The following is a 72,089-nucleotide window of genomic DNA, read 5'->3' on the forward strand; positions in this document are numbered from 1 at the left end:
CCGTAGCCCAGCTTCATGGAGCCGGTTGCGAATGGTCCTCGCCGATACCCCAGGAGCAACAGTGTCCCTAATTTGCTGGGAAGTGGCGGTGCGGTCCCCTACGGCACTGCGTAGGATCCTACGGTCTTGGCGTGCATCCGTGCGTCGCTGCGGTCCGGTCCCAGGTCGACGGGCACGTGCACCTTCCGCCGACCACTGGCGACAACATCGATGTACTGTGGAGACCTCACGCCCCACGTGTTGAGCAATTCGGCGGTACGTCCACCCGGCCTCCCGCATGCCCACTATACGCCCTCGCTCAAAGTCCGTCAACTGCACATACGGTTCACGTCCACGCTGTCGTGGCATGCTACCAGTGTTAAAGACTGCGATGGAGCTCCATATGCCACGGCAAACTGGCTGACACTGACGGCGGCGGTGCACAAATGCTGCGCAGCTAGCGCCATTCGACGGCCAACACCGCGGTTCCTGGTGTGTCCGCTGTGCCGTGCGTGTGATCATTGGTTGTACAGCCCTCTCGCAGTGTCCGGAGCAAGTATGGTGGGTCTGACACACCGGTGTCAATGTGTTCTTTTTTCCATTTCCAGGAGTGTATTTTTTACACATATGCAACAATTAAATTTCGAACAAAACAAAAATACAACAACTATCATAATTATATTTATATATGTAGCAATAGAATATGTTTGAATACTTTTTTAGCATTCCATTTCTAGCTTTTCCTTATCTATAAACTTGTCAATTTCATGTAGTCTCTTAGCAGCTATTCTTGTCATCTGGATTCGATATTGCATGTTTCAAGGGTAAGTATAACAATAGCTCTGAGGCATTTATCTTTGTTTTCAGGTCTTAAGAAAAATTTATGTTCAAATCTGCATTTAGTATTACATTTCTCCCACCATGAACTTTCTGGATCACTTTGAAGTATATACGACTGTGAACCGCACCCTTTACATTTTTTTCCGGTATTTAATTAGTACAATTCCAGTTAGTTTAACATTTTGGTGAATACATGTTACATAATATTGTCCTATCTTCCTTTCTAAAAACTACATACAACAGTTCGTTGGCACTTAGTGTGTCCGTAAACTCCTGTCTAATAAAATCATTTTCTTAATACAATTATTAGTTGAGGACTTGTATTTAATAACATCATTTTATAGTCTCCTTGGTCACACACTGAAATTAACGATTAAATAATTTCGTTTAACTTCCTTTGTCCACCTCCTTACATTCTAATAGCACATTTGATAATCTTGCGTATAACTTCTTAGATCTACCAAATAAACAAGGAAAACGTTTGTTGCCACCATCTCTGTCCGTCCGCTTAAATTTGCGCTCGCAACGGCCTAACTGGCTAACTTCGAATCTAATGAATTCGGTAAGGGTGCATCAGATCCACTTTTTTTCCTTAACAATTATTTCTCAGCAAAACCTACCCTGCAACACCCCTACACTCTTTTCAGACTGTTTCAGACCAACATGCATACTTACTGTTCCTTACCAGTCGTCGCATTGACTACTAAAGGTACGCCTCACAGTTTGTATAGATCGAAATCTTTATTCACCATTAGTGGAATGTTAACCTAATACATCATACACGAAGACAGAGTGACCAAAATTTGCTCCTGATGATCACTTAATTTAGATTCGCATGTCTGAAGAAATAGTAAAACAGAAATGAGAAATAGAAAAAACGAAAACTAACTGACTGTCAAGGTAAGAGATACTGAAAACAGACAACCTATCTAAAAATTTCCAGCATATTGGAGTAGAAGAAGACTGGAAAGAAATAAAATCTGATATATATATATGTAACGCAGCAGGAATGACAACTGGAAAAACTAAACCCAAAAAATAAGAGAAAACGGTAAACGTAGGCTTCCGTGGCCGTTGTCACAGTCAATAAAATTCTTCTGGGTTTGAGGCCGCATTGTCAATTATAAAATTCCGACGTTCCGGCGACTATTGCAAGACACCTTCCTCAGGGTGTATCGCTGACTGCTGAATGAGGTTTCCGTCTTTTTTTTCTTTATTGTGATTTCATTCCCCTGCCCCACATGGGCAGGGGAGAGCTGTCAGGGGCACAATCTGCCGCTCTTCAGCCGAGTGACATGGCAACTAAAATAAGAATAAAATGTTACATACATAAGGCGATAAATAAGGGGAACATAAAACAGAGTAAAGGGAGAAAATGGAGGTAAAGACAGACTGACATGGAGACGTTCATGGGGGACAGTTAAAAAAGTCACCAGAAAGTTAAAACACACAGTTGGCGATTCTTAAAACACAGGGAAGACACTGAATGCACATGCACAGGTTAAAAGTCGGCCACAGTATTAAAAACACTCCAGAACAGCACACTTAAAACCCACATGCAGCACACACGATGAAGAATAAAACTGCCAGGTGGGACCAGCCGAGGGAAAGGTCAGAGAGGATGGAAATGGAGGGCAGAGCAAAGAGCAGCAGGGGAAGCGGCGGGATGAAGAGAGGAGGGGCGTCAGCAGGTACACGGAGAAGCAGGAGGCACGTGGGGTGGGAGATGAAGAGGGAAGACAGGGCAGGAGGGAGTGCAGAGACACTGAAAGGGGGCACAAAAGAGGGAACGGGAGTTGGAGGTGGAAGCCACTCAGGAGGAGAGAGGGGGAGGAGAGGGAGCGCTGAGGAGGTTGCAGGAAGATGGGGTTAAAGTTGGTAGGAAGGGTAGATGTCAGGGCGAAGCTCATCATCCGGGAGGGGTAGACTGTGGAAGTTGCATTGGGAAAGGAAATGGAGGGTGTGAAGATGAAGAAAGGGTGGGACACAACGGTAAAGGCGTGGCAACTGGTTGGGGGTGGAGAGGAAGGGAGACACCAGAGGTGAGGGGGATCAAGGTGGCGGACAATGTATAGTGTGTGGATGTGTTCAAGAAAAAGGAGAAGGTAGGGGAAGGGAATGAGGTCATAGAGGAGGCGCGTGGGGGACGGAAGGCGGATGCGGAAGGTGAGGCGGAGCGCATGACGTTTGAGGATTTGCAGGGCTTTGTAGAACCGGGGAGGGGCGGAAATCCAAGCTACGCTGGCATAACAGAGGATGGGGCGGATCAAGGATTTGTAGGTGTGAAGGATGGTGGAAGGTTGCAGACCCCACGTCCGGCCAGACAGGAGTTTCAGGAGGCGGAGGCGGTTGTGAGATTTTTTTTTATGGTAAGGAGATGGGGAGTCCAGGTGAGGTGGCGGTCGAGTGTGAGGCCAAGGTATTTGAGGGTAGGAGTGAGGTGGATAGGACGGCCATAAATGGTGAGGTAGAAATCATGGAGGCGGAAGGAGCGGGTGGTGCGGCCTATGATGATCGCCTGGGTCTCACAGGGATTGATACAGAGGAACCACTGGTTGCAACAAGCGGTGAATTGGTCAAGGTGGGTTTGGAGGGTACGTTGGGACCGTTGAAGGGTAGGACAAAGGGCGAGGAAGGCGGCGTCATCAGTAAACTGGATAAGATGAACAGGTGGGGGAGGTTTGGGCATATTAGCAGTGTACAGGAGACAGAGGAGAGGGGAAAGGACAGGACCTTGGGGAATGCAGGCAGAGGGATAGGAAGCACGGGAGTTGGAATTGTGGATAGTCACATAGGAGGGATGATGGGAGAGGAAGGAAGCAACGAGACGGACGAACTTGATGGGGAGAGCATAGGTCTGGAGTTTGATGAGGAGCCCAGGATGCCAAACACGGTCATAGGGGTTCTGGAGAACAAAGGAAAAGAGAGGGGAGCGACGGGAGTTAAGTTGGGCTTAAACAAGATTGGTAAGGTTAAGGAGCTGGTCGTCGGCGGAGAAGGAAGGTCGGAACTGAATGAGCACTAGTGAGGTTACTTATATACTATGGAGAAGTGCTGTCTTGGGTATGAGGGTGAGGAGGAAGGGTATTAGGTGGTCTTTTATTAGTCTTTGCATTACGTGTTGTCATTGGGGGAAATAGGCGTTTTCCGTTGGAGTTTCCTTTATTGCTTGCCATTGGTGGAAATCGGCGAATAGGAAACCGAGCGGCGACTGCCTAGTATCGGCTAGGGCGCGTAAGCACTCTGAGTACTCTCCGCCGCTGTGGCCTACCGCGTGCCTGTTGCTTTGTGGGAGCTCTCCTTCCGCAAAGCTGTCACTGCTGACAGCCAAGACACAGGGAGTCGGTACCCGTATCTCTATTCAAGTTGTCGGGTCGCTTGGCTATTGCTATAGCCTCTCTAATCTTGCTCTTCAAACTAAACGCCTGTTCCGCCAGTAAGGCCCGGGCCTCTCGAAATTCGGTCTTCATCCTGCACTATTCCTGGTGTTCTGCCACCGCTGATTTGTTGTATTGTTTTAGAAGGATACACATCTCTTGTTCAGATAACCTTGTGCTTATTGGACGCCCAGTCTCACCTACGTACACCAGTCCACATACGCACCTGATTTCATAAACTCCTGCGGCATGAAACTTGACAATTGTATCTTTCGTCGAGCCCAGGACGTCTTTTATTTTGTTGTTGCTACGAAAAATCGGCTTAATACCTGCCCGACGGAGAATATTTCCCACACGTTAGTAACCCCTTGTACGTATGGTAGGAGGACGGTGTTCCGAGCTTCGTTCTGTATTTCCCTAGTGCCCTCCTCCTTCGGCGCCATTCTTCGCTGATCCTATAGGCTCCCTTAGTTAAAGTTTGCAGGGCTGGTTTCTTTTGCGGAGGATGGTGTTGGAAGGTTGTATGCAGGTACTTGTCCGTGTTGGTGGGCTTCCTATAAACTCTGTGTCCAAGCTTCCCGTCAGGCTTACGGTAAACTTCCACCTCGAGGAAAGGGCAATACCCCGTTCTTTTCTATCTCCGTGGTAAAGTGAATGTTGATGTGCTGCTGACTGAGATGTTGGTGGAAGTTTTGAAGCTTTTCTTCCCCGTGTGGCCATATGACAAAGGTGTCGTCAACGTATCGCAGCCACCATTCTGGGCCTAATGATGCGGAGTGGAGTGCTGTTTCTTCGAACGCTTGCATAAAAATGTCTGCTGCGACTGAGTGCAAAACTGGATGAGGATGACTAGGAGATACCACCCGGCTTCCAGAAAGCTTCATGGTTCCTATAGCGAAGAAGACGGTTGCTACGAAAGTCTATTTTTCACGGCTCAAAAATTCTCATAAAGCTAATTCTGAGGAGAACTGAAGAGAAGGTGCAATATATGCTGAGTGAAGACCAGTTTGGCTTCAGGAGTGAATTAGGAACAAGAAAGACCATTCAGGTACTGTAGTTTCTTATCGTAGAGCAAACATAGGAAAATAAGTTGTGTAAGTAGACTGTTTAGGTTCTTATATTGGTAACGCCAACGCCACGTAGCGCTGTGTATTAAAGTCACTGGCTGTGCTGTGTGCACTCTGTGGCTGGATGGCATTGCTGGAATTTGCTATTGTAGTGTTGGGCGGTTGGCTGTTAACAGCGCGTAGCGTTGCACAGTTGGAGGTGAGCCGCCAGCAGTTGTGGATGTGGGGAGAGAGATGGCGGAGTTTTGAGAGCGGATGATATGGACGTGTGTCCATCAGAAACAGTACATTTGTAAGAATGGATGTCATGAACTGCTATATATATTATGACTTTTCAACACTATTAAGGTGAATACATTGTTTGTTCTCTATCAAAATCATTCATTTGCTAACTATGCCTATCAGTAGTTAGTGCCTTCAGTAGTTTGGATCTTTTATGTAGCTGTCAGTAGTGGCGCTCGCTGTATTGCAATAGTTCGAGTAACGAAGATTTTTGTGAGGTAAGTGATTTGTGAAAGGTATAGGTTAATGTTAGTCAGGGCCATTCTTTTGTAGGGATTATTGAAAGTCAGATTGCGTTGCACTAAAAATATTGTGTGTCAGTTTAAGCACAGTCATTTATAATTTTTCTAAGGGGCGTTTCAGTTGCTTTATTTTGCCTTTGTAGAGCTCGAAAAGCCATTTGATAATGTCATCCTCCAAGAGACGTTCAGAGATCTGAAGAAAGCAGGTCTAAAATACAAACACATGCCAATGACACTCAGCTTTTACAAGAACGAAGCTGCTATTAGGAAATTCCATTAGGAAAAAGAAGTAAAAATTAAGAAACAGCTGTGTGTTCTCTCTCTCTCTCTCGCTCTTACTTTCTTTCTCTCTCTCTCTCTCTCTCTCTCTCTCTCTCTCTCTCTCTCTCTCTCTCTGTCTCTCTCTCTCTGTCCCTCTCTCTGTCTCCTTGTCTCCTCTTATATTTATTGCTTACTTGTAGGAAGCAATACACCAGGTTAATGGCCAGCCTGTGTGACCGAGCGGTTCTAGGCGCTTCAGTCTGGAACCGCGTGACCGCTACGGTCGCAGGTTCGAATCCTGCCTTGGGCATGGATGTATGTGATGTCCTTAGGTTAGTTAGGTTTAAGTAGTTCTAAGTTCTAGGGGACTGATGACCTCAGATGTTAAGTCCCATAGTGCTCAGAGCCATTTGAACCATTTTTGAACCACGTTGATTGCAGTGGTCATTGGTTTCCAGAAGTAGTTCACTATTCACATGAAGAAGCAGGTATCTTTCATAGTACGACACCAGCAGAGGAAACGATACACTTTCTTAAATAAGTCTGTGTTATACCGTACAGAGAGACGAAAATACTCTTCTGACTTTGCTGTATCTGAGAGTAGAAACTTAGTGCCGAACACTTAAAAATTAAAAAGAAAAGGGAAGGAGCAGTGTGGCTATGATCGGAGAATTTCTTGAACGAGAATTTGTACGTGAAAATCAGTACAGCACCTGAAGAAGACTGTGAGACAAGCAGTTGAAATATCGTGCAGGAAAGACGCGAATAACCGACAGGAACCTTATTAATCAACATAGAAACATTTTGATAGAGATTACAGCTGTTGGATGTATTGCTCTTAGTAAGTAATCACACATGTTAAAGACACAGTCCATTCAGTAAAGGAACAAAAATGGGTTAATTAAAATCAAGGTGTGTTTATGGGTACAAGGGTTACAGCTTCATATGGCGCATTATTTGGAATCATAAATCTCTGTGGGGTTGCTTTCGTAGGTAAGCTGTAACTAAAGTATCATCGCCATGAGAATGTTAATACTATCGCTGTAGAATGGAAATTACCACAGAAAAGTATATTTAATAGGCATTATTACTAAGTGCCTAGTTCCACTAATAAAATTGCCCTTAAGTAAGGACTTCCATCTCTTCAGCGAAAGCTGCTTGTTTGTCCGCCTTTCCAAACCCGTGGGAATGACTATGAACTTCATAAACAGAGATCTCGTGCTTTTCATCCTTGATATTAAGAAGGCAGTGCACACCGACGCTCGGCCTGATTCTGTTGAATACAGTTCACATAGACTCATATAGCAAGCTGAAGATTTATTCCGACTTCATAAAAAGTGATGATAAAACGGTTGCAAATAAGTTAACAGAAGTTAGTTATGAGCCGAAAAAATGAGAACAGACAAAACAGATTAAAAACATATTAAATAAATTTATCAAGGGGCAAGGAGACATTTATTTCCATTGTTGTGTACTATGAATGTGTATCTACTGAATATCATGGGGACAGAATGTTTTGACAATTTTGGAAGAAATGGTTTTGTACTGCACCAGTCTGACTATTTTAAGTGGATTTATCTTATGAGCGCAGAGCTCCAACTTCGCCAGGTTCATCTTGAAATTGTTAGCAGTGTACAAAGCATAAATGTATTAATAATACCCACAAAGTGCTCTCGATTGGTAATGTGCTCATCAGAGTTTTAGTTTACGCATTCGTAAGTTGGAGGGAATCCGTGAGCTCTGCTCTTGTTTGTCCCAATGGAAACAGAATTTAAACGTAAACGATGTTTTGTAATAAATGTATGATGACTTTCTGAATGTGTTTGGCTCCACGCCAAAGACCACAAGTATCCAGCTCTTCATGTTACTATATCCTGTGCAAGCCTCTGTTAATCAGTATAATATTAATTTCGATGCTTATCACCTGTATAAAAGGTTGTTTTTCCGTTGTGTGAGTTGAATAAATTTCCAAGTTGGTAGTGGTATGGACGACTATGTAAACGTGCTTTTGTTGTGTCAGGGAGTTGATTAGTGAAGCTATCATCAACCTAAAATTTGATTTGAAGACCACTGTCTTATTAGACATGATATGTCCCTTTTGATCTAACTTACCCAGCCATTTGTAGGGTTTTCTACGGTTTGACGTGAATTTCAAATTACTGCGCGACAAGGCAATTTCACATTAATAAACACTGTCAGTTGTGAAATATGGGACAGATGAAAAGCCGAGAGCAGAACTTTGGATCTACATCCGAGCCACCGAGATCGATATTAACTACTATTGTGGAGCACCTATTGATGTATGTGAATTGCTGTTGCTGATGTTGTCTTGATTTTCTATTAATAGCAACAACATTGGTCATTGTGACTTTCTGGTATATTATGAAATGGTTCAAATGGCTCTGAGCACTATGCGACTTAACATCTGAGGTCATCAGCCCCCTAGAACTTAGAACCACTTAAACCTAACTAACCTAAGGGCAGCACACACATCCATGCCTGAGGCAGGATTCGAACCTGCAACCGTAGCACTCACGCGGTTCCAGAATGAAGTGCCTAGAACCGCTTGGCCACAGGGGCCGCCGATTCATTGTAAAAGACCGGTTGTTATTGTGGCTTGAGACCATCATCGCAAGGAAATCAAATGTTTCCAGTGGCTAATTTTCCGCTATGAACTTAAATTTGTACTCACCTTAATTCTTGTGTTTATTCACTGCCTGACGAACATTACTTGACGTTGCTTCGCAACAGATCCACTTGAAAATTGTCTGGATACGAAGGTGGAAAAATGTCTTGGGCTTAAGTGAAGTATTTATCAGAAGCTGGAGCGGCCTTTCATTAATTAATTAAAACAAGAAACTAGCTGTTCGAAAGCCATTAGCCTGGCTACAATAAATTAATAATGATGTTGTTTACTTCCGCCTGTACCTTACAGGCCACTGCAAGCCGTCACTGCACGTCCAACTCGCCGATACATGTATACTGCTTCAAGTGGTTAATAGTATCTTTCAGTACAATTCAGTCTTAGGTCGTTCATTGGAATTGTTCTACTTGGGAGACACGAACTTTCTTAAAGTTTTAGCGTTTTAGTAAGATAGTAGAGTCTACCTTAGTTGTGGTTTATAGCAAGGATTTTTCTGTATGTCCATTTCTGTTATTTCATTTTATTTGTCTAAAGCTATTGTAAAATTTGATCATGAGTGAGAAGGTCACAAATCGCCGTAAGTAAGCGAGATTGGGAGGGTGCGTTGAGATTAGTGTAGCAAGTGGTTTCGCTGTGCTGAACGCAGCGGAGACGCTATTGGTGATTCTAACAAGATCTTCTCCTGGAGCTGCCGGTCATGTTGTAGGAACAGATATCTAGTGGAACAGGAAGTGAGAACCATTACAGGACGTTAAAAAGGAAATGGAGAGAGTGATGAAACGAGAATTGGCGTCTAGATCCACACACATACTCCTCATGCCACCGTACTGTTTATGGCGGAGGTTACTTCGCACGGCATGTGACACGTCAGTCATTTGGTTTCATATGGAGAGAGAAATTTGATTATGGGTCGCTCTTAGAGTGCGCGCGCATGGCAAACGGTGATGCCGGCTCACCAAGGCAGACAGCGAAAGGGGGCTGAAATACGGTAGCGGACGAGTGGTCAGTGGCAGATCTCTCCATGTGGACCTGTCAGTTTTAAACGGCTGGCGGTTACGTGACGTCAAGCAGGTTTACCCCGTTCCGGCGACGACTTTAAGACAATGCTTTACCCACGTTTGCGGTGATTACATGCAAATGCGAATTAGTGAGACAATGTACGATACAACAAATGAAAGAAGGGTTTGAGACAAATCAGCCGAGAAGGTGATACGATTTATACGAATTTTGCATCAAAATATATTAAATAAACAAATCCACAATATGTGCAATTTATTGAACAATTTAAAACTTTTGAACCAGTACAGGTTCAGAAAAATCAAGGCCTGACATACTTGTATAACTTGCAGCATTAATATTTCGTCGGTAAAAGACCAATTTTATTAATTTGTTACTAATAATTAATTAAAACAAATAATATAAGACAAATACACGTACAGCAAGGCAGTGTATGACAGCGGTTGCCGTTATACACATTTCATCATCATTAGTTTGTGTTATTTGTAATTATTATGATATATTGACTGTGTTTATTGATAATTTTTCCATGGTTTTGCCCATATTTGTTAAACCTTTGTATATACGTAAATTCTTATCAGCGCTTCAAATCTGTATGGATAGTAGTGCCTTACAAAGAACTGTAATGTTATGTTGTTGCACAAATAGACAAAAATTATCTTCGTACCGTGCAAAGATAGCTGAAAAACGTTAAAACACTAATTACGGGCAATCTGTTACAGCTAAAAAATTTTGAAACGTATGTTTCTTGGTGAGAATCTGAGCGCGCATATAATGGCGCAAACAGAATTGAGATTGCTCTTCTACGGAAAATGTTATGCAAAGAAGTGTTGATCAGTGGAAAACATATACATGATGCAGCTTCGGGAATTTCGGATCGAGGTTATTTAAGCAGAGCTGGCACAAAGCTCCATAACAGAGTTCTCTACCCCTCTGCCGATGATGGACCTGTGTCGCTCGATGCGACGTTTTTGTGATAGTTATTGCGGTTCCAGAATTGTTGAACTTAGCTGAATTCCGCCTGTGCGCGCGAACGGAAGATAGAATTTTCCACGACGAATCCGGACTTCTGATATTTTCGGTGTGGAATACAGTAGGGACCTGCGCGTTTCGTGCGTTGTACCTTTTGGTGATTGTTTTTGCCAGCAATTGAGACTGTACAGAAAAATGCTAGCTGTGGGATTCTGTTTCCATTCGAGTCCCTCCACACTTAGCCTCTCAAGCGCTTATTTTCGAGCATTCCGAACTGTCTTTCGAAATACCGACTTAGTTTCTGATACAGTCGGGTTGTACTCTAATTACACTCCTGGAAATGGAAAAAAGAACACATTGACACCGGTGTGTCAGACCCACCATACTTGCTCCGGACACTGCGAGAGGGCTGCACAAGCAATGATCACACGCACGGCACAGCGGACACACCAGGAACCGCGGTGTTGGCCGTCGAATGGCGCTAGCTGCGCAGCATTTGTGCACCGCCGCCGTCAGTGTCAGCCAGTTTGCCGTGGCATACGGAGCTCCATCGCAGTCTGTAACACTGGTAGCATGCCACGACAGCGTGGACGTGAACCGTATGTGCAGTTGACGGACTTTGAGCGAGGGCGTATAGTGGGCATGCGGGAGGCCGGGTGGACGTACCGCCGAATTGCTCAACACGTGGGGCGTGAGGTCTCCACAGTACATCGATGTTGTCGCCAGTGGTCGGCGGAAGGTGCACGTGCCCGTCGACCTGGGACCGGACCGCAGCGACGCACGGATGCACGCCAAGACCGTAGGGTCCTACGCAGTGCCGTAGGGGACCGCACCGCCACTTCCCAGCAAATTAGGGACACTGTTGCTCCTGGGGTATCGGCGAGGACCATTCGCAACCGTCTCCATGAAGCTGGGCTACGGTCCCGCACACCGTTAGGCCGTCTTCCGCTCACGCCCCAACATCGTGCAGCCCGCCTCCAGTGGTGTCGCGACAGGCGTGAATGGAGGGACGAATGGAGACGTGTCGTCTTCAGCGATGAGAGTCGCTTCTGCCTTGGTGCCAATGATGGTCGTATGCGTGTTTGGCGCCGTGCAGGTGAGCGCCACAATCAGGACTGCATACGACCGAGGCTCACAGGGCCAACACCCGGCATCATGGTGTGGGGAGCGATCTCCTACACTGGCCGTACACCACTGGTGATCGTCGAGGGGACACTGAATAGTGCACGGTACATCCAAACCGTCATCGAACCCATCGTTCTACCATTCCTAGACCGGCAAGGGAACTTGCTGTTCCAACAGGACAATGCACGTCCGCATGTATCCCGTGCCACCCAACGTGCTCTAGAAGGTGTAAGTCAACTACCCTGGCCAGCAAGATCTCCGGATCTGTCCCCCATTGAGCATGTTTGGGACTGGATGAAGCGTCGTCTCACGCGGTCTGCACGTCCAGCACGAACGCTGGTCCAACTGAGGCGCCAGGTGGAAATGGCATGGCAAGCCGTTCCACAGGACTACATCCAGCATCTCTACGATCGTCTCCATGGGAGAATAGCAGCCTGCATTGCTGCGAAAGGTGGATATACACTGTACTAGTGCCGACATTGTGCATGCTCTCTCTGTTGCCTGTGTCTATGTGCCTGTGGTTCTGTCAGTGTGATCATGTGATGTATCTGACCCCAAGAATGTGTCAATAAAGTTTCCCCTTCCTGGGACAATGAATTCACGGTGTTCTTATTTCAATTTCCAGGAGTGTATTTTCAACAGGCTTAGGTGACTGATTCTGAAACAGTGCCACTGAACTTCAACAGTGTTATAACCAGTCGCGACTTTGAATATTTTGTGACATCCGACACTTAGGAATTCGTGCTAGTGTCGATTGAACTTCAGATAATCGGTAATGGGCCGTGTTTTAACAAACAGAATTTGCTAAATATCAATCAATGTTCTTCAGCTTTCAACAACTTCTATTAAAACTTATAGCGTGTAGAGTATCACTATTGGGGGCTAAATCAAAAATTAAAAGAGCACGGGACTGGTTGGAAAATACCACCAGTGAACTGTATTTAGTTATGAATCAATACTAGTGAATTTTAATGAACTTAGCACACGCATTCGTTTCTTCGTTTAGAGTGTACACTGGTTAACATTTGCACTTGACGGTCAGCAGCACAGAGAGTATTTTATTTATGCACTTTAACAGGTGTTCCACGCACGTGTCTGGCTGTAGAAAGGCTAGGAGGCCCTACCCGAGTTAGACCACTAGAGCCAGCGGGCAGGTGCATTTGCAGCCCCATTACATTCCGCCGACCGTGTTCCACCCGCAACTAGAACAAACGAAAAACAACTGTCTCCAAGCCTTCATATAAGCCTCATTTTCCCTCGTATTCCAATGAAGCGGCAAAGAAACTGGTATACGCATGCGTATTCAAATACAGAGATATATAAACGGGCAGAGTACGGCGCTGCGGTCGGCAACGCCTGTACCAGACAACAAGTGTCTGGTGCAGTTGCCAGATCGGTTACTGCTGCTACAGTGAAAGGCTATCAAGATTTACGTGAATCTGAACCTGGTATTATAGTCGGCGTACGAGAGATGGGACCCAACATCTTCGAGGTAGCGGTGAAGTTGGAATTTTCCTGTACAACCATTTCACGAGTGTACCGTGAATATCAGGAATCCGGTAAAACATCAAATCTCCGACATCGCTGCGGCCGGAAAAAGTCCCTGCATGAACGGGACCAACGAAGACTGAAGTGAACACAAAGCTTTACGCCTCGCCTAAGCCCGTCAACACTGACGTTTGACTGTTGATGACTGGAAACATGTTGTCTGGTCGGACGAGTCTCGTTTTAGATTTTATCGAGCGGATCGACGCAAACGGATATGGAGACAACCTCACGAATCCAAGGACCCTGCATGTCAGCAGGGGACTGTTCAAGCTGGTGGAGGCTCTGCAATGGTGTTGGGCGTGTGCAGTTGAAGTGATATGAGACCCCTGATACGTATAGGTACAACTCTGACATGTGACAGGTACGTAAGCATCCTGTCTGATCACCTGTATTCATTCGTGTAAATTGTCAATTCCAACGGACTTGGAAAGTTCCAGCATGACAAAGCGACACTCAAAAAGCCCACAATTGCTACAGAGTGGCTCCAGGAACGCTCTACTCAGTTTAAACACTTCCGTTGGCCACCAGACTCCCCAGACATGAACATTATTGAACATATCTGGGATGCCTTGCAACGTGCTGTTCAGAAGAGATCCCCACCCCCTCGTACTCGTACGGATTTATGGACCGCCCTGCAGGATTAAGGCGTCAGTTTTCTCCAGCACTACTTCAGATATTAGTCGAGTCCATGCCACGTCGCGTTGCGGCACTTCTGCGTGCTCGCGGAGGCCCTAAACCATATTAGGCAGGTGTACCAGTTTCTTTGGCTCTCGAGTGTGTCTTGGATGCTCCTTCAGCGAAATGTACGTTGGTGGCAGCAGTTTCGTTTTACACTCGTCCCCAAATGCCGGATCTCAAAAATTTCGCAATAGCGCCTCACGGAAAGAGTGTATTCTTGCCTCCAGGAGTCCTCTTTTGAGTTCTTGCAGCATCTCCGAAATACTTGCCTACTGCTCGAATATGCCAGTATAATATCTAGCAGCACGCCTCTGACTTGCTTCGATGTCTTCCTTTAATGCGGCCGGCCGAAGTGGCCGTGCGGTTAAAGGCGCTGCAGTCTGGAACCGCAAGACCGCTACGGTCGCAGGTTCGAATCCTGCCTCGGGCATGGATGTTTGTGATGTCCTTAGGTTAGTTAGGTTTAACTAGTTCTAAGTTCTAGGGGACTAATGACCTCAGCAGTTGAGTCCCATAGTGCTCAGAGCCATTTGAACCATGTTCCTTTAATGCGACCTGGTGGCGCCCCAAATATTCGAGCAGCACTAAAGAATGAGTCGTGCTAGAGTTCTGTACGTCTTCTCCTTTGAAGGTGAGGTACACGTTGCCAAAATTCTCCCAACAAAACGAATTCGAACATTTGTCGTCCTTACTACAATCCTCACATCTCGGTCCATTTCATACGACTTTGCAACGTTACGCCTAGATATTTAATCGACTTGACTTGATTGCGTCAAGCGGCACACTACTAAAACTGTACTCAAACATTACGTTATTTCTTTTGCTATTCATCTGAATTAACTTAAATTTTTCTAAGTTAGGAGCTAACTGCCATTCATCACACCCATTAGAAACTTCGTGCAAGTCATCTCTACCCCCTACAATCACTCTATGACAACACCTTACAGTACCCGGTTCTTTCACACTTCCCTGGGGAGCTCCTGACGATATTCTTGTCCCCGATGAAGACAATGTACTGTATCCTATCACTTAAGGCACTCACTACCTGGAAACATAGTCCGTATGCTTCGATCTTCGTCAACAGTCTACAGTGGGCACTGTGTCAATCGCTTACCGGAACTCTAGGAATATGAAATCTATCTGTTGCCCTCCATCCGCTGTTTGTAATATGTCGCTTGGCTGTAAAGCCACCAGGACGACAACAGGTCCCGGCAGATTTATTGCACCATGCGCAATGAACTGTTCCTGCGTCGATAGAAAAAGGAAGTCATAGAATGAGAAATGCCTGCAAGACTGTTGACAAGGCGCTATGGTGAAAAAGAGAGTAATCAGGACACAAGAACACTCATCAGGAAAATTACAAAGCGTATGACGTCAGTCAGCACCTCTGAAAGTGGAACCTCTGTTAGAGTTTCTAAAGGAGCCGACGAGACAGGGAAACAGGGCCAAATGAAGTCATCGACGCCGAATGGTGACGCCTATCTGCTCCAGCAGAATGCCACAGTGGTAGAAACATTAGACACCCAAGATCACATACGTACCCCCCAACGTATACCCTGTCTCACAGATGCTCGTCGTATCCAGCAATATTAAGATGTGTATGGTGTGCCATGTGATGCAGTTCATGCGACCTGGTGACTGCTATAAAAAAGTGAATCAGCTCCGCATGCATGACTTTTGCAAATAGTAGCTATGGCCACCCACCCAGGATAAAATCTTCACACAGTCGACTTGGTGTCTTCACACCACTGTGTCACATGCTGGGTGACCACGTGCTACTGACAGACACCTTCCTTGTTGGCCCTAAGTTCGATCCTGGGCCAGATAGATGCCCAGATACGCTCTCGCTATTCTCTGGCCTGTGAAGATTCACATTGTTGCTGATCATCACCTGGGGCCAGTGCACGCCATTGTCTCCAGCCATGATGAGCACCACGGTTTGAACACCATCTGTCCCAGTGTGTGGTTCACAGGAGCCATGAAGCAGCTAAGCAGCGAGGGTTGTCTCTGTCACCAGTGCTGAGAGAACACCTCCTTGCGTCAGGTCCTTGGGGATTATGCTGACGTCAGTAGCCACTGTTACCAGCAGCTACTGTCATCACCATTTTGACCTACCTGTTGGGCAGGCCGCTGACGCCGACACCTCGCCCAACCGTGACCAAGTTCTTGATGTTAAGGAGGCCATGGCCATGGCAAGATCACTCCCTGCCACAGAACTACCGACCCATCAGCCTGCTGATCTCGCGAAGTAAGATTATTGAAAAGGTAATTCTGAAACGACTCACTAGCCACTGCATCAACAATGAGACCCTGAGGTTGGAGTAATACGGCTTTCGGAATCACCACTCTACAACCCCATCTCGACAGTGCTGTGATGGGTGTTAAAACGAGACTTCAGAGGATGCTGACGTCGAGTAGCAAAGGCACACATTACGGTCGTCCCAGATGGGAGTATCCAGAAGTCCAGCCGAATCAGACATGGTCTACACCCACACAGGTATTGGAAGGGGTGTTTGATGAAACTTATAAGCGACAATGTAGTTCGTGAATCTGGGCTCACTCAATGACTAATTTCGGTGACAAAGTGAAAAAGGGCTAGAACTGTCTTACGATGAAGTCAGGTAGCAAGTAGCCTTGAATGAAGAAGGTTCCTTTAACCCTGAAATGAAGTTCGATAAATGGAGCAATGAGATTATTTCGTCAAAATGTTAGGGGAATTTAAACCAAAGTAAATAAATTCCTAATAGATCTTGATATTGTCATTATTTACGTCTGAGAACATCAGCGACGAAGTGAAGAAATTCTCAGGCACCCTTTGGAGAGGTACGCCTTATTTGATTTCTATGGTTGATTGGTTGATTCAGGGGAAGGAGCAACACAGCGAGCTCACCGGTCCCATCGGATTAGGGAAGGATGGATAAGGAAGTCGACCATGCCCTTTCAGGGGATCCATCTCGGCATTTGCCTGAAGAGATTTAGGAAAAGTAAGAATAATCTAAATCAGGGTGGCCGGACGTGGGTTTGAACCGTCGTCCTCCAGAATGCGAGTCAAGTATGCTAATCACAGTGCCATCTCGCTTCGTTGATTTCTATTCAACAAGTTCGTTGAAAAAGGAAAGAGTGGCCATTTATGGTGAATGTATTGTCTGATTCAAGAGTGCTGACATATCAAACCATTGTAGCCACCAGATATTTGATGGATATGCAGGAGATTTCGGATATGAAGAATTTTTTCATTTAATTTTAGGACTCTACTGATGTAATGCCCTCCCCCTCCCCTCCCCTACAGCCTCCATACTCAACGCTGTGCTAGACTGTGTTCTTAAGGGACAAGGAAATTTTGTGTAGAAATTTCAATATAAACCACCTGACTAACTATCCAGAGAAATGAATGTTAATACACTCCTGGAAATGGAAAAAAGAACACATTGACACCGGTGTGTCAGACCCACCATACTTGCTCCGGACACTGCGAGAGGGCTGTACAAGCAATGATCACACGCACGGCACAGCGGACACACCAGGAACCGCGGTGTTGGCCGTCGAATGGCGCTAGCTGCGCAGCATTTGTGCACCGCCGCCGTCAGTGTCAGCCAGTTTGCCGTGGCATACGGAGCTCCATCGCAGTCTTTAACACTGGTAGCATGCCGCGACAGCGTGGACGTGAACCGTATGTGCAGTTGACGGACTTTGAGCGAGGGCGTATAGTGGGCATGCGGGAGGCCGGGTGGACGTACCGACGAATTGCTCAACACGTAGGGCGTGAGGTCTCCACAGTACATCGATGTTGTCGCCAATGGTCGGCGGAAGGTGCACGTGCCCGTCGACCTGGGACCGGACCGCAGCGACGCACGGATGCACGCCAAGACCGTAGGATCCTACGCAGTGCCGTAGGGGACCGCACCGCCACTTCCCAGCAAATTAGGGACACTGTTGCTCCTGGGGTATCGGCGAGGACCATTCGCAACCGTCTCCATGAAGCTGGGCTACGGTCCCGCACACCGTTAGGCCGTCTTCCGCTCACGCCCCAACATCGTGCAGCCCGCCTCCAGTGGTGTCGCGACAGGCGTGAATGGAGGGACGAATGGAGACGTGTCGTCTTCAGCGATGAGAGTCGCTTCTGCCTTGGTGCCAATGATGGTCGTATGCGTGTTTGGCGCCGTGCAGGTGAGCGCCACAATCAGGACTGCATACGACCGAGGCTCACAGGGCCAACACCCGGCATCATGGTGTGGGGAGCGATCTCCTACACTGGCCGTACACCACTGGTGATCGTCGAGGGGACACTGAATAGTGCACAGTACATCCAAACCGTCATCGAACCCATCGTTCTACCATTCCTAGACCGGCAAGGGAACTTGTTGTTCCAACAGGACAATGCACGTCCGCATGTATCCCGTGCCACCCAACGCGCTCTAGAAGGTGTAAGTCAACTACCCTGGCCAGCAAGATCTCCGGATCTGTCCCCCATTGAGCATGTTTGGGACTGGATGAAGCGTCGTCTCACGCGGTCTGCACGTCCAGCACGAACGCTGGTCCAACTGAGGCGCCAGGTGGAAATGGCATGGCAAGCCGTTCCACAGGACTACATCCAGCATCTCTACGATCGTCTCCATGGGAGAATAGCAGCCTGCATTGCTGCGAAAGGTGGATATACACTGTACTAGTGCCGACATTGTGCATGCTCTGTTGCCTGTGTCTATGTGCCTGTGGTTCTGTCAGTGTGATCATGTGATGTATCTGACCCCAGGAATGTGTCAATAAAGTTTCCGCTTCCTGGGACAATGAATTCACGGTGTTCTTATTTCAATTTCCAGGAGTGTAGATTTACTTGAATCGTACAACCTGGTGGAGAAAGCACCACTACAATAAACAATAGCTTCTCAGGAGAGCTTCTGTGAAGTCTGGAAAGTAAGAGACGAGATACTGGCGGAATTAAAGCTGTGAGAACGTGGCGTGAGTCGTGCTTGGATAGCTCAGTTGTTTGAGCACTTGCCTGCGAAAGGCAAAGGTCCCGAGTTCGAGTCTCGGTCCGGCACACAGTTTTAATCTGCCAGGAAGTTTAACATGTTCATAGACTGTTCTCTGGTTGAGGGACACAGTGTGAGGAAAATTAGTAATGTTCTGTTAGACAGTGATGCACAGACAGTATTACTGCAAGGAATTGAGGCAGAACATGTCCCAAAGTAGTACACAAAAGATTCAGAGATACGACTCTACTTGCAGTGCAAACACTTTGAGTCAATTTGGAAGGGCTGGCTTGGAAAGATACCTACAACACAGACCACATGACCAATACAGTTCTTCGAAGCTTCATCGCTTTTATTAGCAATTCTTTCCCATTTAAAAAGTTCAGTCGCATGTGTAATACTAACAAGCGACCTATTTGGATACCTAGTGGTATTAGAATACCATGCTGCAGCAAACGAAAGCTGTATCTTAAAATGAATGACAACCAGAGCCTAGTAACAGGCTCAATACTGAAAAAGACTGAGGAACGTCATCAGACAGGTTTAAACAATAAATTACACCTAGAGAATGGAAAAAATTTCAGAACAAAATTATAAATTATGGTCAATTGTGAAATAGGTATCTGGGCAAAATGTGGGTGCTAAACATGTTAAAACTTTCGTGTGAGAATAAAACGGCTAGTGAACTTTCCCACTTACACATCATATTTAATAATCACTTCTAGTCAAAAATCAGCAAGTGAAATTAAAATTTTATTAGTGCTGGTAAGTATGTAAAACTTTTGGTAGATCTTTTCGTGATACCTACATCACAAGCAACTGCAGCAAACATGGAAGATGAAACTGAACATCTATTATTAAAGAGTAAAGACCCACACTGATATGAGTTTCAGGTAGGATTATGAAACTCAGTGCACCATATATCGGTTAGGCACGCACTCACTTGTGCAATGTGTCGCCCAGATGCTGTCAGTTTTATGACAGATTTAAATACTGCTTAGTGAAACCTCTTTATAAAAGAGATGTAACAGATAATGTACAGAACTGCCAGCCAATTGCTTTGCTATAATATTATCTAAAGTTCTGTAGCACACCTCGGTAGACATAATTTGCTGTCAGACTTTCAGTTTGGTTTAGGAAGTATCTACAGAAAATAATATTTATTCATTTCTGTGTGAGGTACCAGCAGAGCCAGACGGATGGGTAGAGCACAGTAGGTGTGTACGTGATTGTGTAAAGCATACCATGCTTTCGTGTAACTGGGGATCGTGTGAGGGGAGCGGAAGGGGAGCGTCTCACAGGGTTATGTTCTGGGTCCATTGCTTTTCCTGACATATAGGGTGCTTAGAAATTAATTAGAATTAAAGTTAGCCAATCATGCCGTTGAGCGCGCAAACTGAAGATTAGTTTACATTAGATTAGATTAGTTTTCCCTTTTTTTAAGCTGAAATAACAATACTAATAGTATTAATATATACAATAATCATTTGTTTCTATTAAAAAATTCGTCAATGGAGTAGAAGGACTAGTAGAATAGACTAGTAAGTCTTTTAGACTCCTTTTAAACTGATCTTTATTTGTAACTAAATTTTTTATGTTTGCTGGCAAATTATTGAAGAAGAGTGTTCCTGAGTAGTCGACCCCTTTTTGAACTAAAGTAAGTGCTTTTAAATCCTTGTGCAGATCATTTTTGTTCCTGGTATTGTATGTATGAACTGAGCTGTTTGTTGGAAAAAGAGATATATTATTTAGGACAAATCTCATTAAGGAGTAAATATACTGAGAGGCAGTAGTTAGTATACCCAGTTCTTTGAAGAGGTTTCTACACGACATCTGTGAATTTACTCCACAAATAATACGTATTACACGCTTTTGGACTCTGAAAACCTTTGTTTGACTTGAAGAGTTGCCCCAAAATATTATACCATATGACATTATGGAATGAAAGTAGGCAAAGTATGCAAGCTTTTTCATTTTTATGCCGCCTGTCAGCTAACATTCGAATTGAAAATAGAGATTTGTTAAGGCGTTTCTGCAGTTCTGTGGTGTGTTCCTCCCAACTGAATTTATTATCAAATTGTAATCCCAGGAATTTAAGATTGTCAACATCTTCTATCTGCTCTACTTCATACTTTATGCATATGCTGAGTGGAAACCTCTTACAGGTTCTGAATTGCATACAGTGAGTCTTTTCGAAGTTTAATGTCAGTGAGTTGGCTTTAAACCATTTATTAATATCCATGAAAACGTAACTAGTAGATATTTCTAGAACTACACTCGATATACTATTTATTCCAATTCTTGTGTCATCTGCAAACAAAACGAACTCTGCTTCTGGCTGTGTAACTGATGAGAGATGATTAATGTACGCAAGAAAAAGCAATGGACCTAAAATGGATCCTTGTGGGACGCCACATGTAATTTCTTCCCATTCTGATGATGACTGGTGACTTAATTCACTATTCTCTTGCACTGACACCCTTTGTTTCCTGTTAGCGAGGTATGACTTGAACCATTTTGCAGCACTGCCCGTGAAACCATAGAATTCTAATTTATTTAAAAGGATGTTGTGGTTCACACAATCAAATGCCGTTGACAAACCACAGAAAATACCTGCTGCTTGTAATTTGTTATTTAATGAATTAAGTACATTTTTGGTGTAGGTGTAAATAGCCTTCTCGATATCAGAACCCTTCAGAAATCCAAACTGTATTCTTGATAATATGTTATGTGTGGTCAGATGGTTGAGAAGCTGCCTGTACATTACTTTTTCTAAAATTTTTGAGAATGCTGGCAAAAGTGAAATCGGTCTGCAGTTTTATCCCCTTTCTTGAATAGAGGCTTAACATCTGCATATTTTAGCCAGTCAGGAAATGTCCCAGTTATAATTGACTGGTTACACAAGTAACTTAGAATTGTACTCAACTCACAAGAACATGCCTTAATTAACTTTGTTGATATTTCATCGCAACCACTAGAAGTGTTGCGCCAGAGGCGGTGTCGCCACATGTTCTTAGTTTGGTTTCCTTAAATCGAATAAGAGAGCGATACAAAAAGTTTGACATAGGACAGCAGTAGGGCTCTAACCCAAGCCAAAGGCTGAGCAGTCTTGTGCGCTATCATCTATGCTATGAGAACAACTCACACTAATTGTATCTGGTGGGCCGCATGCATTCGCGCGCGCGACGGCCTGATTGGTTAATTTCGAAGGTAATTAGTGCGGAAGCGGGGCAACAATCGAATTATTTTTTTTAACAATTACTTTTCAACACAACCTACCCCGCAGTACCATTACAAGCTTTTCAGACTGTTTCTGAGCACTCTATGTCCGTAATCTGTCAGATGGCGTAAAAATTGTTCTCTTTGTAAAATGTGTGTGTGTAAAATCGTATGGGATTTAACTGCTTAGGTCCCTAAGCTTACACACTACTTAACCTAAATTATCCTAAGGACAAACACACACACCCATGCCCGAGGGAGGACTCGAACCTCCACCGGAACCAGACGCATAGTCCATGACTGCAGCGCCTAATACCGCTCGGCTAATCCCGCGCGACGTTCTCTTTGTAGATAATTTAAGTATTATTGTGAAATATGTGGAACGTAATACAAATTATTTAATTATGTAGCTGATAAGGTTTGAAATAATATCAGCGCTTGGCTTACAGAGAACACATTAATAGTTAACTTTAACAAAAAGTAAACCGTACAATTCAGAAATGGAACTCTTGTAAAAGCGAATTTTTTCTGACTGAAGGTAATTCACTGAGTTCGGCCACATGAAACTTTTGATACTGAGGGTAGACGGAATGCTTTCTTGTAAGTATTCCGTTCAAGATCTTCAGCAGAAACTGAATGGTGCTATCATTACTACGAGAATGATCTCCACAGTATTTGACATTAAAACACAAAGGCTTGTCTACATTTCTAACTTATACTTTATTATCTCGTATGGTGTTATTTTTTGGGCAACTATGAGCACAGGAAAAGAAAATTTTTAGTGCAGAAAGGGGCGGTCAAACTGATTTGCGGTGTTATTTCGCTAATTTCTTGTAGGCCATTGTTCACATGTGGCGGAATTCTATCTCTGCCATCCCTGTACAAGTATTCCATCATAGTATTTATTGTTGACAGCAACGGTGACATTCACTCAGTGAACATTAGACGGAAAAACTATATACACTTAAAACATGTGTGAATAAAAATCCTGTGTCAAGACTGTAATCTTTCTTTATTGACGAGCCATTTTCAGGTCTAAAATACAGAAATTTCCAAATAAAAATGAAAAATCAGTCAATATTTCAATTTTCATTGTTCAATAAATACAAAACTAAGATGTTGTTCAGTGTGTGACAATCACTACACATCCTCGTATTCTTACAACTAAGTCGCGTTAGATTAAAAAAATCGTATAGGCATAAAGGGGAAAAATATTAAAACGTGACACAATAAAAATATGCAAAAACGTATGGTGAGTGATATGAGATACCTTACCTAAAACGAAAACTCGTAGTTGGTTACGACAACGCTAGTCTTTAATCAAACATTGTTATAATACCCATTTTTCCACTCGTGTATAGAAACGGTCGATAGCAATTATATTTGCAACGCCCATGAGGGGATATAAACAAGATATCACTCAAATATTCATAACAGGAACAAGGAAATGTCTATGTGGCAGCTGTCAGCCGAATGGCTGAAGTGTAGCGTCATGGCTATGCAAAAACATAGACAGCTGGATGGCGGTATCATCCAGCTACTTTAATACAAACGTGAGTCTAATAAGACAACGGATGTTAATGCAGAGAATTCTTTCATAAATTTACATTATATAACTGCCAGAAAATATATTCATAGCAGTGCATTTGTAGGAAATAAAATCTGAGTATTACCTGTGCATTAAACAACAAAAAATAAAAGACAGGAAGCAGTGAATGTCAGGAAATTACGTCCAAAGGTACGACTGGAGACACTAAATTATTTTAAATACTGAAAGATGTAACAATATTACTGATCAAAGAACAAATTCGTAGTACTGAATATTAGGACCAAATACTATAGTAACCCAAGGTCTAGGTGCTAGATGCAACCAGCCCGATCAGTGATCATGATAACCAATCATTATATGGTCATTTTTTCTGTTTTTCGTCTTTCCTTTAGTCGCTTTAAATTCGTAGAGGTATGTACCATCTATGCAACTAATTGAAGGCAGTTTGTTTACTTCCATACGCGTTTCGCTTCTTTTGTTTGTATTGTGTTGTGGTTTGATATTTTCCATTTGTTGTGTGTGTGTGTGTGTGTGTGTGTGTGTGTGTGTGTGTGTGTGTGTCTAGCTAGGGTAGAGAGGGAGGGACAGAAGGAGCCAAGGAGATTCATTAATTATTTATCCTGTATACATTTTGGTTTGTTGTTGTTTAGGTCTCAAGCATGATCAGAGAGTTATTGCTTATATGTATTTAGTTGTTGAGTACCTTCTTTTCCATTGCAATGGCTCTTTGTATGTGTACGTTTTCTTACAATGTCAGGAGCTTTTCGTTGTGATTATTCTCTCTGATAATTGTAAAATCACATTCCATATTGGATGGTTCATGTGCATGTTTCATCAGGTGTTTGGCGAAGGTAGAATGGCTATTTTCAGATTTCCAACTTCTTATGTATTCTTTATATCTACACTCCTGGAAATTGAAATAAGAACACCGTGAATTCATTGTCCCAGGAAGGGGAAACTTTATTGACACATTCCTGGGGTCAGATACATCACATGATCACACTGACAGAACCACAGGCACATAGACACCGGCAACAGAGCATGCACAATGTCGGCACTAGTACAGTGTATATCCACCTTTCGCAGCAATGCAGGCTGCTATTCTCCCATGGAGACGATCGTAGAGATGCTGGATGTAGTCCTGTGGAACGACTTGCCATGCCATTTCCACCTGGCGCCTCAGTTGGACCAGCGTTCGTGCTGGACGTGCAGACCGCGTGAGACGACGCTTCATCCAGTCTCAAACATGCTCAATGGGGGACAGATCCGGAGATCTTGCTGGCCAGGGTAGTTGACTTACAGCTTCTAGAGCACGTTGGGTGGCACGGGATACATGCGGACGTGCATTGTCCTGTTGGAACAGCAAGTTCCCTTGCCGGTCTAGGAATGGTAGAACGATGGGTTCGATGACGGTTTGGATGTACCGTGCACTATTCAGTGTCCCCTCGACGATCACCAGTGGTGTACGGCCAGTGTAGGAGATCGCTTCCCACACCATGATGCCGGGTGTTGGCCCAGTGTGCCTCGGTCGTATGCAGTCCTGATTGTGGCGCTCACCTGCACGGCGCCAAACACGCATACGACCATCATTGGCACCAAGGCAGAAGCGACTCTCATCGCTGAAGACGACACGTCTCCATTCGTCCCTCCATTCACGCCTGTCGCGACACCACTGGAGGCGGGCTGCACGATGTTGGGGCGTGAGCGGAAGACGGCCTAACGGTGTGCGGGACCGTAGCCCAGCTTCATGGAGACGGTTGCGAATGGTCCTCGCCGATACCCCAGGAGCAACAGTGTCCCTAATTTGCTGGGAAGTGGCGGAGCGGTCCCCTACGGCACTGCGTAGGATCCTACGGTCTTGGCGTGCATCCGTGCGTCGCTGCGGTCCGGTCCCAGGTCGACAGGCACGTGCACCTTCCGCCGACCACTGGCGACAACATCGATGTACTGTGGAGACCTCACGCCCCACGTGTTGAGCAATTCGGCGGTACGTCCACCCGGCCTCCCGCATGCCCACTATACGCCCTCGCTCAAAGTCCGTCAACTGCACATACGGTTCACGTCCACGCTGTCGCGGCATGCTACCAGTGTTAAAGACTGCGATGGAGCTCCGTATGCCACGGCAAACTGGCTGACACTGACGGCGGCGGTGCACAAATGCTGCGCAGCTAGCGCCATGCGACGGCCAACACCGCGGTTCCTGGTGTGTCCACTGTGCCGTGTGTGTGATCATTGCTTGTACAGCCCTCTCGCAGTGTCCGGAGCAAGTATGGTGGGTCTGACACACCGGTGTCAATGTGTTCTTTTTTCCATTTCCAGGAGTGTAGTTTTGAAGTTCCCAGATATAGCATCCCCAGATATACTGATTTACATACTTGGCATTCTAGCTGGTATATACCTACTCGTATTTATCTGTTTTGTCCGTTTTTTGTAAATGTGATTGAAGTGTGTTTCTTGTTCTGTAAGCCATGTGTAATCGCTGTTTTTTTAGTATATTTGCTATATTGTGAGTTGCTTTATGATTGTATATAAGAGTTTACCATTTTTCTGTTATTCATGTCATGAATGTTATTGTTTTGTGTTTCCATGTGTGCTGTAGTATCTGTGGTGTTTGTGTTCTCTGCTTGTTTTGATTTTTCTTTAGTTGTGTTTTAATTCTTTGTTTGACTTTTTGTTCTACAGGGTGTTACAAAAAGGTACGGCCAAACTTTCAGGAAACATTCCTCACACACAAAGAAAGAAAATATGTTATGTGGACATGTGTCCGGAAACGCTTACTTTCCATGTAAGAGCTCATTTTATTACTTCTCTTCAAATCACATTAATCAAGGAATGGAAACACACAGCAACAGAACGTACCAGCGTGGCTTCAAACACTTTGTTACAGGAAATGTTCAAAATGTCCTCCGTTAGCGAGGATACATGCATCCACCCTCATGCGCTGATGCAGCCCTGGATAATGGCGTATTGTATCACAGCCGTCCACAATATGAGCACGAAGAGTCTCTACATTTGGTACCGGGGTTGCGTAGACAAGAGCTTTCAAATGCCCCCATAAATGAAAGTCGAGAGGGTTGAGGTCAGGAGAGCGTGGAGGCCATGGAATTGGTCCGCCTCTACCAATCCATCGGTCACCGAATCTATTGTTGAGAAGCGTACGAACACTTCGACTGAAACGTGCAGGAGCTCCATCGTGCATGAACCACACGTTGTGTCGTACTTGTAAAGGCACATGTTCTAGCAGCACAGGTAGAGTATCCCGTATGAAATCATGATAACGTGCTCCATTGAGCGTAGGTGGAAGAACATGGGGCCCAATCAAGACATCACCAACAATGCCTGCCCAAACGTTGTTGATGACGTGATTGCACAATTGCGTGCGGATTCTCGCCAGCCCACACATGTTGATCGTGAAAATTTACAATTTGATCACGTTGGAATGAAGTATCATCCGTAAAGAGAACATCTGCACTGAAATGAGGATTGACACATTGTTGGATGAACCATTCGCCGAAGTGTACCGTGGAGGCCAATCAGCTGCTGATAGTGCCTGCACACGCTGTACATGGTACGGAAACAACTGGTTCTCCCGTAGCACTCTCCATACAGTGACGTGGTCAACGTTACCTAGTCCAACAGCAACTTCTCTGACGCTGACATTAAGGTTATCGGCAACTGCACGAAAAATTGTCTCGTCCATTGCAGGTGTCCTCGTCGTTCTAGGTCTTCCCCAGTCGCGAGTCATAGGCTGGAATGTTCCGTGCTCCCTAAGACGCCGATCAATTGCTTCGAACGTTTTCCTGTCGGGACACCTTCGTTCTGGAAATCTGTATCGATACAAACATACCGCGCCACGGCTATTGCCCCGTGCTAATCCATACATTAAATGGGCATCTGCCAACTCCACATTTGTAAACATTGCACTTACTGCAAAACCACGTTCGTGATGAACACTAACGTGTTGATGCTACGCACTGATGTGCTTGATGCTAGTAGTGTAGAACAATGAGTCGCATGTCAACACAAGCACCGAAGTCAACATTACCTTCCTTGAATTGGTCCAACTGGCGGTGAATCGAGGAAGTACAGTACATACTAACGAAACTAAAATGAGCTCTAACATGGAAATTAAGCGTTTCCGGACACATGTCCACATAACATCTTTTCTTTATTTGTGTGTGAAGAATGTTTCCTGAAAGTTTGGCCGTACCTTTTTGTAACACCCTGTATATGGGTACAGTAACCATTGTTCGTGGCTGTTTGTAATTCTTTTTCATAGTTTTCTTTGCTGAATGGGATGTTATTTTGTCTGTGTAACATGTGTTATAGAGCCGATAATTTTTGTTTTTCTGGGTGGTTGAATGAAGCACGTATAATTATGTCTATGGCTGTTGGCTTTCTGAAGAAAGAGCAAAACAGTAAATTTCAAACAACAAAAAAACACCACTAAGAAATTAAAAGTAAAACTACAAGCTAACAACATCATAGTCACAAGAGTCAATAAAGATAGCAGCACAGTATAGATTAATAAAGAACAATATACAGAAAAAACTAAAGGATTTCGTCTCCTCCAACAATATCACAAAACTGATATCTGATCAAACAGCACACTTCCAGAGATACTTAAAAAACAACCTCAAAGACATCAGACACATACTCTCACAGATAAACAAAAACAGTATAGCACACAGACGAACCCGAAATCATCAACACTCAGAAGTCAACCCAAGATCCTCAAACCCCACATTCTATTGAGGCCTGTTAGTAATTCCGTGAATGCACCATCATACCATGTGGTAAAATTCACAAACAAAATCATAATGCAACATTATGAAATGAAAAACAGCAGAACAGTACAAAACACAAATGAACTCATAACACAAATTAGACTTACACATCCCACAAACAGCAACACTCATCTCTTGTTGACGTAGAGAACATGTACACCTCAATACCAACTGCAGACACAATAAAACTAATTGAAGAAAACTTACTGACATACAACAAACTACCTGCAGGCAATATTAATGAAATAACTAAAACCCTGACAGCAATCACATGCCAAAATTACTTCGAATTTGAAAAGGAATTTTATTTGCAAGAAGATGAGCTTCCAATGGGATTCCCAATATCAGGAAGACTGGCAAACATATTCAACAACCACATAGAAAAAAACAATCTTCGATACCGTCACCACAAAGAAAGGATACAAAATTGTTTACTAGTACAGAAATGCGTACGACATAGTCTGTATGGTACATGAACCAAGAGAGAAAACTGATAAACTTCTTATGGATATAAACAACAATCACAAAATATTCCATTCACCATGGACAAAGAAACACAAAAACAAATACATTTCTTGGATATGCTGATAAAGAGACAACAACAAACACACATTTGCCATCTTCAGAAAGCCAGCAGCCATAGACATAATTATACATGTTTCATCCAACCACCCACCAAAACAAAAACTATCGGCCTTACGTCACATGTCACACAGACTAAATAACGACCATTCAGCAAAGAAAACTATGAAATAGAATTACAAACAGTACAACTCATAGCCACAGACAATGGTTACAACACCAATATAGTACAAAAACTCAACCAAAGAAAAAAACACAACTAAAGCTCTCCCATAGTGTACTGCAGTTAGTCGCAGTAGTTGAGAATTTTTATGTGTAGTGTGTTATTTATTCGTAGACTCTTTTTTTCCACGTTGTAGTAATTATTTAATTCTTTTGACTGCAAATTTTCTGATCAGCGTTCTGTTAACTGTGTACTGACTCGTTCCATGACCAAACAGATATGCCTCGCAAGATCCCATGGAACTTAATAACTTAATGAAATAAATAAATGAAATGAAAAACGATTGTAAAATAACTGGTTACAGTCTGCTCTCTACCGCCCTGTGTACACGTGATGTCAATCGTGAAGATCACGTCTTCGAGATGCAAGAGTTCTTGAAACGTATTTTCGTTACTCAGATCGAGAGAGGCAGTAATCCACTTCTCACTAAGTCCCTCTGCTAATTATGCTATATTCTCCCTCGCGAGCTGTTTCGAGCATCTTGTCTCTTTTATTTTCTAATTTAGAGGTACTCAACCTTTCAGCAGTGCTCCACTAAAGAGTGCTCTTACTGTATTATGAAAAATTCAGTGAACTGTTTTACAGCACTCATTAATCTTAATGCGAAGCTTCCTCGCCCTTGCTGCTTTACAGCCAATACCACGCCTCATCAAGACGCTCTCATCCGCGTCACGTGTTTACTAGTGGCTAAATTCCAGTTTGCCTTACACACAGTTCCTATTTTAGCTTTCCCTGCGGGTCTACAGGTATTTTCTGTACACAATTCTCTCCCTCTATCTAGTATCTGTAAACTGTTACCAAACTAAAGGAAACACATGAATAATATGTTAAAACATATCTGAAACGTTTCTCGTCAGCCGATAGCTGCGATTAGTCTGTAACTGGACGCAGTTAACTCGTGTATGGGTCTTAGGTGTACTTCATGTGCACCAGCGTCTGTTTTACTGCGCGATGATATGAAAGAAAATACGCCCTGAGTATCCTGTTCAGAATAAAACTTCAGTACTTGTAATATTCACACTAACCGTGGATCACATCAAATGAAATCGCAATTGCGAATAAGGACTACCATGAGCTTTAGAGTGGAATAACTACAATGAAAATTTGTGCTGGACCGCGACTCGAACACGTATTTCCCTCTTATCCTTGCACGAGTCACGCCTTTGCATCGTAATCAGAATGCTGTACTACGCCAGTTGGTACCCCAGTCATGCAGTGGACGACAGCGGAATTTGCGGTTCTTGCCACTATACAGCTAGGCGGGACATCCTTTATCACCAGCAGCGATTTTAAAACACATCATTGTTTAAGTCGCGTGATTCGAATGAGGCCCATAAAGTAGAGTCAGAAAAGGAGCGTGTGTAAATCTAATGTTGACGGTTGTATACCTGAGAAGTCACAGCGTCCATGTTACGCCAGCTTTTTATTGGCCCACTGTAGTTCTGTGAGCACAAGTCAGAACGTTGGTGCTGCTATCGATTCCTACTCATCGATTCTTTCTCTCTTACGAATGCGTGCATGGGCGCAAGGCAAGCCGCGACCTGATATGGGAACTGATTAAAAAACCATGTTGTTGCAATGTAGGACTGATTGACCAAAATGACCAATTGTCACAATCAGATGGCCTCCAACGAAGCTGCGCTTTGTGAAACTGTGGAGGACGCAAGATGAAAATTAAGTGATACATATATACAACTGTAAACGTTGTAATGTCTGGAAAAAGTTCGATGCTAAGTCCAGCCTCCAAATGTATTCTTCTTTTGAGTATCTGCCCCATGAGTAAACTTGTATGCTCCATTAAATGAAAAAAGGTTACAGAGCAACGTCACCGTTAGGTTCCTGCGACCATAAAGCGCGCTTTTTGTTTATTTCTTTAGTAACGACAGCTTGTTTCTATACCTAATAGCGAGTTTGCAGCTATCATTCACTTCTGTAATTTTTTCGAAGACTGCTGTAAATTTAGTATTTAGTTTAAAAATTAATCACCATTTAGATAATATCCATTCACGTGCCCATTCTTGTGCTGTCGTCACAGACTCGGTAAAGTATCAAAACTCTGTGTATAACAATTTAATTGTTAGTCGTTCTCCGAACAGGCAGTAAATATTAAAACAAATTTACAACAGTGTTCGAAATAGTTTTGTACACATTCATTCAAACAGACATACCAAAGCACACACACACACACACACACACACACACACACAGAGAGAGAGAGAGAGAGAGAGAGAGAGAGACGAATCAACACATGGAAGAAGTTCAATAGTAACAAGATATCAGAAAACTGGCAAGAATTTCTCAAAACAGAGAAACAGACAAGAAAAATTATCCGTAATGAAAATGGAAACTACGGCAAACAGAAACTAGAAGAGATAGAAGCAGACTAACGCAGAATCACCAACAGACAAACTTGACACCACAACCAGATAGCAAACCGCCATTGATAGAAGAAGCAAGCGAAATCATCAAGAACCTCAAGAACAATAGAGCAATCGGAGAGGATGGAGTCATCGCGGAATTCTGGGAGCTACAGGACCGTATCTCACAGAGCACATACACAACAACGTGAAACAGATATGTGAAACAGAAGAGATACCGAAAGAAAGGCGCACAGCACTGACACATTCTCTACACAAAAAAGGGGATAAGTCGAACCCAAACAACTATAGGGTTATCTCACTGTTACCTGTCACATATACTTTCGAAAGCTCTGCTAAATAGAGTACAGAAGTAAACGTACCACACGACTGGCGAATAAAAAATGGTTCAAATGGCTCTGAGGTCATCAGTCCCCTAGAACTTAGAACTACTTAAACCTAACTAACCTAAGGACATCACACACATCCATGCCCAAGGCAGGATTCGAACCTGCGACCGTAGGGGTCGCGCGGTTCCAGAATGTAGCACTAGAACCGCTCGGAGACCCCGGCCGGCGATTGGGGAATACCAGGCTGGGTTTCGTAAACAAAGGTGGTGTGCTGAACAGATATCGAACTTTAACATATACCGCAACACAAACAGATCATAACCATCACCTTCGTTGACTTCAAGAAGGGGTACGACTCAATAGACAGAGAAACCCTCTTTAAAATCCTGAAATAATACAGAGAAGATAGGAAGACACTAACCATAATTCAGCAAACAATAAAAAAGATCTGTGGAGATCTCTCAGAACAGTTCGAAATCAGAACAGGTGTCAGTCAGGGCGACGGTCTCTCGCCGTTGCTGTTCAACAGAGTACTAGACAAAATAGTAAAGGAATGGGAAAAGACACAGAAAGGGGTCTTGTTAGGAAAAGGAAGAGTCAAGTGCCTAGCGGTCGCAGACGATTTAGCCATCGTAACAGTACGAGAAACAAAAACAATTAAGCCAGCCGGTGTGGACGAGAGGTCCTAGGCGCTTCAGTCTGGAACCGCGCGACCGCTACGGTCGCAGGTTCGAAGCCTGCCAAGGGCATGGATGTGTGTGATGTTCTTAGGTTAGTTAGGTTTAAGTATTTCTAAGTTCTAGGGGACTGATAACGTCAGATGTTAAATCCCATAGTGCTCAGAGCCAGAAACAATAAGAGCCACAGAGGAACTACACGAAATCGCAGCCAAGACACAGACACGTGAGTAGAATGGCACCACACAGGATATCGAGTCAGATCTTTGACTCGGTAAGCACAAGTAAAAACAACAAATGGTTGAATGAAGTAAGTAATGACATGGAACAACTCAACATTACGTAGGAAACAATACAAAACAAAACACTCCTTAGGAACCTGATCAGAAGAAACAAACTACAAGAAACACCATACAACAAACGAACACAATGGACCGAACAGAGACGACGAGAACACAGCCAGAAGATGAAGGAACACTTGGCGAAGAGGACAAAAGAGAAGCCCAAGAGAACACAGGACCTAAAGTGGAGAGAACATAGGATCTAAACTGGACCGAAGAACGAAAGCAGAAACACAGCATACGAAAGAGGGTAGTTTGGGCAGAACGTAAAGAGAAAACAACAGGGAATGGACATGAAGTTCAGTCTAAATGGGTTATATATATATATATATATATATACTGGTCGAGGTGGCCCAGTGATTAGCACACTGGACTCGCATTCTGGAGGACGGCGTTCAAACCCGCGTCGAGCTGTCCAGATTTAGGTTTTCCATTCCCTAAATTGCTCCAGGCAAATGATGGCTTAGTTCCTGCGAAAGAGCACGGCCAATTTCCTTCTCCATCCTTGACATAATCCTCTCTAATGACATCTATGTCGACTGGACGTTATACCTGACACCCAAGTATCATTGTACTGCAAAGGAATAGAGACGGTATGTTGTACTGAAACTGGTAATTTCCTGTATTGACTGCGTCGGTACTTGCAGCGCGTTGTTTATCAACAGCTGCCCTGAAATTTGTTACAGCGCAGTGCTCTGGGAATGTACTAGACCAAGCTATTGTCGCCGAAACTTTGGTGCATATGTTCGATAGTAAATCAATCATTAGGGGACAATGTGAGGGGAGACGCAGTTAACATGACAACTTCTGTTTTGCTCACTACCTATGTACCTGCTAATTGTAAGACTGTGAATTTGGCAGTACCTTCTTTTCAAGTACGTGAACTTGTGACTGTACCTAAACTACTATTGGAGAAGATTGCACTACCTTTTAGACTGAACATGAGCCAGCGATCGTTAACAATGACTCCTGATTTTTTTATTCTGTTCTCGGTATCGGTTGAGGCATTACATGTCATGCATATTGCTCGGTCTGCTTTCACTTCGCTGACGCCAATTGCAACCTTCTGCACTTAGAGGGCTCTGCATTGTAGCGCGTAACATGGCGGCGTGTGACGTAAGTATATCAGTGCTCGTGAAACAGCGTGCAGTAATCGAGTTTCTAGTCGTCCATACATACAACACCCTCTCTTTCAGCGTGCCAACACCCGACCAGGGAGCGCTTGCGACATCTGTCACAACCCAACGACTTGGTTCACTGTCGTTGATCATCTTCATTGCTGTCCAGGCTTGTTCCCATCCAGTTTCATCTGTTTCGAAAACTTAAAGAACACGTTCGAGGACTTCACTTTTGCCCCAAGGTTCCGTCCTCTCCCCTCTTCTCTGCCTTCACCCTCCATACACCTTCTCCAATACACCGATGACACCGCCTTCCTTGCCCTCGCTGTCACCCTGCAACGCTCCCAGCACCTTCTCCAGTCCCATCTTGACCGGTTCACCACCAGGTGCAACCAGTGGCTGCTCAATCCTTCCAAAACCTAGGCAATCATTGTAGGTGAAACCACCCCTTCCTTCCGTCTGCTTGACTTTTATATCACTATCTACGGCCGTCTTATCAACTTCATCCCCACCCTCAAGTACCTTGGCGTCACCCTTGACCGTCGTTTATCCTGGACCCCCCATCTCTGGTCAATCCAAGCCAAGGCACGCTCCCGACTCCCCCTCCTCAAACTCCTCTCTGGTCGCACATGGGGTTTTTACCCCTTCACACTTATAAATCACTCATCCGCCGCATCCTCTGTTATGTCCATCCCGCCTGGATCTCTGCCGCCCCCCCCCCCCCCCCCCGAGCCCTTATGTACTACAAGTCCCTTGAAATCCTGGAACACCATGCGCTCTGCCTCACCTATCGCATCCGCCTCCCATCTCAAACGCGGCTCCTCTACGACAATTCCTTTCCCGCACCTCCTCCTCTTCCTTGAACGAATCCTTTTTTTTTTTTTTTTTTTTTTTTTAGTCATCAGTCTACTGACTGGTTTGATGCGGCTTGCCACGAATTCCTTCTTTCCTGTACTAACCTCTTCGTCTCAGAGTAGCACTTGCAACCTACGTCCTCAATTATTTGCTTGACGTATTTCAATCTCTGTCTTCCTCTATAGTTTTTGTCCTCTACAGCTCCCTCTAGTACCATGGAAGTCATTCCCTCATGTCTTAGCAGGTGTCCTGTCATCCTGTCCCTTCTCCTTATCAGTGTTTTCCACATATTCCTCTCCTCTCCGATTCTGCATAGAACCTCCTCATTCCTTACCTTAGCAGTCCACCTAATTTTCAATATTCGTCTATAGCACCACATCTCAAATGCTTCGATTCTCTTCTGTTCCGGTTTTTCCACAGTCCATGTTTCACTACCATACAACGCTGTACTCCAGACGTACATCCTCAGAAATTTCTTCCTCAAATTAAGGCCGGTATTTGATATTAGTAGACTTCTCTTGGCCAGAAATGCCTTTTTAGCCATAGCGAGTCTGCTTTTGATGTCGTCCTTGCTCCGTCCGTCATTGGTTGTTTTACTGCCTAGGTAGCTGAATTCCTTAACTTCATTGACTTCGTGACCATCAATCCTGATGTTAAGTTTCTCGCTGTTCTCATTTCTACTACTTCTCATTACCTTCGTATTTCTCCGATTTACTCTCAAACCATACTGTGTACTCATTAGACTGTTCATTCCGTTCAGCAGATCTTTTAATTCTTCTTCACTTTCAATCAGGATAGCAATGTCATCAGCGAATCGTATCATTGATATCCTTTCACCTTTTATTTTAATTCCACTCCTGAACCTTTCATTTATTTCCATCATTGCTTCCTCGATGTACAGATTGAAGAGTAGGGGCGAAAGGCTACAGCCTTGTCTTATACCCTTCTTAATAAGAGCACTTTGTTCCTGATCGTCCATTCTTATTATTCCCTCTTGGTTGTTGTACATATTGTATATGACCCGTCTCTCCCTATAGCTTACCCCTACTTTTTTCAGAATCTCGAACAGCTTGCACCATTTTATATTGTCGAACGCTTTTTCCAGGTCGACAAATCCTATGAAAGTGTCTTGATTTTTCTTTAGCCTTGCTTCCATTATTAGCCGTAACGTCAGAATTGCCTCTCTCGTTCCTTTACTTTTCCTAAAGCCAAACTGATCGTCACCTAGCGCATTCTCAATTTTCTTTTCCATTCTTCTGTATGTTATTCTTGTAAGCAGCTTCGATGCATGAGCTGTTAAGCTGATTGTGCGATAATTCTCGCACTTGTCAGCTCTTGCCGTCTTCGGAATTGTGTGGATGATGCTTTTCCGAAAGTCAGATGGTATGTCGCCAGACTCATATATTCTACACACCAACGTGAATAGTCGTTTTGTTGCACTTCCCCCAATGATTTTAGAAATTCTGATGGAATGTTACCTATCCCTTCTGCCTCATTTGACCGTAAGTCCTCCAAAGCTCTTTTAAATTCTGATTCTAATACTGGGTCCCCTATCTCTTCTAAATCGACTCCTGTTTCTTCTTCTATCACATCAGACAAATCTTCACCCTCACAAAGGCTTTCAATGTATTCTTTCCACCTATCTGTTCTCTCCTCTGCATTTAACAGTGGAATTCCCGTTGCACTCTTAATGTTACCACCGTTGCTTTTAATGTCACCAAAGGTTGTTTTGACTTTCCTGTATGCTGAGTCTGTCCTTCCGACAGTCATATCTTTTTCGATGTCTTCACATTTTTCCTGCAGCCATTTCGTCTTAGCTTCCCTGCACTTCCTATTTATTTCATTCCTCAGCGACTTGTATTTCTGTATTCCTGATTTTCCCGGAACATGTTTGTACTTCCTCCTTTCATCAATCAAGTGAAGTATTTCTGCTGTTACCCACGGTTTCTTCGCAGCTACCTTCTTCGTACCTATGTTTTCCTTCCCAGCTTCTGTGATGGCCCTTTTTAGAGATTTTTACTGCAGCCATTTCGTCTTAGCTTCCCTGCACTTCCTATTTATTTCATTCCTCAGCGACTTGTATTTCTGTATTCCTGATTTTCCCGGAACATGTTTGCTGTATCTATAGTGTTAGAGAACTTCAAACGTATCTCGTCTACATCTACATCTACATCTATACTCCGCGAGCCACCTTACGGTGTGTGGCGGAGGGTACTTATTGTACCACTATCTGATCCCCCCTTCCCTGTTCCATTCACGAATTGTGCGTGGGAAGAACGACTGCTTGTAAGTCTCCGTATTTGCTCTAATTTCTCGGATCTTTTTGTTGTGATCATTACGCGAGATATATGTGGGCGGTAGTAATATGTTGCCCATCTCTTCCCGGAATGTGCTCTCTCGTAATTTCGATAATAAACCTCTCCGTATTGCGTAACGCCTTTCTTGAAGTGTCCGCCACTGGAGCTTGTTCAGCATCTCCGTAACGCTCTCGCGCTGACTAAATGTCCCCATGACGAATCGCGCTGCTTTTCGCTGGATCATGTCTACCTCTTCTATTAATCCAACCTGGTAAGGGTCCCATACTGATGAGCAATACTCAAGAATCGGACGAACAAGCGTTTTGTAAGCTACTTCTTTCGTCGATGAGTCACATTTTCTTAGAATTCTTCCTATGAATCTCAACCTGGCGCCTGCTTTTCCCACTATTTGTTTTATGTGATCATTCCACTTCAGATCGCTCCGGATAGTAACTCCTAAGTATTTTACGGTCGTTACCGCTTCCAATGATTTACCACCTATGGCATAATCGTACTGGAATGGATTTCTGCCCCTATGTATGCGCATTATATTACATTTATCTACGTTTAGGGAAAGCTGCCAGCTGTCGCACCATGCATCAATCCTCTGCAGGTCCTCCTGGAGTACGTACGAGTCTTCTGATGTTGCTACTTTCTTGTAGACAACCGTGTCATCTGCAAATAGCCTCACGGAGCTACCGATGTTGTCAACTAAGTCATTTATGTATATTGTAAACAATAAAGGTCCTATCACGCTTCCCTGCGGTACTCCCGAAATTACCTCTACATCTGCGGATTTTGAACCGTTAAGAATGACATGTTGTGTTCTTTCTTCTAGGAAATCCTGAATCCAATCACAAACCTGGTCCGATATTCCGTAAGCTCGTATTTTTTTTCACTAAACGTAAGTGCGGAACCGTATCAAATGCCTTCCTGAAGTCCAGGAATACGGCATCAATCTGCTCGCCAGTGTCTACGGCACTGTGAATTTCTTGGGCAAATTCCTTAGTACTTCCGTATCCCACTTCTTTGCGTATTGATTCTTCCTGACTAATGTCTTGAACTTCAGCCTACTCTTCATCACTGCTATATTGTGATCAGAGTCTATATCTGCTCCTGGGTACGCCTTACAATCCAGTATCTGATTTCGGACTCTCTGTCTGACCATGATGTAGTCTAATTGAATTCTTCCCGTATCTCCCGGCCTTTTCCAAGTATACCTCCTCCTCTTGTGATTCTTGAACAGGGTATTCGCTATTACTACCTGAAACTTGTTACAGAACTCAATTAGTCTTTCTCCTCTTTCATTCCTTGTCCCAAGCCCATATTCTCCTGTAACTTTTTCTTCTACTCCTTCCCCTACAACTGCATTCCAGTCGCCCATGACTATTAGATTTTCGTCCCCCTTTACATACCGCATTACCCTTTCAATATCCTCATACACTTTCTCTATCTGTTCATCTTCAGCTTGCGACGTCGGCATGTATACCTGAACTATCGTTGTTGGTGTTGGTCTGCTGTCGATTCTGATTAGAACAACCCGGTCACTAAACTGTTCCCAGTAACACACCCTCTGCCCTACCTTCCTTTCATAACGAATCCTACACCTATTATACACTCCTGGAAATTGAAATAAGAACACCGTGAATTCATTTTCCCAGGAAGGGGAAACTTTATTGACACAATCCTGGGGTCAGATACATCACATGATCACACTGACAGAACCACAGGCACATAGACACAGGCAACAGAGCATGCACAATGTCGGCACTAGTACAGTGTATATCCCCCTTTCGCAGCAATGCAGGCTGCTATTCTCCCATGGAGACGATCGTAGAGATGCTGGATGTAGTCCTGTGGAACGGCTTGCCATGCCATTTCCACCTGGCACCTCAGTTGGACCAGCGTTCGTGCTGGACGTGCAAACCGCGTGAGACGACGCTTCATCCAGTCCCAAACATGCTCAATGGGGGACAGATCCGGAGATCTTGCTGGCCAGGGTAGTTGACTTACACCTTCTAGAGCGCGTTGGGTGGCACGGGATACATGCGGACGTGCATTGTCCTGTTGGAACAGCAAGTTCCCTTGCCGGTCTAGGAATGGTAGAACGATGGGTTTGATGACGGTTTGGATGTACCGTGCACTATTCAGTGTCCCCTCGACGATCACCAATGGTGTACGGCCAGTGAAGGAGATCGCTCCCCACATCATGATGCCGGGTGTTGGCCCTGTGTGCCTCGGTCGTATGCAGTCCTGATTGTGGCGCTCACCTGCAAGGCGCCAAACACGCATACGACCATCATTGGCACCAAGGCAGAAGCGTCTCTCATCGCTGAAGACGACACGTCTCCATTCGACCCTCCATTCACGCCTGTCGCGACACCACTGGAGGCGGGCTGCACGATGTTGGGGCGTGAGCGGAAGACGGCCTAACGGTGTGCGGGACCGTAGCCCAGCTTCATGGAGACGGTTGCGAATGGTCCTCGCCGATACCCCAGGAGCAACAGTGTCCCTAATTTGCTGGGAAGTGGCGGTGCGGTCCCCTACGGCACTGCGTAGGATCCTACGGTCTTGGCGTGCATCCGTGCGTCGCTGCGGTCCGGTCCCAGGTCGACGGGCACGTGCACCTTCCGCCGACCACTGGCGACAACATCGATGTACTGTGGAGACCTCACGCCCCACGTGTTGAGCAATTCGGCGGTACGTCCACCCGGCCTCCCGCATGCCCACTATACGCCCTCGCTCAAAGTCCGTCAACTGCACATACGGTTCACGTCCACGCTGTCGCGGCATGCTACCAGTGTTAAAGACTGCGATGGAGCTCCGTATGCCACGGCAAACTGCTGCGCAGCTAGCGCCATTAGACGGCCAACACCGCGGTTCCTGGTGTGTCCGCTGTGCCGTGCGTGTGATCATTGCTTGTACAGCCCTCTCGCAGTGTCCGGAGCAAGTATGGTGGGTCTGACACACCGGTGTCAATGTGTTCTTTTTTCCATTGCCAGGAGTGTACCATTTTCTGCTGCTGTTGATATTACCCGTTACTCATCTGACCAGAAATCCTTGTCTTCCTTCCACTTCACTTCACTGACCTCTACTATATCTAGATTGAGCCTTTGCATTTCCCTTTTCAGGTTTTCTAGTTTCCCTACCACGTTCAAGCTTCTGACATTCCACGCACCGACTCGTAGAACGTTATCCTTTCGTTGATTATTCAATCTTTTTCTCATGGTCCTTTACAACTCCCGTAAACTTGATTCCCCTCACCAGCTTGTCTCTCTCGTCCTTTCCCACCCCAACCCGCTGCCGCGCCTGTACTCCCACATCCCACCCGCTGTCCATCTTACCACCCTCCATACCCTTGCCCAAGACGGCTTCTGCCAATGTCCCTCGCAGATGATGCCCTCGTCCCCTCCATCTACCCCTTCTGCCAGATTTGATCACCCCCTTCCTCCAAGAGCAGCACCATTGGACTCTGTTTTATTGACGGAACTCTAAATACATTGAGGTATCTCGAGTTCCTAAGATATGCTCCTATCACAGTTATTGAGAGACACTTTGCTAGAAATAAGGCAATCAGTGTGGCACCAAGCATGTCCCTCATAGTCTGTACATGTTATGACAGACGCTCTAATGGTCTGCACTTTGATCTGTGACGAAAATCGAAAATCAGAACAAGAGGTCTATCACGAAACTACGGTAACTCTTGAAGGTATCAAATGTCTTATATAATGGGGCTGTGCTACCGTTCACTTCAGATGAAATTAAATTTACAGCACTGTTTCTGCAGAAGCAGTTTATAGTGTGTACCAACATGTAAGATCAACAAAATTTAGAGCTCTTTTTATGACAGACGCCACAATAAAAAAAGGAACTGACGCTGAATTACAACGTTGTTTACATTTTGCGTAATAGGGCAGACGTTTGTGGAACCTGTTCTTCTGAAGCCGGGATTGCGGTCTGCAGGACTGTTATCTTGAAAGTATTTGATAAAGTCCTACACATGTTAAGTCATTGAAGTTATCTTAGAAGTTCCTTTCTGTTGCCACAGAAAAAGGGATATAATTCCATTAGAAAAAAATACAAAGTCGGTGTCGTAATTCGGCGACGATAAACAACAAAAATTACTTGTGAGCGTTGGGAAACTCGCCCTATTGTCCGCTGTAAATTGACAATAAACACACCTCAATATACGGATGCATTTTGGATATATTTTCGTGGGCTCATCATGTGGTGTCAACGTTAGACACCACAATAGAGGTTGCGATAATCGATAGCGGTCGAGCACTTGCAATCTCTCTGGCCCAGCTGGCGCTTGCAGCGCCGCCGTATGGCACGCACAGAGACTTGCAGATCACACCGGTCGAGTCAGCTACAGGTTGTGAGCGAAGTCAGATTAGAATAGCCTTCGGTTCGCTAGGTTCGCAGCCTCTAGTTCGTGCATGTATTACGCACGTAATACCAGAATTGTGTTATCTTCCTTGTTGTATAATCCAGTTAATGTTTCTTAATGAGTCATTTGTATTCAAGAAAGATAGTTGTTATTAGTATGTTCCTGGAGTGCAGTAGCAGGACAAAGTTAAGTAAAAGTTATTTACTGAAGTATTCCAGTACTAATTATTCTAGAATGTTCCAGATTCCTACAACTCGTGCTATCCTCTATTATCCCACTCAAAATCCCAGGGGTACCGATCGAAAAGCATCCTGCATTTGTGTGAGGTCATGACATGCTGCCATCGACCTTCACATCGCATCACGTAGAGAAACGCTATCAATTTTCATCAGAGTTTTCAAACATTATATTTCCGCTCACTTTGTAGCACTAGCATGTGCTGTCCATTTCCCCGTAAAGACCTGTACTGCCACTGAGAGATCCCCTGAATCTCATCAAGCAATGATTTCCCGACTTATATCAGGGTCGGCCACGACATGTAAATCTCCACACTTGCACACAATGTGCTGCACGTGAGCAGTCCAGGTCTCGCCGTGTTTCGACTCTAGCCGGTATATTTCGGCTTCACTCGGCCCATCTCTGAACAATTGTAACTAGTCAGTACAGGGCGACGTTTCATATAGCAGTGCGATGCTGCATTCTTTATTCTCACATTTGGTTGCCACTACTTTCTTCAGTTCGGCAGAAAAGTAGTCGCAGTGCAGTTCTCTCTTCGTTGATTGCTCGTAGTATTAAGAAAGTTCAAGGCCCCAGAACCGTTTGCACAAAAAGAGGCACTATAGGGACCTGAAGTCACAATCTTTAACCGTGAATAGGAATCAAAACTATTTTTTTAAGAGGAGGATGAAAATTCTCAACAGCTATAATGCTGCCGCATAATCAATGGGTACTGATTATATATATATATATATATATATATATATATATATATATATATATATATATATTGGAAGAATCCTAAGGAAATGCAATCCGAAAACAAAGGAAGTAGGTTACAGTAAGTACACTTGTTCGCCCACTGCTTAAATATTGCTCACCAGTGTGGGATCCGTACCAGGTAGGGTTGATAGAAGAGATAGAGAACATCCAAAGGAGAGCAGTGCGCTTCGTTACAGGATCATTTAGCAATCGCGAAAGCGTTACGGAGATGATAGATAAACTCCAGCGGAAGACTTTGCAGGAGAGACGCTCAGTAGCTCGGTACGGGCTTTTGTTGAAGTTTCGAGAACACATCTTCACCGAGGATTCAAGCAGTATATTGCTCCCTCCTACGTATATCTCGCGAAGAGACCATGAGGATAAAATCAGAGAGATTAGAGCCCACACAGAGGCATACCGACTATCTATCTTTCCACGAACAATACGAGACTGGAATGGAAGGGAGAACCGATAGAGGTACTCAAAGTACCCTCCCACACGCACCATCAGGTGGTTTGCGGAGTATGGATGTAGATGTAGTTGTAGATCAGGTAACTGCCTGAAAAGTGTTCCGGTGATAAAAACTATACTGCAATCTTGCAATTAAAAATTATGAACTCTCTTGGTTATATAACAATTTATTGCGTCAAGATCGCTTAATAATTACAATGATCACATTACCAGTTTAGGCAACCGATTGTCATCTTAGATGTAATTCATCTACTAACAGTTTCGTCATGTTATATATCAATTCTACTTATGCACTTTGAACTTCATTTTGTGGCGTAAAATATTCAATGAATTATAAATCATGTTGTAACACAGAAAATGACACTAAAATGTCTTGCAATTGATTCTATGAACACCCAATTAATCTTTGGGAAAGATCAGTTAATTAATAACATTAAACAAGGAAGGGCTACAGTTTCATTTCACTCCATTGGTACCGCTGCTGTTCTCCGAGAATTAAGTAGATCTACTTACAGATTTCGCTACTTAATACTGACTTTTTCCTATAAGATAGCAATAAGTCGACTCACAACGCTACCTCCATTCAGGCTAGCATTAACGAACACGTTCATGTTGTCAGTCTCTGTTGGAATATCTAATCAACTGATTTGATCCCTGATGTAAATGAATTAATGTAAAAGACATAGTTCTGGAGAGGCCTATAACATTTTATTAAATTTAGAAAGAAACAGCCTGCGCGTTGAACAGAAACAATTCTAATGAAGAGATTACAAGAGAAACAACCAACAAAAAAGATTATGCTCATCTACTACACCTAGATATATGAAATAAGTTAATACACTAGAAGAATTGGAATAAAAGCCATTCATTCAAAGACAATTAGTGTGATGTATTGCAGCCGGTGTTGATTTACAGCACAGCTGTGTGAAGTTTTTGGAAAAATCAGTAAATCTAGAGACATAGCACAGCGAACAAATTTCAGTGAAACAGGTGAGGTGGGACTGACGAAGTACACAATAGAACAGAAGTAACTCGAATTTCTACCACATGCAGACGACATTGTAGGTGGGGCAACCACAGCTGTAAGTATTCATCTTGGGTATTAATAATCGTTTCAGCTGTATTTTGGACCTTTATTACTGTGACATATCGTCTTTTAGCCGTGTTTTGTATTTGACAGACAACGAATGTTAGGAAAAAAGACTCCGAGCTTTTCCGCTCTAATGTTTTAATCATATGTCACCTGAAGATGCGGCTGTAATGCCACGAAACCGGTAGTGGTACAGTAATAAAGGACGAAAATACAGCTGAAGCGATTATTAATACCGAAGATTCTACGACATGGTTGGTAACGATAGCGCCCCGTTAGCGTGTTCCGATAAGTTAGATTCTGACTACCAATAATGGGAAACGATTGGTAAAGCTTTGTGTCCAACGAGTAGCAGGGATGGAAATAAAACATAATTTCCACTGAAGACACATAGTATGTAAATGGTGCACAAACTTGGGAATTCTTCCAGAAATCACACGATTTGACGAATTCCACTTGCAGGAGTTGGCCTTACAGATGGTTGGAGCTGTGCACACACCGTGGAATGCGGCCTTAACTTGGGAGGAAGAACATCTCGCCGGAATCCCTCCAGCGACGCTCCGCTCACGTGTCGCTTGATCTCCAGCACAGGAGCCCCTTGGCAATGCACCACGACTTACGTCTGCGCAAAGTTTCGCAAAGTCCGCCACTCAGAGCAGAGCGAAGCGAAGTGAGGTGAACTATGTGTGTGACTGAGCACAGTTATCGAACTCTATTCCCCCACCGTAATTTCCATTTCTGTGATGGATATGAGCATGTGTATTTAACATGGGGAAATTCCATATAGTAACGACGTCGCAAGTTTTGTGTTATTAAGGAAATACTGTTCTTTTCTACATCATTTGATCGAGGTACCAAACTGTGACTCAGCACGAAAGTGCTTCTGATCTTATAATAATAATCAGAATGTGAGTCTCTTATGGAAATCTTCGTATGGATATAGATAATGGTCGGCCAAGTACTATACACGTGTGCAGAAAACTCACACGCGTGCGAATTTTTCTCGTCAGACTGCACACTTCTGCCACTACCACGCAACGTTATCTGAGCTGGAAGATTGGCTAACGGCGAACGCGCCATATATGAGATACGTGCAGTCCCGTAAGGCATGCTGAACGGCTTGCATGCAGGTTGGTTTCATATTTATCAACAACGTATATCACAAACAAAACAGTTTCTCACTGTTGTTTATTTTTTTATTTTTTTTGCCTTGCTGAAGACGTGATAAAGCTTATATCTGGCAGAGGCTGTCTGCACGCGGACATACGTAGATCCTTTCACAGATTTTCATTACTCATTCCAACGTAATAATGATTTATTTGAATTCGTAATCGAAAGAAATCTTTTACACTTATAGAAATGTCGATCGAAAACATTGATTTCACGTTTACAGCGTCAGTATGGATGTGAAGAAATTCTTCTCGACGAAAGCATCATAGAAGTCTCGGACACTACTAACCTGAAAGAAATTGCCTTTTAAACGTGAATTACCTTGCAGAACGATCAGTTCCATCTGCTCATACTCAGGGGTACTTTCAATTGAAACGACAAACGGTCTCGAGAACAGCTCAAACGCAGATGAAAACGTTTAGATGACTGTTCCAGTAATTCTTTCAACTGTATTTATAAGTTGTGTGACTTCAGAAAATTTGATATCCATACCCCCAGTTTCATGCTTCAAGCCTCCAAATGAAGCATAAAGAGCTTCTTGATGTCAAAACAATGACTGCCATACGAATAATTTGTTAGACGTTGTAATTTTTTTCTCTTTCATCGTCAACTAAAGCATTAAATTCTTTGCACATGGTCTTGAAATGCCGTTCTGTAGTAAATTATTTCATTGATATCAGTAGCTTACAAAATTCTTTCCCGGAGCACAACAACAACTAGAACCAAAAATTGGAGAATATCAGGCAGGATTCATACCAGGCCGTTCATGTCCACAGCAAATTATGAACTTAAAACTAATCTTAAGACATCATAGAATAAGTGGTAATGATGTAGTTTGCACGTTTGTTGACTTTAAAAAACCCTACGATTCAGTTGATCGTCAATCATTATTCCAAATCATAAAAGAACAGGGTTTAGATCTGAAAACACTTGCAATCACACAACAGACAATGATAGACACAAAATCTAAAGTCAAATTTATGGGGGAAATCTCTGAACCTATTCTGACTAAAACAGGAGTAAGACAAGGGGATGGACTCACTCCACTACTTTTCAACTGTGTCCTAGAAAAGGTGATACAAGAATGGCGCAAACTGAAATCAGTCTCAACACTGACCAACCAATTACTCTCGGCAGAGGAAAATTAACAGTAGATTGCTTAGCCTCTGCAGACGTTCTAGCCGTCTTAACTCCCACTGTTTCAACAGCCAAAAACCAGACTGAACTCCTGAAAGAAACTGCGGAAAAAGTCGGCCTGCAAGTATCTTGTGAAAAGACAGAATATATGACTTGTAATAAACAAGCACCAAAATTCATGGAGACAAAATGTGATAAAATTAAACGAGCCTCACAATTTAAATATATCGGTGAAACGATTCAGGAAAATGGAATACAAACGAAATCAAACAAAGTCAGATCCAAAAAAAGATGGATACTGCTTATCGACTCACTCAAAATATCTACAGTAAAAAATGTGTCTCCAAGCACACAAGACTACGACATTACAATACCGTCATATAACCAGAAAGCCTATATGGACCAGAGACACTAATTTTAAACAGGAAAACAGACATAGAAAACTTTCAGAAAAAGGAACGGAAGATCATAAGAAAATTTTAGGCCAAAAACTTGTAGATGAACAGTATCGACTCAGAGGCAAACAGGAAATCAAACAATAATATTCACAGTGACATTAGAAAACGCTGATTAAGATTCTATGGACACACCAAAAACATGAATCCGGACAGACTTACAAAGCAAATAGTTGCATTCTATGAAACAGGAGTAAATCTAAAACAGACCCAGTGAAATGGATTGGCGAAATCAAAACAGATCTGAAACTAGCAGAAATTACACCAGATGATATCCAAAACAGAGAAATATTGGGATCCAAAATTCACAAGTGGCAAGTTGACTAAGAGGAGAAACCAAAGAAAAAGACTGGAACAACATGGTCTCAAGAAAGAAAATAAGCCCACAGCAAAAAAATGATCAACTTTATATGCTCATTCCATTTTAAATCACTCCTAATGCCAACTCCCAGATAATTTATGGAATTAACTGCTTCCAGTTGCTGACCTGCTATATTGTAGCTAAATGATAAAGGATCTTTCTTTCTGTGATTCGCAGCACATTACACTTGTCTACATTGAGATTCAACTGCCATTCCCTGCATCATGCGTCAATTCGTTGCAGATCCTCCTGCGTCTCAGTACAATTTTCCATTGTTACAACCTCTCGATATACCACTTCATCATCCGCAAAAAGCCTCAGTGAACTTCCGATGTCATCCACAAGGTCGTTTTTGTATATTGTGAATAGCAACGGTCCTACGACACTCCCCTGCGGCACACCTGCAATCGCTCTTACTTCGGAAGACTTCTCTCCATTGAGAATGACACGCTGCGTTCTGTTATCTAGGAACTCTTCAATCCAATCACACAATTGGTCTGATAGTCCATATGCTCTTACTTTGTTCATTAAACGACTGTGGAGACTTGTAACGAACGCCTTGCGGAAGTCAAGAAACGCGGCATCTACCTGGTAACCCGTGTCTATGACCCTCTGAGTCTCGTGGACGAATAGCGCGAGCTGGGTATTACACGATCGTCTTTTTCGAAACTCATGCTGATTCCTACAGAGTAGATTTCTAGTCTCCAGAAAAGTCACTATACTCGATAGATCTGTTAGAAACGCAGGCAAGTAAAGTGACGTACATGATCAAAACCCGTTTATTATCTACAGCAGAATGTTCGAAACTACACTCCTGGAAATTGAAAAAAGAACACATTGACACCGGTGTGTCAGACCCACCATACTTGCTCCGGACACTGCGAGAGGGCTGTACAAGCAATGATCACACGCACGACACAGCGGACACACCAGGAACCGCGGTGTTGGCCGTCTAATGGCGCTAGCTGCGCAGCATTTGTGCACCGCCGCCGTCAGTGTCAGCCAGTTTGCCGTGGCATACGGAGCTCCATCGCAGTCTTTAACACTGGTAGCATGCCGCGACAGCGTGGACGTGAACCGTATGTGCAGTTGACGGCCTTTGAGCGAGGGCGTATAGTGGGCATGCGGGAGGCCGGGTGGACGTACCGCCGAATTGCTCAACACGTGGGGCGTGAGGTCTCCACAGTACATCGATGTTGTCGCCAGTGGTCGGCGGAAGGTGCACGTGCCCGTCGACCTGGGACCGGACCGCAGCGACGCACGGATGCACGCCAAGACCGTAGGATCCTACGCAGTGCCGTAGGGGACCGCACCGCCACTTCCCAGCAAATTAGGGACACTGTTGCTCCTGGGGTATCGGCGAGGACCATTCGCAACCGTCTCCATGAAGCTGGGCTACGGTCCCGCACACCGTTAGGCCGTCTTCCGCTCACGCCCCAACATCGTGCAGCCCGCCTCCAGTGGTGTCGCGACAGGCGTGAATGGAGGGTCGAATGGAGACGTGTCGTCTTCAGCGATGAGAGTCGCTTCTGCCTTGGTGCCAATGATGGTCGTATGCGTGTTTGGCGCCGTGCAGGTGAGCGCCACAATCAGGACTGCATACGACCGAGGCACACAGGGCCAACACCCGGCATCATGGTGTGGGGAGCGATCTCCTACACTGGCCGTACACCATTGGTGATCGTCGAGGGGACACTGAATAGTGCACGGTACATCCAAACCGTCATCGAACCCATCGTTCTACCATTCCTAGACCGGCAAGGGAACGTGCTGTTCCAACAGGACAATGCACGTCCGCATGTATCCCGTACCACCCAACGTGCTCTAGAAGGTGTCAGTCAACTACCCTGGCCAGCAAGATCTCCGGATCTGTCCCCCATTGAGCATGTTTGGGACTGGATGAAGCGTCGTCTCACGCGGTCTGCACGTCCAGCACGAACGCTGGTCCAACTGAGGCGCCAGGTGGAAATGGCATGGCAAGCCGTTCCACAGGACTACATCCAGCATCTCTACGATCGTCTCCATGGGAGAATAGCAGCCTGCATTGCTGCGAAAGGTGGATATACACTGTACTAGTGCCGACATTGTGCATGCTCTGTTGCCTGTGTCTATGTGCCTGTGGTTCTGTCAGTGTGATCATTTGATGTATCTGACCCCACTAATGTGTCAATAAAGTTTCCCCTTCCTGGGACAATGAATTCACGGTGTTCTTATTTCAATTTCCAGGAGTGTATTTCGTGTAAGAGAGTTGACTAAAAAGTAATGCCTCCACCTTCGTAACTCTTCAACAGTTAGCGGCATTGGTATGCGGCAGGTACTGGTTTGTTCCGTAGCCTCTTCTCTACAGCTCCAGTTGGCGGGAAGCCTTAGCATTGAACGGTTGTGTTGTTACAGTGTAAAGTATGGAACCCTGCGCAGACGGTCGGTCAATGCGATTTAAGCTAAGGGCAGTCATCGAATTCTTGACAACAAAAGGTGTCAAATGGTTCAAATGGCTCTGAGCACTATGGGACTTAACATCTGAGGTCATCAGTCCCCTAGAACTTAGAACTACTTAAACGTAACTAACCTAAGGACATCACACACATCCATGCCCGAGGCAGGATTCGAACCTGCGACCGTAGCGGTCGCGCGGTTCCAGACTGAAGCGCCTTTAACAGCGTAGCCACACTGGCCGGCAAAAGGTGTCACCCCAAAGGAGATTCATCAGAGAATAAAAGCAGTTCATGGTGAATGTGTTGATGTGAGTATTGAGCGTCGTTGGGCGAATAAGTTTAAAGATGTTGAGGCGGGAACATGTGACCTGCGAGACAAACAAAGAGTTGAACGTCCTCGGACTGCAACCACCGAGTTTCACAAGCAAAATGTTGACAGAGTGATTCAGGACGACCATCGTATCACTCAGAGAGAAACTGCAAGCACAATCGGCATTTCACAAGAACGTGTGGGTCACTTTATTGCTTTGCTTGGCTATCGGAAGATCTGTGCACGATGGGTACCTCGGATGCTCAATCCTGAAATGAAAGCGCACAGACTTGAAACTTGCCAGGACCTCCTCTCGCGTTACGAGTATGGAGGTGACGTCTCTCTCCATTCAGTTGTGACAGGAGACGGAACGTGGGTACACCATTACGACCAGGAGACGAAACGTGTGGAATATCGACACAAAGACTCGCCCCAGGAAAAGAAATTCAAGGCGCAGCCCTCATCTGGAAAAATCGCAGCCACAGTGTTCTGCGACACAGATGGTGTTATCCATGTTGATTTTCTTGATCATGGAACAAAAATAATTTCAGAGCGTTACGTCACAACGCTACGAACCCTGAAACGGCGGCTAACAATGGTCCGCAAGGAAAAGGGAAATGTTTCCTGCAGCGTGACAATGCCAAACCACACACTTCACGTGCCACGACAGCAGAACTTCAGACTGAATATTTCAACCGTACGGCATCCTCCATACAGTCCAGATTTAGCACCGTCCGACTTCCATCTGTTTCCAATAATGAAAGACGATCTGCGAGGACATCATTATGCTTCAGATGAAGACATTGAGGGAACTGTGAGACTGTGTTTGCGGAAACAAAGTTCAAAAAATGGCTCTGAGCACTATGGGACTTAACAGCTACGGTCATCAGTCCCCTAGAACTTAGAACTACTTAAACCTAACTAACCTAAGGACATCACACACATCCACGCCCAAGGCAGGAGCGGAAACAAAGTGTCGACTTCTTCCGTGACAGCTTCAGAAAACTTGTTCATCGTTGGCAGAAATGTATCCAACTGGCTGGTTATTATGTGGAAAAGTGAATATTCGTAATTAAAGATCACATTCAAAGGGTTATTTCTGAGTTTGATTTATTAAAATGTTCCCATCCAAACCCAATTAATGAAGGTGGAGGCATTACTTTTCACTCAACCCTCGTACTTTTAGATGAGAGCAGCAGCTTGAAGAGGATTATAAAGAACTGTCAAACGAACACCCATCGTCAGACAGAAACTGTTATCAAAAGTTTGTATTTCGAAAGTGACGGTGGTTTTAATTTCACGACCACTAGCACATTGGAAAGTAAGTAGCCCTCGTATTTCAGTGACTTGCCCAACTGTTTTGGTGATCTAAAACCATAAAGTGTCGCTTAAATTTCATACAACATCAATTAGCATGACACAACTCAGAAGCTTGCTGCGATCATCAGGCGCATTCCAGGCAAATGTACGTTACATTTATGTGAAGTGTGATTCGGTTCATTCCGCGTCACAGGAATTGAACGTATTCGTGCCTTGTAATGTAATGTACATATAACTGGAATACACCGGATGATGGCAACCTTCTGCTAAAACGTGTAGTGCTAATTAAATATTCATAAAAATTGAATGACGCTATAGAAAATATTTCACAAATCATAAATTTTCGGTAATAATACTTGGCAAGTAGCCTGTTTACTGCCGAATAATTTTAACTATATGAAGTTTTTCCAAGAGTTGACATTATTATTCGTGATCTCATCAGCTCAGGAGATAAAAATTAAACTTCATTTTTCTGCATGAATTCTTAAGATCTATACGTTCTCGTGAAAGTCGTTATTAAGATAGAAAGAGAGTAAGGTTTGTTTCTAGTGTCCGCATGACACTGACGCCATTAGATATGAAGTAGAAGTTCATATAGAAAATTTAAGGAAATTGGGATCTAGTTCAAAGTAACCATCCTGAAGAATGAAGGACGGAAGTTTAGGGTTTAACGAGCCTTTGATGTACGACTCCTTAGAGGCGATCTCGGATTATAGAACGATGATATGGAAGGAAATTCGCTAATCCCTTTTATAGCAACCGTTATAGTACTCACCTTGACTGATTTAGGGAAATGAAGGGAAATTTAAATCAGCTTGGCTGAATGAGGATTTGAGACCCGGTCCTTCCAAGTGCGAGTCTTGTGTCGCCACGTCACTCAGCTAAGTTCTCCAATAATTTTTCCGAAGTGATATAGGAGAAGTAAATGTAATTCAGTACGGCCTCACTGGGTATGAATGCCGCCATATCAAGTAGGTCTACGGTGTAAAAACTACTGGCCCGTCTCGCTTGACAAAATAACATTACCCCAGTGCACATCTGTTATGCACTTGGTACGTACAGAAAACTCCACCGTGTATCTACTATCCACCAGCCACACTACAGTGTGTGGCAGAGGATACTTATGGCACCATCATCATTTCCACCCATCCCTATTCCATTCACAAATGGAGTGTGGGTAGAACGACTCTCAATAGATCACTATACGAGTAACTTCTCTAATTTTCTCGGTGTGGGCATTTCGCGAGATGTTGCCCGACTCTACTTGTAACCTAAATCCTCGAAATTTCGACAGTAAACTGCTCTATGATACACAATCCCCTTTTTATGGCGTCTGCCCATTGGGATTTGTTCAGCATCTCGATAAAGCTCTTCGTTACTAAAGGACCCTGTGAAACGCACCACTCCTCGTTGAATCTTATCTGTCTCTTCTATTAACACAGCCTGGTAAGGAACCCAGGCAGATGTGCAGTACTCAACAGTAAGACTAACACTTATTCTGTATATCACTTACTTTATGGATGAATTACATTGCCTGAATGTTTTCGAGAGAATTTCGGCTTGCCATCTGCTTTTATGTGTTCATTTCACTTTCTGTCGCTCAAGACTGTTAGTCATAGGAATCTTATGGTTATTACTCTTTCTACTAAATGGGACTATTTACGCACAGTACATTAGATCGCTGTACGTTCAGGGCCAATTGGCAGTTCCTGTGGAGGTTTTACTAGTCTTGTCTGCCTCGGGCATGGATGTGTGTGTTGTCCTTAGGTTAGTTAGGTTTAAGTAGTTCTAAGTTCTAGGGGACTTATGACCTCAGCAGTTGAGTCCCATAGTGCTCAGAGCCATTTGAGCCATACTAGTCTTGTGGAATTGCAAGTCTTGTATCGACTGCAGCATCGTTTGCCTCGAGCTTCCGACGCTACCCACTAGATCATTTTGTTGTATCCCGGAAACACGTCCTGTGCGAATAAATTTTTGAAGTTTCTCCCTGGCCAGTACCGAGCCAAGCCAATGTAGGCTCATGTGCAACATCTTCATCAGAATGCTAACCAGGCAGAAAAGCAGCAACGGTAAATAGCGTTTCACAGAACCGAGGGCACTGCTACACATCGCTTGTGTGAGGCGTCTGGGTCTCGAATGACCTCACCGAGAAGAGAGAACAACATCACTCTGTCAACCAGCGGAGTAATAACATTTAAATAATATACAAGAATGACTTTCACAACTCACACTGCAGAAAGTAACGAGCTGAAAATCTAAGACGAAAGGAGGGCCACCACGGCATGGCGACGAGGGTTGACGTCGGAGAAAACCAGTTCAGAGGATAACGTCTTGACACTCAGTTACAAATACTCAGACCTCTGAGCCCTTCTTCTGCCAGTTGCACCAGCCAGTTCCATGATGAAACCTGTGACACATTGCCAACCATTCGCCAAATGACTGCCACCTTGGTGACAGCAGATTGCCATGGCCTGATAACCATAGTCATTGTGAGCTGCCTCCTCCTCCTCTGCTAATGTGAAGACCTGGAGCCTTCTACCACAGGTTCACTAGGGGCCAGACTGATTATATTTGGCACACTGTCGAAATACCGTCATTCTGGGGAAGCGTGGTAATTGCTCCTGCCTCCTATCTTATATCTGTGAGTTGACACACATCCACAGCCTTCCTCTGGTGAAGAGGAAATGATGTAGCTCTGCACAGTCCTGCCGCACTAAGCAGAGCTGCTGGGAACTTACTAGGGCACTTTCTTCTGTATCCAAGGGTACACCCTAGTATCCCGTGGCGTCACCCTGTCGAGTATCGTGCCCGAATAGGGAACGCCTGCCACTCGCTGAGTCGACTACCCCGCACAGCACAGTTTCTCCTGTTTGCAAGCATTACCACGCGTTAAGTTCACCAGATTTACTGAGGTGGATGCGTCAGCACTTCCCAGTTCCACATGCCCACTTCTGCTGCCACGTGGAAGATGCTGCGGAGAAGATGATTCAACTGTAAAACCAAAGGTTGTGTATAAACCAATAACGAAAGCGCTAATACTGTCTAATTCCTCCAGGAATCCAGCAGATCCTAACCATCACACACCACACTTCGCTATTCTGTCTCTGTAGGGATCACTTCTCAAAGAAGGGTGTCTAAAAAAGGGTCACACATTCCTACAGGAGGTAGAGTTAATCAAAACTAGAAGCAAAAATCCTGTAATCACACTTCCAGAACTCAATATCTGTTCAGAAATGGGCCGTTTTAAAAATGGCTCTGAGCACTATGGGACTTAACAGCTGATGTCATCAGTCCCCTAGAACTTTGAACTACTTAAACCTAACTAACCTAACGACAACACACACATCCATTCCCGAGGCAGGATTCGAACCTGCGACCGTAGCAGTCGCAAGGTTCCGGATTGAAGCGCCTAGAACCGCTCGGCAACGACGGTATTCAGTGGTGTATACCATCACAAGAAGTGGCACAGCAAATTACCACAATATACACTTGTGGGTAGGTGCAAATCCTCTAACAGTCATCGAAGTGAGACATCAGTATCGCTTCAATATTAATGGATGGGCAGGAATTGTCGGTGACAGACACTACCTAACAGATTAACAGGTGCTGTGTACTGCTTTTCTGTCCGATTAATTTCCAGCACTGTTGGACAAAGTTACCCTTGCAGAAAGACAACGACTGTGTTTTATGCACAATCAACCTATTTTCTACAAGTTAGGAGACAGTACCTCACTGTTAAATTTTATGGGCGATGGATAGGTCTAGGAGTTCCATTACCTTGTCCTCCTCGTACACCAAATCTGAATCCGCTAAATTTCTTACTGAGGGGACATTTAGAGTTTTTGTATGTCCAACCCGTTGACAATGCGCAGACGTTACAGCTGTTGTTGTTGTGATCTTCAGTCCAAAGACTGGTTTGATGCAGCTCTCCATGGTAGTCTCTCCCCTGTGCAAGCTTATTCATCTCCCAGTACCTACTGCAACCTACATCCTTCTGAATCTGTTTAGTGTATTCATCTCTCGGTCTCCCTCTGCGTGTGACCAATGCGTATGACGCAATCCAAATGGAGCCAGCTGTATTGAAAGAGTGAGTGATTCACTCCTAAAAAGTGGTGAAGGATGTGTCTGGATTCGTGGTACCCAAATGGCAGCACTGCCTATAGTTTCTACTTTCAAGTACCAGAGGAAAACAAGAGGAAAGGTAGGTCCATATCGCGACAGATATTGATTCCCGGACGTATCTCAATACCAACATTAACTCCTGTAGGAATAAGTGACACTGCTTTTATACAGTCTGCATGGTAAACAGTAAAAGACCCGTAACACTTCTTGGTGTGCTTTCGAAATTAATTTACATCTCTAGCTGTCACCTACTAACAACAAATTTTTGAGATCTATCAGTTTTTAAGTCCTCAGTCTGGTTGCAAAACTGGTCAGATGCTTGGTAAGCTCGTATTTTGTTCACTAAATGACTGTGCGGAGCTTTACTGAATGCCTTCCGGAAGTCAAGGAACGTGGCATCAATCTGGATGTCCCTGTTTGCTACGCTTGATCTCATACACAAACAGAGAGGGCTATGTTTCAAAAGATCTCTACTTACGGAAACCATGTCGGATTTTATGGCGGATATTTTCGTTCTCCACAGACTCCATAATCCGTGAATATAAATTCTGTTCCATAATTCCACTACAGACTGGAGTCAGTAATGTAGACCTACTACATACGAGGAGCTTTATCCCTTTGCTGCTCCATTGACCTATGGTAAACTGCTTTAAGAAGGGGATTTTGATTAATTTGCTTGAAATCGTGCAATTTACTTTCCCACATTTCACGACATTTTCTATTCTGTCATGTCAGTACATGCCGTTTGGCTAGTGGTTTATTGATCCATCTCCTTTAGCAAGCAGTATCTACATACTCATAAATAAGATACACAGGTGAAATTAGCTTATGACAACGCACTCATTGTGGAGAAAGGGGGAGTATTTCAAGTAATATAGTTAGATACTGACTTTTGAGACTTTTAAAAAAAGTCTTCTTCAGACCATACAGGTTTTTCTCTATTTATAAACTTCTTCAGAGATCTCTGTCATTTCATTTGCGCGGCAACTTATATAAGCTAACGGCTTTGCTTTTTGCACAGCATATGAAAGGTTTTATCTTAGAAGCCAGATTAACAAAAGGCAAACCTACGTTTCTAGCATATTTAGACTTAGAGCAAGCTTTCGACAATGTTGACTGGAATACTTTCTTTCAAATTCTGAAGGTGGCAGCGGTAAAATGCAGGGAGCGAAAGATTATTTACAATTTGTACAGAAACCAGATGGCAGTTGTAAGAGTCGAAGGACGTGAAAGGGAAGCAGTGGTTGGGAAGGGAGTGAGACAGGGTTTTAGCCTATCCCCGATGTTATTCAATCTGTATATTGAGCAAGCAGTAAAGGAAACAAAAAGAAAAATTCGGAGTAGGTATTAAAATCCATGGAAAAGAAATAAAAACTTTGAGGATCGCCGATGACATCGTAATTCTGTCAGAGAAAGCAAAGGACTTCGAAGAGCAGTTGAACGGAATGGGCAGTGTCTTGAAAGGAGGATATAAGATGAACATCAACAAAAGCAAAAGGAGGATAATGGAATGTAGTCGAATTAAATCGGGTGATGCTGAGGGTATTACATTAGGAAATGAGACGCTTAAAGTAGTGAATGGGTTTTGCTATTTTAGGAGCAAAATAACTGATGATGGTCGAAGTAGAGAGGATATAAAATGTAGACTGGCAATGGAAAGGAGAGCGTTTCTGAAGAAGAGAAATTTGTTAACATCGAGTATTGATTTAAGTGTGAGGAAGTCGTTTCTGCAAGTATTTGTATGGTGTGTAGCCATTTATGGAAGTGAAACATGGGCGATAAATAGTTTGGACAAGAACATAATAGAAGCTTTCAAAATGTGGTGCTACACAAGAATGCTGGAGATTAGATGGGTAGATCACATAACTAATGAGGAGGCATTGAATAGAATTGGGGAGAAGAGGAGTTTGTGGCACAACTTGACTAGAAGAAGGAATCGGTTGGTTGTACATGTTCTGAGGCATCAAGGGATCATCAATTTAGTATTGGAGGGCATCGTGGAGGGTAAAAATCAGAAAGACCAAGAGATGAATACACTAAGCAGATTCAGAAGGATGTAGGTTGCAGTAGGTGCTGGGAGATGAAGAAGCTTGCACAGGGGAGAGACTACCATGGAGAGCTGCATCAAACTAGTGTCTGGACTGAAGACCACAACAACAACGTGAAAGGTTTCTGATCGTTACACTGTCATACTTAGGAACTAGGCCATTAGATTTTGTTTTTAGTCCTCTTTTCCACATCCGCAGTTATAATGGTAATAGAGTTTATATTCTGTGTTTTGGAACTGCAATAAAACACTTACCTAGACCATATGCATTACACTTTATTTCGAAGTGTAAAGTACAAAAGTATAAAAAGACAACGGTTAGATGATAACTAGTCAAGAATTTCCTGGCGGCCTTCATGTGAAGTATCTGTGTACCCTAAGGTGACAAAAGTCATATTGTGTCCGAACTCCTTTTGGCCGCCGTGGCCTGGACTCAACAAGTCGTTAGAAGTCCCCTGCAACAATATTGAGCTACCATAATTGCGAAAATGTTGCCAGTGAAGGATTTTGTGCACGAACTGACCTCTAGATTATGTTCCATGATTGTTCGTTAGGATTCATGTCGGATAATCTCTATGCCCACATCATTCGTATGCATTGTTATAGCATAGCCTCTGGAGAAAAAAAGGAGTATAAATTTAATTATCGATACACAACAATGGAAGCGCTATATGCGCTCTCAGAATAGTAATGTGTAGTATCTTTGTCATTTGGTACAAGAGGGATGAACGGTTTTTGTTCTATTGTCTTCTTGGTTCTGGTGTTCTAGCTTACGGACGCTTCTGGTTCACGGTCTGTAACTAACACAATTATCTGTAGTAATACTAGTAATATTTTGAATATATATAAAAATAATCGTTCAAAATTGTGTTTTTGTCAGTGGCAAGTACCTTTCCCGCTCATGATTTAGTTACATAAGAACTAAATGTTGCCCTGGCCATTTTGTATAGGCTCATAGTTGTAGTGACGCCATTAACAATGAAAATAATATAAGCTATTTTAATAGTCATTTTATGCCAAAAGTATTAAAAAGAATAATCTCAATAAATACAAAATGGCGTCTGGTAATATTTTCCAATTCATTTTTGGCCAGAAGTACAGTTTTATTAAGAGTAAAATGGTTCAAATGGCTCTGAGCACTATGGAACTTAACATCTGAGGTCATCAGTCCCCTTGAACTTAGAACTACTTAAACCCAACTAACCTATGGACATCACACACATCCATGCCCGAGGCAGGATTCGAACCTGCGACCGTAGCGGTCGCTCGGTTCCAGACTGTAGCGCCTAGAACCGCTCGGTCACTCCGGCCGGCTATTAAGAGTAATTTCTATAAATTTGCACGCTGCCGTTGCTAATAGGCAGCTATCCTGTAGCATCAAGCCTCGCAGAAAAAATAATTAAGCACTGTGTTTAATTGGTTTATCGCATAATATTAAAGAAAGATTTCTTTTAATCCATCGTAAGACGGATTTCTTAACGTTGAAATACTTATGCTATTTCTGGCGATAGCACCCTAAGAAAATTTAGCCGTGGCTTTTAACAAACATAAAAGAGAATTTTTAACAAAACATTTCATTCAATTATCAGAATATTCTCTTTCATTGAAACAAAAAAAAAAAAAGTTACGCAATAACTGGTGCCCAACGTGGGGCTCGGTGTTCCAGAAAATTTATGTATTTGGAAAGAATATATCATTAAGATAAGAAAATTAATACTTGTACATGTAATCTGTTTCATGTGTAAGAGGATTATTACCTTCGTTGTTAAGAGCAACTGATGACCTGGAACCCACCCCAGATTTGAATAAGAATAGAACCGACAAAAAAAACGAAGGTAAGGGCTTCTGAAAGTATCTGTTGCTTTCGTGTGTCAAGTCGTTTACCAGTACTCATGGTTCGTACCGCGCGGTAGTGTTTTGTAAAAAAATGGTTCAAATGGCTGTAAGCACTATGAGACTTAACATCTGAGGTCATCAGTCCCCTAGACTTAGAACTACTTAAACCTAACTAACCTAAGGACGTCACACACATCCATGCCCAAGGCAGGATTCGAACCTGCGACCGTACCAGCAGCACGGTTCCGGACTGAAGCGCCTAGAACCCTTCGGACACAGCGGCTGGGCAGTGTTTTGCAAACAGTAATTCAAGTAGGCAAGAAAATTTATATTTGCTGTAAATTTTGTGTAGAATTAGAAATTATTATTATTTTGTGGTGGTTGTCGTGTTAAAATAATTGTGATAGAATAATGTCTCGTTTAGAGTCCGTGAGGTTACTTAGTAGGACTAGGAGAGAAGTTGATATGGAAGCAGATTCACGAGAGCGTAGTGATAACGAATTCCAGGAAATCCCCATGGGATCTACATCCAATAGAAAGATGCAAGAAGATGTTACGGGTCATGAAGTAGAGACTGCACATCAGCGCGAAGAAATAGAGCGTAGCGTTGATAGCAGTGTGTTGCCAACAGTTGTGGGTAAAACCACCGCGTCCGCAACTAAGCAAACAATTACGTGCGCCGCGCAAGGTTACGACGTTGTAACTGCAATTCTAATGAAGTTAGATCAGTTCCAGAAACAGCAGGAGGTGAGAGAAAGAGAGCGAGAGGAAAGGGAAAAAGAGAGGGAAAACAGAATATACGAACAGCTTAAAAGTTTCGAAGTCTTGAAAGCAGATATAGCCAGTTTGAAACAAGCGTACCAAGAACTTCCAAATTTAGTAGCTAGTCTAACAACGGATGTACAAAATCTGCAGATAGAGCAGAATAGCATGAAGGAAGGTATTCGAAACATAACAGAGAGGGTAGAAAATACAGAATAGGAAATGAGGAAAGAATACAGAATTGCCTAGCGGAACATACTAAAAAGGTCGTAGAAAAAGTAGAAAGATGGATAGATATCAAAGAGAAACACATAGACGATAAAATACAGACAGAAGTGACACGCGCAATTTGTGCAGTTCACTCAGATAGATTTATCAGACAGAACAGGAAACAATAAAAAACATGAGAATGGAGGACAAATATATACCTGCTTCTCAGGTTTCAAACGAAAATCCGCCGTTCTCTGCCACCTATAATACAATTTGTGAGGTACAGGCAGGAACGTTAGTGCTAACAGTGAACAGTTGAATGGTACGGGGGCTGTACCTACTGTGTCTTCAAAAATGATGGAGGAGAGTTTAATTAAACACCGCCAGTTTCAAACGTTCTCCACCGACAAGAAAAGTATTCATCCGGTTGTATTCATAAAGAGTTTTCGAAGCATACTTCCCTGAGCATGGACCCAGAAACAAAAGGTACAGTTTATTGTTTCGCACATAGTAGGAGATGCTGCTCTATGGGCGACAGATGCAGCTGAAACTAACTGCACCTGTGAGCAATTTGAGAAAGCATTTTTAAATAAGTACTGGTCACCTTCTATTCAGGAAAGACTTAGAAAATAAGTATGCAGTCCAGAGGCATATAGTCCCAAACAAGAAAGTATTTCGAAAAATATATTAACTAAACGGGATATTGGGACGAACCGATCTTAAATCGTGACGTGATCTGGTTATTAAAAGCCAGACTTCCACCCAACATTAGAGAGAAAGTAATCCATGTATCAGACAATGATTTGGATAACTTCTTGTCTGTCTTGGATTTAATAGACTTAATTCGGGAAGACTTGAAGTTGCAAGGTAGCAATGGAGATGGTTACGAGTGTAAAGTAAAGAACAACAATAGACAAAATGGTTGGAATAATTGCGGGAATTGTTCTAATGGACGAAACCACAGTGGTAAACCCATGAATGCAAATAAGTCATTTGTCATCCGAATGATGACAAAGGTAATAACAATAGACAGGCTTGGGGAAACAGTTCACCTCAATACAGAAGAAAACTATGATACGAGGAAAGATTTCGCCCAGGAGGTGGCAATCAACAGCAGATGCAGGGCCACACGGGAGAATAAGTTTGCTACGCCCTGGTATCCGAGACAGAACAATCAGAATAACCCCGAAAGGTACTCGAACAATAGCAATAGTAGGAACGAACACTGTCAAGCTGGTACTTCAAACAACCCGGCTTGGCAGAACCAGAATGAAAGTGTGAGAATAATTGATGTAACGAATGATAATCGTCTTACATCAACCGATTCGACAAAGTAAAGACGGCCGCAATTAGCTCTTGGTTGTTGGCCGTGGGACGGAGGCAGAGCTCACAAGAGACTAAAGAGAAACAGGATGTAGTCAATATGTTAAGGTATGGTTCAAATGGCTCTACGCACTATGGGACTTAACATCTGAGGTCATCAGTCAATATGGTTCAAATGGCTCTAAGCACTATGGGACTTAACATTTATGGTCATCAGTCCCCTAGAACGTAGAACTACTTAAACCTAACTAACCTAAGGACATCACACACACCCTTCTACATCTACATCTACATCCACATTTATACTCCGCAAGTCACCCAACGGTGTGTGGTGGAGGGCACTTTACGTGCCACTGTCATTACCTCCCCGTCCTGTTCCAGTCGCGTATGGTTCGTTGGACGAACGACTGCAGGAAAGCCTCCGTGAGCGCTCGAATCTATCTAATTTTATATTCGTGATCTCCTCGGGAGGTATAAGTAGGGGGAAGCAATATATTCAGCACCTCATCGAGAAACGCATCCTCTAGAAACCTGGACAGCAAGTTACACCGCGATGCAGAGCGCCTCTCTTGCATAGTCTGCCACTTGAGTTTGCTAAATATCTCCGTAACGCTATCACGCTTACCAAAGAACCCTGTGACGAAACGCGCCGCTCTTCTTTGGATCTTCTCTATCTCCTCTGTCAACCCGACCTGGTACGGATCCCACACTGATCAGCAGTACTCAAGTATAGGTCGAACGAGTGTTTTGTAAGCCAACTCCTTTGTTGATGGACTATATTTTCTAACGACTCTCCCAATGAATCTCAACCTGGTACCCGCCTTACCAACATTTAATTTTATATGATCATTCCACTTCAAATCGTTCGGTACGCATACTCCCAGATATTTTACAGAAGTAACCAGTGTTTGATCCGCTATCATATAATCATACAATAAAGGATCCTTCTTTCTACGTATTCGGAATACATTTCATTTGTCTATGTTAAGGGTCAGTTGTCACTCCCTGCACCAAGTGCCCGAGGCAGGATTCGAACCTGCGACCGTAACAGAATCGCGGTTCCGGACTGAAGCGCCTAGAACCGCTCGGCCGCAGTGGCCGGCTTTTAAGATATAACAACGGTGGTGGAATGAAGGAGGAACTTTTATCTGAGAATAAGAGACGTAACCAAGTAGAAACTGAGTTGATACAGGCTGTGGTTCAGGCTAAATTTCTTAGTATGCCGGTAAATATCATAATTGATACAGGAGCTATAGTTAACGTGATGAGTCATGATTTCTATAGGACATTGTGCCAATTGCATAAAGCGCCAGTGTTGCCAGTTCAGAATTGCAAAGTGTCGGGTGCCATTGGTGCCCAAGCACAGGCAGTGAAGAGCCAGGTACACGTGCACGTATTTATGGGAAATGGAGCATTCAATTGCACTTTCCTAGTTGTATAGGGATTGAGAGTCGCCAGGGTTAAGAGTTTTTGAGAGAAAGGAATGCCTGTAGGGACGTTTCGCAAGGTATTTGCAGTTTAGAGAATGGAGAAGTAAGAGTGAAACTGGAATTGCTGCGCTCAAAAGCTATAAACGGCAAATATTGTCAGAATGTTAAAGTCAAACGTAACCTGCCAAAAATACTGCATATGCAACAGTATTTTGGGGGGCGAGATTATATCCATCACAGTGGAGAGAATGTTAGTACCACAGAGTCCTGTCACTCAATAAGAGAGAAGGTAGAGGAATCCACATATCTGACACCAGAGCAGCAATTACAATTATCTCAGCTATTAGAGGAACATATAGAAGAATTCTCTGAGAGACCAGGGGTCATCAGAGGTTATACGTATAATATTGATAATATTGACGTGATACCACGCAAGACATTTTGTAATGCTACTTACTCCGTTCCATGGTCGAAAAAGGAGGCAGTGAAACTAGAAATACATATGATGCTAGAATGTGGAATAATTGAGCCGGAAATGTCACCTAACAGCAGCCCGTTACTAGCAGCTACAAAAAATAGTGGAAAAATACGTCTGGTGCTAGATGCCCGTGACATTAATAAAATTATTTTGTCAGTAAGGGCTAGGCCAGAGAATTTGGAGGAACAGTTGCAAAACTTCTTTGGAGTGAAATATTTTTCATCCATTGAATGGCGATTTTCATATTGGCAAATCCCCTTGACGGAACAATACAGAAAACATACAGCTTTCATTTTCGCTGGTCGGAGTTATCAGCATAAATTACTCCCATTCGGTTTAAATAATAGTCGTGGGGTATTCATAACAGTTCCTGATTCGGTGTTACCCCAAGAGTTGCTTGATAGTCACCGTATATGTCAATGACATTTTAATTGCGCTCCCACATGGGAAGAGCATATGGAAATAATAAATAAAATATTGAGCAAATTCGAACAGGCTGGAGTCACTGCCAACCCAAAGAAAACAAAATTCGGTAGAGAAAAAATTAAATTTCTGGGACACTTCCTTTCACCTCTGGCCATTGTGCAGGATGGCAGGAGAATGCAAGCTAGAAGGAATTTTCCAATTCCGCCTGCGAGAGAGAGTTCAATCGAATTTACCAAGCGTTAATCAACGCAGGTATTCTGTACCACCCCGACATGGAGAAAGATTTTTGCATAGCTGCTGATGCGTCTTTTACAGGACTAGGTGCTTGTCTGTTCCAAGTGGGTGAAACAGACGACGAACAACAGATTAAAGTGATTAGTTTTGCCATTCGTGTCTTAGCAGAATGTGAACGATCATTCTCAGTAACGGAACTTGAAGCCTTAGCTGTGATTTGGGCTTTCAAGAAATTTCGTTTATACTTTTATGGTAAAAAGGTAACGGTGTACTGTGACCACCAATCGTTAAGTTTCTTGTTAACATGTAAACTGTTAGACGCTCGCTTAGCGAGATGGGCTTCAGCGTTACAAGAGTATCGCTTCCAAATTTTATATATTAACGGGAAAGATAACGTCATTGCTGATGCCTTGTCCAGGTTGCCACAGGGCATGTCTGAAAATACAGAACAGGCGTCAGAGTACAAAGTACTGTCAGTTAAAGATCAAACATACCGGCGTAATTTTCTTGACATGTGTAAACGTGCAAACTGCTGACTGTAAGAGGAAAAACATTGTGCAAATGATCACTGAGAATCCGTATTCTGAATTAGCCAGCTAATTTAAGATAAAAGATGGCATTTTGTACCATAAACATAAGAAAGAGGAAGAACGGTGGTGTGTATGTATTCTGGAAATTTGCTTACGAGACTTTATCTGCTATACCCATAATACTTGGGGGCATTTTGGCATAAACAAGACTATTGCTAAAATCGAACGGTTTTGCTATTACCCGAATTTAGCCAGGTATGTCCACCGAATTTTGAGAACATGTCTCGTACGTCAGAAAACAAAACCGGCAACCGTTCAGCTAGAAACGAATTACATGCAACCGTACCGACGCATCCGTTACAACTAGTTTCTTTGAACTTAACTTGACCACTCCCCACAGTACGAGGAGGGTGCAAATACATACTGGTATTTTGTGATGTGTTTTATAAGTACCTAAAAATGTATCTGCTCAAATATTCTGCAATACAGCCATTGTTAACCGTAAGCCGTCATTTCAGATAATGCTGCATATTTTACTGGTTGCAAGTGGAAAAATTTTCTGAGAAACCATAGTATAAAACAAATACTGATAGCTAGGTTCCTTTGGGAAGCCAGTCCGGTGGAACGCATATTCAGAGACTTTAACAGATTCATGCGGACATACGCGTCGAACAAGCATAGAAAATGGACTGAATATGTAAACATATTTGGTAACATATTTAACCGTTTACCACATTCTGCCACCCAATACATGCCAGCAGAACTGATATTATCTGAGGATCAAAATGACGAGAGGGTAACTTCATTACCAAAATTAAATTGACGACAGTCGACTAGAGAAGAGAAGATCAGCAATGTTTTGAACTCTCTTAAAAAAATGTGCTGAAATTAGGAAACGGAAGTACGGCAAACAGTTAAGAAAAGTACAAGAGTTTGAAGTAGGAGAGATGGTACTGCTAAGGAACCACCCGAAGGCTTCTCTTATAAATAAAAGAAATAATAAGTGGCAATTATTGTATAGTGGACTGTATGTCATTGAAAGGATACTGTATGGATGTAGTTACTTTCTAACTGATCCTGACAATAAGAAACCAGTGGGTTTATACCCATAGAAGGATTTAAAATTTTTTATAAATAATATGTGTGTATGTAATAGATGTAAATTTAGGCTTAATAAGTATTTCTTTTCATTAATGAATGTTCATTTTATTGGTAGTCAAGATGAAAGTTTTTTTCCTAGTATGTAGTGAAAGTTTTATGCACTTAATGTCATAATAGAATTTGTCAGAAATATATAATGACAAATGCAATGATAATCTAGAATTTTGAAAGGGACTAAGGAATTTATCAATTGGCCATGAGCGTAGTACACCTAACGGTACAGCCATGAATCAACAAAAAAAAATCCAATAGGTAGAAACTAGATAGTTTTATCTACCGAACTTATAAAAATAAAATGTCACTAAGATACGTTCAAGTTTTGAGTGAATTGGACTGTCAAGTACAGTAAAAAATAGCACGGAAGCAGAGACATTCAGGAGTCATATATATATCCTCATATGTAACAAACTGAGTTATTGTACAAACCAGACCAGTGTCGAAAAGTCCAAAAAATGGTCTAACTGGCCAATCATCTGTAACAGGAAGGCACTTATGCTACCGATACATAACACGCATTGTAATGAGTTATAATGTGCATTCGAATATATTGTATGTGTATTTCGTCATGTAAATAAAATGTTAAAGTCAGGTGCTGATGGGATTCCAATTCGGTTTTACAGAGAGTACTCTACTGCATTGGCTCCTTACTTAGCTTGCAATTATTGCGAATCTCTTGCCCAACGTAAAGTCCCGAGCGACTGGAAAAAAGCGAAGGTGACGCCTGTATATAAGAAGGGTAGGAGGACGGATCCTCAAAATTACAGACCAATATCCTTAACATCGGTTTGTTGCAGGATTCTCAGTTCGAATATAAGGAATTTCCTTGAGACAAAGAAGCTGATGTCCATGCACCAGCACGGCTTTAGAAAGCATCGCTCCTGCGAAACGCAACTCGCTCTTTTTTCACATGATATCTTGCGAACCATGGATGAAGGGTATCAGACGGATGCCATATTCCTTGACTTCCGGAAAGCGTTTGACTCGGTGCCCCACTGCAGACTCCTAACTAAGGTACAAGCATATGGGATTGGTTCCCAAGCATGCGAGTGGCTCGAAGACTTCTTAAGTAATAGAACCCAGTGAGCGTTCATCGGAGGTGAGGGTATCATCTGGAGTGCCCCAGGGAAGTGTGGTAGGTCCGCTGTTGTTTTCTATCTACATAAATGATCTTTTGGATAGGGTGGATAGCAATGTGCGGCTATTTGCTGATGATGCTGTGGTGTACGGGAAGGTGTCGTCGTTGAGTGACTGTAGAAGGATACAAGATGACATGGACAGGATTTGTGATTGGTGTAAAGAATGGCAGCTAACTCTAAATATATATAAATGTAAATTAATGCAGATGAATAGGAAAAAGAATCCTGTAATGTTTGAATACTCCATTAGTAGTGTAGCGCTTGACACAGTCACGTCGATTAAATATTTGGGCCTAACGTTGCGGAGCGATATGAAGTGGGACAAGCATGTAATGGCAGTTGTGGGGAAGGCGGATAGTCGTCTTCGGTTCATTGGTAGAATTTTGGTAAGATGTGGTTCATCTGTAAAGGAGACCGCTTATAAAACACTAATACGACCTATTCTTGAGTACTGCTCGAGCGTTTGGGATCCCTATCAGGTCGAATTGAGGGAGGACATAGAAGCAATTCAGAGGCGGGCTGCTAGATTTGTTACTGGTAGGTTTGATCATCTCGCGAGTGTTACGGAAATGCTTCAGGAGCTCGGGTGGGAGTCTCTAGAGGAAAGGAGGCGTTCTTTTCGTGAATCGCTACTGAGGAAATTTAGAGAACCAGCATTTGAGGCTGACTGCAGTACAATTTTACTGCCGCCAACTTACATTTCGCGGAAAGACCACAAAGATAAGATAAGAGAGATTAGGGCTCGTACAGAAGCATATAGGCAGTCATTTTTCCCTCGTCTGTTTGGGAGTGGAACAGGGAGAGAAGATGCTAGTTGTGGTACGAGGTACCCTCCGCCAAGCACCGTATGGTGAATGGAGGAGTATGTATGTAGATGTAGACGTAGATGTAAAGTTTTCATGAACAATTGAATGTGGCACAAGAGACTGTAAAGAACAGTGACTGTGTGCGCATAGATCCGAATGAACGTTTTGTCAATAAACTGAATTCAGTGTGACCAAAAGTAACGCCATTCACGGGAACTATAGTGTAATGAACAGTGTTCATGAAACAATATAAACGGTACAACGCCAGAGACGTTTGTTCTATTATACTGTGCAAAGGTTAAATGTAATAAATAGTTTACAGACCGTGGCGAACTAAAACGTGTGTTTCGGACAAGGGCGTTATTTAACGCAGTCGAAACACAGCTGATCTAAACGGACGTCAGCAAATCAATATCTCACCGATGATTGGAGTGGAGTAAGTCAACAATGGGAAACCGCCCGCGCAAGCGAACAGAACAGCTGATCTGTGCAAGCGTGTCCGGAGATACCTGTTTGTGACATTATAAACAATGTGGTGTGTGACAGAAGTAGTGAGACTGTGTAAACAGCCTACTCTGGGGCACAACTGTGTGATACTAAAGTTAACGTATGACAAACTGTGCATTTGTACAGTGTCATACAGCAATACGAAACGAAAATATAAATTTCAACAAAAGTGTGACGAACTGTACTTGAACAGTGTCATACAGTGGACTTCGTATGTATTAACAAGTGAACGATTAATTCATACGTAAAACAACAGAAACTGGTGCTGGATGAAACAATAAAACAGGACGAATAATCATGTGTTTTCCCCATCCGCAGGAATAAATATCTATTCACCTATAATGAACTGATGCTGCTGTTGTTCTTGCATTTCATGAAATTTTGCTGTGGAGCGGTGGCGGAGAACACCTGAACACCTGCAAGGAGGGTAGAAGACGGCGCACGTCCGGTACGCGATTGCCTGCGACTCGTCGATGCCGCGCGTCAGATGATCGTTCGCCTCGGTGACGTCACAAACTGCAGTACACGCTGTCGGGGGCGCAATCCGGCGCCCACTCCATCACCACTTCACCAGCTTACCGCGGAAGAAGATTAACAACGAACGCTCTAAATTTTGTAAAAAACATTAACGATGAACTGAATTGAAATCGTTTATACCTGTATTTATGTCTTTAAATGTTGAATAAGAGTAGAGTCTTATAGCTCTGCCCTGGTTTTTCCTCGGTTTCCCAGTGGCTTTTACTCAAATGGGGGAGCATAAAACACATTATTCCGAGGAAAGATAGTGAAAAGACTGCACTCAACTTCAGAATAAAATCATCCATGTGCAAGAACTGCAAGAAAGTACCTGTATTATCACAATTATTGAAATCAAATGTGTCTGTAGTCACCTGTTTGGACGCAGGCATACTTCAGACTTATTAATACAATGATCAGTCTGTCTGCACCTGTTTGGACGCAGACGAATTCAATCAATAATAATAATAAAATAAATCATATAAATCTGTCGTCACCTGTTTGGACGCAGACAGACTTAAAATATATTAATACCATGATTAAATCAAATACGTGTACCGTCACCTGTTTGGACGTAGACATAATAAGCGGAAATACGCTATCGTGGAATGTCATTTACAAGACTGTATGTAACAACGCAAATGGTATCCCAGGGAGATTTTATAACTTAGCCTCCGGAGAAAAAAAGAGTATAAATTAAATTATGGATACACAACAATGGAAGCTTTATATGCGCTCTCAGAATAGTAATCTATAGTATCTTTGTCCGCAGCTCGTGGTCGTGCGGTAGCGTTCTCGCTTCCCTCGCCCGGGTTCCCGGGTTCGATTCCCGGCGGGGTCAGGGATTTTCTCTGCCTCGTGATGACTGGGTGTTGTGTGATGTCCTTAGGTTAGTTAGGTTTAAGTAGTTCTAACTTCTAGGGGACTGATGACCTTAGATGTTAAGTCCCATAGTGCTCAGAGCCATTTGAACAACTTTTTTGTAGTATCTTTGTCATTTGGTTCAAGAGTGATGAACGTTTTTTGTTTCATTGTCTTCTTGGTTCTGATGTCATAGCTGAAGGACGCTTATTGTTCACGGTCTGTAACTAACACAATTATCTGTAGTAATATTAGTAACATTTTAAATATATATGAAAATAATAATTCAAAATTGTGTTTTTTGTCAGTAGCAAGTACCTATCCTGCCCATGATTGAGTTATGTAATAATAAAATTTTGCGCTGGCCATTTTGCATAGGCTCATTGTTGTAGCGACGCCATTAATAATGAAATAATATAAACTATTTTAAGAGTCATTTAATGCTAAAAGTATTAAAAAGAATAATCTCGATCAACACAAAACGGCGTCTTGTAATATTTTCCAATTCATTTTTGGCCAGAGGTACAGTTTTATTAAGAGTAATTTCATTAAATGTGTACGCTGCCATTGCACATAGGCAGCTATCCTGGAGCATCAAGCCTCACAGAAAAAATAATTAAGCATTGTGTGTAGTTGGCTTATCGCTTAATATTAAACAAAGATTTTTTTAATCCATCGTAAGACGGATGTCTTCACGTTGGAGTACGTATGATATTTCTGGCGATAGCTCCATGAGAAAATTTAGCCGTGGCTTTTAACAAACATAAAAGAGAATTTTTAACAAAACATTTCATTCAATTATGAGAATATTCTCTTCCATTCAAAAAAAAAAGCTACGCGATATTGTACAGAATGTTCTTGAAAACAGTCGCGAAAAATTGTGACATGACGCACTGTTATGGTAACATGAAGTCCATGAATGACTGCAAATGGTCTCCAAGTAGTCGAATATAACCATTTCCAGTCAATGATCGGTTCAGGAGGACCAGAGGACGTCAATTCCATATAAACACAGCCCACACTGTTATGGAGCCAAAACAAGCTTGCAAAGTGGCTTGTTGTCAACTTGGGTCCATGGCCTCGTGGAGTCTGTACCACACTCGAACCCCACCACCAGCTGTTATCAGCTGGAGTCTGGGCTCATCCGACCAGGCAACGGTTTTCCAGTCGCCCAGAGTGCAACCAATATGGGCGATGTCGAGCTGTTAGCAAAGGCAAGCACGTCGGTCATCTCCTGCACAGCCCATTAAAACCAAATTTCGCCGCACTGTCCTAACGAATACCTTCGTCGTGCATTCCACGTTGATTTCAGTGGTCATTTCTCGCAGTACTGCTTGTCTGTTAGCACTGACAACTTTGCGCAAATGCCGCTGCTCTCCTTAAGTGAAGTCCATGGTGTTAGGTAGGTGGAATTTGCTATTCTCGGCACACTCTTGACCTTTGGATCCCGAAATACTGAATTCTCTAACAATTTACGAAATGCCATAATCACGACGGAGACTTTTCACATGAATCACCCGAGTACGAATGGCAACTACGATATGCGCTGCCGTTTTATACCTTGTGTACGGGATACTACCGTCATCTGTGTATGTGCTTACTGGTATCCCATAACTTTTGTCTTCTCAGTGTTTGTGAATTAGCCATTCACGACGCAGTGAACTCTCTTTCTACATAGTGGAACGCCCTGCTTAACCCGAAGGACAGGACAGGTAGTTGGAATTGTGGAAACGGGCCAAAATGAGCGGCTGTCAGTTACACTCAAACACATATAACTTTATTTATTTCACCAAACATTACAGTACAAATTCTTGAACTTAGTTATGGGGCCGGCCAGAGTGGCCGAGCGGTTCTAGGCGCTTCAGTCTGGAACCGCGCGACCGCTGCGGTCGCAGGTTCGAATCCTGCCTCGGGCATGGGTGTGTGTTCTGTCCTTAGGTTAGTTAGGTTGAAGTAGTTCTAAATTCTAGAGGACTGATGACCTCCTATGTTAAGTCCCATAGTGCTCAGAGCCATTTGAACCATTTAGTTATCGGCTGAATATGCCACACTATCTTATGCATTAGGGGCACAACCACTTTAATTTTTAAAAAAAACGTCTAAAAGCCATTAACTCAAAATTCAGACGCCAAAAAGAATATTTAGAAGGCATAAGGCCTCTCGTTAAGTAAGTTCTACAATTTGGCTGAAGGCCCAAAAGTCTAACACTTGAAAAGCAACAACCCGAATT

Source organism: Schistocerca americana, chromosome 1, assembly GCF_021461395.2.
Source record: "Schistocerca americana isolate TAMUIC-IGC-003095 chromosome 1, iqSchAmer2.1, whole genome shotgun sequence".
Taxonomy (NCBI): Eukaryota; Metazoa; Arthropoda; class Insecta; order Orthoptera; family Acrididae; genus Schistocerca; species Schistocerca americana.